Source organism: Podarcis erhardii (assembly GCF_964252035.2).
Source record: "Podarcis erhardii genome assembly, chromosome: 9".
Taxonomy (NCBI): Eukaryota; Metazoa; Chordata; class Lepidosauria; order Squamata; family Lacertidae; genus Podarcis; species Podarcis erhardii.
Window position 1 is genome coordinate 36,488,163 of NC_138512.1, and position 72,089 is coordinate 36,560,251.

Sequence of the window (72,089 nt, forward strand, 5' to 3'; positions counted from 1 at the left end):
GATGCCCAGTTGCCAGAGATTATGTAAGCATCAGTAGCTAGTCAGGTTGACTACTCTACAGGGAATGGCGGCAGGAGCTTGTTCTCTTATCCTTCACAGGGGAGGTCCTTTCACATGTCCCCTGGTCCTAGGATATATGGGGGCAAGAACCAAGACTTTCTCAACTGAGGCACCTGGTCTTTGGAACTTCATGCTCTCCCAGCTTTCAGCAAGGTGATAAAATCCTTCCACTTTAAGAAGGTATTTGTTGCTCTACAAGGTTTTTTAATTAAAAAAAATCCAATTCAGTTTATACAATTTACGTATCGTTTCATGCTGCCAGGAGTCCCAAAGCCATTTCCAGGGACAATAACCTACAAAAAGTAATATACAATAAAACCCAATTAAAACAAAACTAATATACTACAAGTGAACATCCACAAAAGTCACCCAACAATATAAAATAACCACCCTGCCCATGTAAGAATGAACTTCAGAAGTAGACAACCTAAAGCCAATGCTGTCCTATTTGGCATCTAATCATTTTGGTCAAAAGTTCTATCAGAGCTCCTAGCTTTATATGGCTTTGTTTTTTTAAAAAAAGGATTAGACAATTGTGTGGAGCAAATAAAAGACAGGAAGCTAGTAAAGCTAGTTCAAAAGGAGCAAATGTCTGATTACTAGATGCCAACAACAGGGAAAGGTTATTTCCATCATGCCCTGCTTGTGAACTAGCAGGGACCTTGTGGCTTGCTGCTGTTTGGCAATAAAATGCTATACTAGACCATATGACCATAAGTAGAGCCCTTCTGGATCGAGCCAAATTATCTGGTCACCACAGTGTATGGGAAGCCCACAAGAAAGACCCGATTGCAACAGGTCTTCATCCACTTGTGATTCCCAGCAATTGTTATTCAGAGGCTTGCTGCCTCCAGCGAGATGCTTCTTTGGTTGGATACAATAAGGCAGTTCTTCAGCTATAGCTAGCCTACATGTGCTCCATTGTCTGTGAATCTTACGGGCCCCAAACAGACTATATCACTTGTAGATCCCTCTTTCTGAAACACTTTCTGTTATGCTCAGCTATTAAAGGCAGCCTAATGGCAAAAATTCGACCACCCGCTACTGTAAAATGACTGCTCCATGCAGGCATTGGCATTCCAGCCTTGCAAATTCCCCCCTCCATGTGTGCCTACTCCTTCATCTCTTAAATGCAGAGGCAATCTGTCTTCTTCCTGGGAGCCTTGACAGAATCGATGTTATATGTGATGTGCAACAATTTATGAAGCAACCATGACCACCTGAGTCCACATCTGGGGAACATTTTGCAATTTCTCTGTGAAGGTAATATAGTGTTATATGACTTATGACATTTAACATGCATGGATTCCACACACGGTTTATTCACAATAAGTAGCACCATTTCCCAGAGTTTATGACTGAAGTTATTTGTGATGACTGACCAGTCATATTTCCTGGGCAGCAGTAATAAAAATATAACACTCCTACATACTTTGTGTAGAGCAGTCCCCATAAACAGTGTGTGTGTTTTTTCAGGCTGTTATCCTGCTCTCCCCCTCCCTAGTTCTCTTTAAATGTCAGACAGCTGATGGTTTTGGCTTGGAATTAATAGCCAAATGAAACCAGTCAAGAACAGCATACAAAAGCAAGGGGGAGGGGAAGGAGAGGAAAGGAAAGAAAGGGTTCAGGATGATGAATAGACAAAGTACACAACATGATGAGATCAACTAGATTTTCAACACCTGCACACCAGCTTGTTTCACCTGTCTTCTTTAGACCATGTACGGATGTGGAACGAAAAGTCAAATATTAATTTGTTCCTTGTTGATGCTCCGGGCTGACAAAAGTGTTTTGGTTCCACCTGACTAACATCCAATATTTGAAAATGAATAAATTGCATCCTCTTTTGGCAAAGGGAAACATTAAATAACAGAAGGGCATGTTTATCACTGAATCTCTGCCTCTTCTTCCGGTGGGGTCCTGAATGATGAAAGGAGCTGTTGGATGATGTGCACAGTATTGGGGTGGGGGAAGGAAGAGGGAATTAAGATCACAGCCAACATGTTTGAACATGAAAAAAGAGACAAATATGTTTCTGTGCCTAATTGACTTAGAACCATTTTATCTAGAGGGCTCTCTTTTGCCACTCAGAACCCAAGATCATATATGGGTGCCTTTCTGGGGTGGGGGGTGGGGGTTCTCACCAAAACAGATGGAGTGGATGGCTGTGAAAGAAAGGGACTTTTCAGGTGTGTAGCCCTGGTTGTTGAATACCCTCCCTAGAAAGCCTTGCCTGGCACTTAAAGGTTGGTCTTTTTAACACCAGGCAAAGACTTTCTATTTTCTCAAGCTTACCATGTTATCAGGCTTTGCAAATCTCTGGAACAACACTGTTTTCTCCCTTGGGGTTTTTATTTTGGTTTATTTTAATGCTGTCTTATATATGTTTCTAATTTTATATCCATGTTGTACTTTATAGGGCCTTTTTTTAGGGGGGAGGGGATCTGTATACTGCACAGAAATACGTTTTTGTTAATGGACAGCATGAAAAGAAAGAAGCAAATGCATTATTGCCCTAAGGTTTAATTTTCTATGTTCCACAATTCTGGATTTTATCCTGCTTTTTCAAAGCTGTTTATTTAAAGGTTTAAATCATCTCCGGGACCTTAGAACAAAATCAGGGTGGTGCAATTTTGATGTAGAATTCCATGCCCAGCATTGCAGTTGTGAACAGCAATAAATAGGCTTCCCAATTCCCCCAAGCATTGAACTGAATCCTCTGTAGATTTCCTGGTCAGATAGCACAGCAGCTGTATATCTAAACCCATGTCATTTTGTAAAAGAGTCACAAGGGGGAACCATTGTCAACAGCATCAGGAGAAGATGATCTTAGATGGTGGCAGAACATGACCTTGAACCTGAACAGGAAAGTGGGTATCGCTGGATCAACTCTTCCTCACTTGAAGGCACCCAATCTTTGAACTGTCACAAAGATATGAAAGCTTGATAAAGATTTTTCAGACCAACTGAGGCCTGTCAAATAATATTACTGGCTCAGCCTCAGGTGCTTTTGTTTTGCAAAAGCAGTATCAACAATCTGTGACTGAGTCCCAATGACATGAAGCGGATAACCCATCTTGGTTGAATCCCTGAGCCCAGCTGGGACCCAACAGCAGTGTGTGGCGCCATTTTGTTGACATGTCCATCCAGCCATTGTACTGTACAGTGATGCAATCCCACTGATAGTACTTCACATAGGATCTCAGGAGTTTTTGGAGTGCTTGAAGTAGTGCAAAGAGCCTGAAACAGGGATGGATGGATCTGTATATTTTCAGTCTGTATCTAATTGCATGCCTTTATTCATAAGTCCACATCATCTTGTTTTTGCATTAATCAGTGATTTTTTAAAACTTGTATTTAAGAAATTAATTCAACTAGAATTTTATCACAGAATATGTATTTTAAAATCTATTGCCGCTTGAGAGATACATTTCTAAACATTATATCCTAAAACACACATTTTTACAACACCTTTTAGTACAGGCCATTCCTCATTTATGCAGGGGTTACGTTTTGAGGCACCACACATTTATGTTACATAGTGTATATTAGGAACACCATTGAAAAAGCCTATAAACAGCCTTGAAACCCCTGGAAACCCTTGAAAAACTCTTTTAAGAACCTGCAGCACTTACCAGATGCCAAATTGCGCCAAACACTCCCACAATCACTCCCTCCCAACCTCCTTGCTCCAACTCTGCATACCTAAATGGTCAGTTTAGGCCTGTGGGCTTGCTAGGTGCTGTTTTCACACCATTTTTGCCACTCTTCTAAGGATGCTTTCGATCCTTCTCGTGCCACTTCTGGTTTCATAGCGACGTGCGTTGTGCATGCGCATGTGCCTTGAATCTTCATAAATGGGGAGTTGCCTGTATCTGAGTCAAGAACTGTATAGCCTTGAGAGGAAAGGATGTAGCTCAGTGGAAGGCTATCTGTTCTGTATGCAGAAGGTTCCAGCCTCAATTCCTGGCATTTCCTAGTGGGGCTGGGAATGTCCCCATCCAAAACCTCAAAGAGCTACTACCAGTATTCAATATTCAGTGTAGACCTAGATGAGCCAGTGGTGCTTCTGACTCGGGACTCAGCTATACAGCTCCAAATATAATGTTTTAAGTGTGTTTTAAGTGCATTATACAAATGTGACATAGATGGCAATTGTGAGCTTATGGTAAATTCAATATACTTTGTAAAACTTTTTTTAAAAAAGTATTTTCACAGCGTTTTTGTTTTTTTAAAATGTGTGTCTACATTCCACCTTGGTGTAAGGCAGTTTCCTATGCCTTTAAATTGTTCCTATTGCAAAATTTGGAGAAGTGTGAATTTCAAAGGATAATTATGTTCCAACCTGACTATTAGTTCAGGAGGTGTGAATTATCTCAGTTTGCTTTAAAATGTGAACAAATCAGAGTTATGTTCCAGCCCTAATCCAAGGACTAAGGGAAAGAAGCAGACGTACTTGTGCACGTCAGGGAGAACAAAGTTGTCCAGCATAGCCCTATATCCTAGGTAGGCATAGGCAGACAGCAAAGCTGGAATGGAATGTGTTTCTAGAATGGGGATACTTGCCTGTTATTGCAAGGAAGAGCAGGAAATATACTGTTGTTGACAGAGAGTTATCATAGAGTATCATAGTTGTAGGGTTGGAGGGGACCCCAAGATTCATCTAGTCCAGCCCCCCACAATGCAGGAATCTTTCGTCCAACATGGGACTTGAAGCCACAACCTTGAGATTAAGAGTCTCATGCTCTACCGACTGAGCTACAATTCTTCTGAGAGGGATGCACTGCCCACCTGACCAGATCCATGCTTCAGTGTGCCTGTCAGTATTTGAGTGCTGTTTAAAATGGTTTCCTGCCACTGCTGTGAACTGTGTGCTGTCCCATTCCCAAAGGATATACATGTGCAAATGTTTAACTAGAAGGTGCACTGACACTCTGCCTCTGCCTTTTCTTCTGCGCTGGCTTTTAGAAACTTCACTGAGAAGCTGTGAAACTGTGCTGGACTAGGGGGAGATTGGCCAAGCATTTTGCATGTACCTTCCCTAATCACATTAGCGCAGAGTCATCAAGTATGAGATCCTCCTTGCATTTTTCATCCACTGCCTCGGTGGTGAGAGGTATGAGCCCTCAACACCTTTAAATTACGGCTCCAAGCTATTTGCATATAATTCTACAATATTTATTAGTCACATTCAACCCTGGAAGGAGCCCCCGTTTGTGCATAAAACATTCTCCATTTTATGCCAAAGTGAGACCTCAGTTTGTGATCCATCATAATGACATTTAGTTGTATAAAAGATGGCCTTCCACTAGGGGTACACGAGACACAAATAAAACCAGGAGATTATCAGGATTGTAGGTGATACATCAAAGAAAGGAGAGTGTTGGTGTTTTACATATTAAATCAGTACCAAGCAGCATGTATTGTTCCCAAGTTCAAACTTGCATTTCATTGGAATCAATTTCTTTTCTTCCCTTTTTTTTGTAGAAGAGCTGGGAGGAAGTAATAAATCTCTGTCAGGAGGGAAGCTATTTATAGGTTCCTAAATCAGATTATTCTGAGGTTGGTGACTTTTACATAGTCAATTAACTCTTTCTGACATGCCACATTCAAGGTTTGTGTAACACATATTCCTACATTTAACTGAAATTAAATCTGGACAAGTCAGAAGTGCTATTGGTCAACACACGTAGAGGTCTTGGGATATGATGTTAGACTTTTCTGGACTGAGTCCCCCCCCCCCCAAAGATCCGGTTTGTAGCTTTGGAGTACTCCTTGTTACTAAGGACTTACTTGTCTGTGTACCAGCTGATGATGCACCAGCTCTGCTCATTTCTGGTTCTGTCAGAGCTGACTGTGGTCCTACCTGCAATAAAAGGTAAAGGTACCCCTGACCATTAGGTCCACTCAAGGATAACTCTGGAGTTGCGCATTCATCTCGCTCCATAGGCCGAGGAAGCCAGCGTTTGTCCGCAGACATCTTCCAGGTCATGTGGCCAGCATGACTAAGCCGCTTCTGGTGAACCACAGCAGCGCACAGAAATGCCATTTACCTTCCCGCCAGAGCGGTACCTATTTATCTACTTGTACTTGACGTGCTTTCAAATTGTAGGCTGGCAGGAGCAGGGACGAGCAAAGGGAACTCACCCCGTCATGGGGATTTGAACTGCCGACCTTCTGATCGGCAAGCCCTAGGCTCTGTGGTTTACACAACAGTGCTACCTGCATCCCTCCTACCTGCAGTAGTTGCATCTTATTGGATTTCATGGGACTGTCCCTGGAAACCATTTTGGAACATCAATTGGTGCAGAATACTGCTGTTAACATTTTGATTGAGGCCATATGCTGTGACCATGTGACCCTCTTATTGTACTGGCTGAACTAGCTGCTAGTTTGAGTGCAATTCAGGGCACGGGTTATAATCTTTAAAGAGCTAAACAGCCCTGGGACCAAGCTACTTGAATTCATGGAGGTTAAGGCAATCAGCAGCTGCTGGCCACAATGACTATGGTCTATCTCCATTGTCAGAGACAGAATACCTTTGAATACCAGTTGCTGGAAATCACAAGTGAGGAGAGCATTGTTGTACTCATGTCCTGCTTGTGGGATTACCGTAGGCAACTGGCTGGCAAGTGTGAAAACAAGATACAGGACTAGGGGATACTTTGGCCTGATCCAGGAAGGCTCTAAAGCTAATGTTCTTATTCCCTTTCCTTCTGAGTTCAAGCTGGTGACTAGGCACCAGAGGCCTTTCGCTGACGCAACATCTTGTCTGTAGAACTCTCTGCCCAAGGCGTTTGGCTTATCTTCCTCTTTGTGCTCTGCCAGAATTTGAAGACTTTTCTGTTTAAACAATAAATAAGACAATAGAAATCTTTGGTTCAATTGTATTCTTAGCTCTATTCCCTGGGGCCCATTTTTAGTAGCTCTTTTAGTCTTGAATTGTGTTGGTATTTATTCAGCTGTTTTAATAATGCCTTCTAGTATTTTGCTAGCCACTCCTTTCAGAGGGGAAAAGCAGGGCATTTTTGTACAAATAAATATATCAACTTACATAGTTAACATTAAAAGAAAAAATCAAATGTAAGTTGCTGTGAAATTGAGAAATGCGCATAAACATTAGTATTCCAAAATGACAAAATGTGTATTATTAAATGTGTGCTGATTTAGAAGAAGGATGTGTTTGGAAATTATTTGCTTTCATTTCTTCTCCCCTCTCCTTTTAAAACTCCTCTATAAGGGAGTGAATAGCTCTGCCCCCAACCTTTACTCACAAAGGCAGAATCTGTGTTGGGATTTCATATTCATACATGTTGCAGGATTCCATGTCACAGTTGCCACAGCAACTGTAACTTGGACACATGGCATATATAGGCAGGCAGGTTCTCTGGCAGCACTGCAAGACAAGAGGCTTCTAAAAGAGGGATTCTGCAGGGCTATTTATTTACTTTTTATGGTCTACAGCAATGTGACTTGGAGCACAATGCAGAATTTTCATTGGCTTCAGTACAACCACCCACACTTAAAGTTGGGCACATGCATAATTCCTGGCTATGACACCGAGCTGGTGCAATTTTTACACCTACTGTATCCTGCTACTTTGAATTGTTTCAAGTGTTGCCGTGCTGATCCCCTCCATATGTTCACTGGCCCTTCCAGTAGAAAGCTTGATGGCATCATTAGGAAGGGACAGCTTTGTTTGTGAGTTAGTTGTAGCTAAGCACTTTAAAAACTTGGACATGTCTCAGCTCTGCAAATAGTATGGTCCACTTTCTCCTTTCTCATCCGAGAGGAAACAAGCAATGTGCCTACAATGTGAAGCTTATTCAGTTAAAGGCTTTGGGGGTCAAGGACAAAATGCAAACATAGCCTAGAATTGGCGGGGCCTGTTGCATCGTAATTCATAATTTGCAATACTATGTGAATTAATGGCTTGCTCAGAAGAGGTGCTTGATGGGTCTATATATGGCACCACTAATAGTTTGCAGTGGGTTGACTTCCTACATCTCAGTTGGCTCAGTATTTCCATGCTTTCTGTGCCAGTGCTTGGAAAAGGTTTGTCTGTGTTCCAAGCGTTCTCTCCCAGCTTGTAATTTTGATTCATTTGCGTTGTTGGTGTCAACATACATGCCCATTACTGCATTGCTTCAGTTCTTTACTGTTCCCTTTCTTCTCAATCTTACACTAGTTTGAAGCTGCAGTCCTAGGCAGCATCTGAGGCCCCTTCGTCATGTGCCTCCTCTGCAAGTGGTCCAGAGGGTGGCGACACAAGAATGGGCCTTTTCTGTGGTGGCTCCCCATTTGTAGAATGCGCTTTCCAGAGAGGCTTACCTGGTGCCTTCATTACATGTCTTTAGGTGCCAGGCAAAATATTCCTCTTCACTCACACCTTTGGCTAATTAAAAAATCTATAGCCTTTTAAACTGTGTGTGTGTGTGTGTGTGTGTGTGTGTGTGTGTGTAGGGGGTATTATTTTTATTTTTTAGTATGTGTGTGTAGGGGGTATTATTTTTATTTGTTAGTATGATATACATATTTTTTTTTATATTGTGAAGCACCTTGTGATCCTTGGATGAAGGACAGTACAGAATAATAATAATAATAATAATAATAATAATAATAATAATAATAATAATAAATTCTGAGCAGACATGTTTAAGGTTTCCGTGTTAGTCTGTGTATTATTTTTGTTTTGGGAGAAAAATGCTTGGTGTTCTTGAATTTTCTGCATTTTGAGGAAATCTCTCAGATTACAATCATATTTCCACCTCCATCTCCCTTTGAAATGCAGTTCTTGCTGGGCCTCTTGATGCTTAGAGTGTTGGACTAGAACCTGGGAAACCAGGGTTCGAATCCCAACTTGGCATGAGGCTCACTGTGTGACCTTGGGCCAGTCACTGCCTCTCAGCCTAACCTACCTCACAGAGTTGTTGTGAGGATTAAACTAGGGAAGAGACTAACTATAGAACACCTTGGAACACCTGTTTGGTTCTGGCAAATGGGGAAAGAGAGAACAATCAGTGTAATTGGTGAAATGGACACAGAGGCTACAAACACAGTTAGATGGGTACTTCCCCCCCGCCCCACCGAATCCTACAACCATGAGTTGCCACGTAGATGGTGCAGCAGACTTGGAGTTTGTACCCCAGGAGTATAATATAATTAACTTGCAGACAACTCTCCTAAATATTCAGGACAGAGAACGCTTTGGCCACTAGACATGGTAGTTGGAGAGAAAAGCCACCCTCACATCAAATAATTTTAGAATTTTGTTCTTTTCCAAGGGGTGGGAGGATATACCAAGATTTGAAATTAAATTTATTGCTTAAAATTTGTGGTTTGGAGCTCACATTCAGGGAGATGGAGATGGCAGTGGAACCTCTGGAGTTCATGGAAAAAGGACAACTTCAGTCTTCCTAATGGTAGGGTCAACTAAGACAGTGAAGTGCTCCTAGGATTTGGAGCTTTGCCACTCACCAGGTAGGCCATTGTCTCCCCTAAACTGGAGTGATTTTTACTGGACTGGAAGTATCTACTATGTCTAAGTCCTGGCTCTTGCTCAGTGACTTCCTATGGCTCAGTACTGGCAAAATGACATAGTTGTGCCTTCCCAAGTCTATGCACATGATAACTATTATTGCTGTATATGCACATTATCATTGAATTATGCTGAACACAAGGCTCGCAACCCCAACATTTTCCACACTTAAGCATCTTGAAATCTCAGGCATGACGCTGATGAAATATAACTTCCCCTGCTGTACCTAAACATATCTTTATTATTGTAATAACTGTTGAAGTTGAGCCTGTGAGGTGGAACTGCCTTACAGTAAACATGTACATAAATTACAAAGGTTTTAGGCTGTTGTAATAGTTTTGCTGGAAACCCAAATGCATCAGACATGAGTTTCTGCATTAGATAAAAGAATATTGGTAGGAAATCTGCTTAGTCACATTAGAATATATGAGAATTAGGATTGTGCTAGTCTAAACATGTCACAGTCTGTCTGGTTAAAGCCCACTCTGTTTGTTTGGGGATTTTGCATATTTAAAGCTTTTGCATTCTGTGCCTTGATGCATCCTTTGAACTGGCACAGGCACAAGCATATCACATTTTAATAATATCTCTGCAAGAGGAAGAGTGTTCATAGCAGTTGCAGTTTCTGGGCTTTGCAAGTATATTGTGGCCAATGTACAATTGCCAGTGGGTGGTCTTGTATCTGAGAGTTTTATCAACACAATACCATCACCTCACAACACACAACCACACACCCCATATGTGGGTGGCTTCATTCCACAAACTGGCAATGTGTTTAGCATGCAAAGTGCTCTCAGCTTGTCCTCTTGGTGATGGGTTCAGCTCTTTCCTCTATGCCACATGTCTGCATGTTGAAGAAGGTGGCATAGCTCCCTAGTCAAGAGCAGACGATCACAGGGTCAAACTCTAGTTGAAGGACCTCGGGTCGCAGGTGGTGTGGAAGGCCTGAGTGCCTGAAGAACTACCGCCAATCACACGAAGCAGGACAGGGCTAGATGGACTAATGGTATAAAGCAGCTCCCTCTGTTCGTAACATTGCAGCTCATTGTAAATCTTGCCATGCAGCTTGAATGGTGGAAAACAATTCCGTTTGCCATGATTACAGCTCAATCTGTGTAGACAGGAAAAATTGTCTGACAAAGAGCAGAGTGATCAGCAGAATTTCCCCTTACCTAGAGACTTCATCACGATAATGTTCAGGATGAAGTTTTTATAACTACAAAGGGAGCGATTGAACAAGAGCTCATGTTTCTCTAAATGAAGGCAGCTTAATGACGTTTCTGCTCTCTTTCTTTTCTGTTTAATTCATGTGTTGAAAATAATTTTATCTAGCATCAGTTTGCATGCAGTCTCTGCAGCATGGCCAGAGATTTCAGTTGTAGGCTGCAATTCTAACCGCACTTACCTGGCCCTTTGAATTTAGTAGGACTTACTGTTGAGTAAACTCACATAGGCTTGTGCTCTGAATCGGTAAGCAAGGAGGTTGTGGAGCTGAGTAAAACATTGCTAATCAAGCTATAAAGTAAAATGATAATTATGTGAAGCCAGCCTAAAACAAGCAAACTAAGAAAAGGCAGTCCTCCCACCCTTTCAAATGTGAGAACTTGGACACAATTCAAGTTTTCTGACCTCTTCTGTATCTTGAAACACATATACCTGGTTCATTTTAATGAAAAACTGAATGAAATGTAGTATATAATACGATTGTGGCTGAATTTTAAACTTGGAGCAATGTAAGGACGCTAAAGTGGCTGAATTTTAAACTTGGAGCAATGTAAGGACGCTAAAATATCCCATCCTCATATTAAACAGGGAACAAGCATCCACTGCACCCACACTAGCAGAGCAGTTGTTGTATCTAGTGCATGCTCAGTCCAGGAAGGGGAAAATGCAGATTCATAGGGAGCTCTCCAAGGTGCTGAGCTGGCTCCCTCAACTTTAAACCTTGTGATTATCAGGAATGTTCACTAACCACAAGAATTGACTTGGACTCAGCTCTGCTGTTCTGGAAAACAAGCAAGATTTGGCCTGAATCTCTTCCAAGAATGTTTGAATTGGCTCTGATTCTGGAATCAGAAAAAGAAAGCTTCATGCCTGCTCCATTCACTATGATGGGGAAATAAAAGATGGTGCAACCTTTCACCCCCTTTTGACATTGCTTTTTCTTTTCTTTTCTTTTCTTTTCTTTTCTTTTCTTTTCTTTTCTTTTCTTTTCTTTTCTTTTCTTGCAAGAGCAGCCTTTTCAGTTTTGGGATGGGTGAAAATGGGTTCACTTAATCTTCCCTAGTGAGGTCAAAGTGTTTTTGGGCTAGGAACCTTTGAAGTTGATTTTTCGGGGGAAATAAATAAAAGTGATTTGCTTTCCTCTTTGTGGGCAGTGATTTTATTATGAAAATGGCATACTTTCTTAGGAGCAGCTTTATGATGTAGCTAGCGAAATTTCAGAAGCATCGGAGCAGGGAATAAGGTGTTATGATGAATGACAAAACAAAAAACCAAAACCAAAACAAGCCTCAAGCTTGTAACGCTATAAATCACAGAAACAAAGTGCAAAGCTGATTTGACAGGAGCAGGTATATGGTCATGTTGCAAGGGCCAGAAGGACTGGAATGTCCAGCACCACTAGCAGAATTAGCAAAGAGCACAGAGTAATCAAGAACCAGGTGATACATTACTTCAGCATCCTTTCCCCCAGAGCACTGTGATTGGAGGATGCTGCTAGATTAATTCCTTCTGACTAGAATGTAAACCTGTCATTTTTATTTTTATTTTAAAGAACTATCTCTCTCCCCAGTCTGACATTTCGCTTATATGGCAAGCTTGGGGAGAACTGCTAGAGTTTTCTCACAACCACTATCTGCAGCACTTTTAAGCGCCTGAATTTCTAAAGCATTTTGAAAGTTTCTACTTCAATTCTGGGTGCTTTGATCCTGCTTTGGATTGAACAAGCCCCAGATTTGCCTGAAGTGGCCTGATTTGGTTCTGGAGTCAGGATCAATCTTTCTTTCTTTTTTTGCATACCTTTAGTGATTATCCATGATTTGACTATGGTTACCTGGCAAGTACCTGGTATGACTATTCTTACTGTGACTCCCCCTAAAGTGATACTATTGATGGTTCTTCCCCTCAAGTAAGTCCTGGGTCCATGCAAAACAACACAGCAGCCCTCACACTTAGACAAACTGAACCAATTGGGAGGAGCTCTGCATGGACCAATAGCCTGACTGTGATATGAGCCAACCAGCTGTTTTAACACACCTCCACTTGGCAGTCCATCTGTGGAGTCTATACCTTCCATTTCTCCTGATAAGACAGCCCTGCCAGGTAGGATCCCAGCAGTGTGTAGAAGTGATGGCATGTAGGCTTTCCCCTGCAGCCACCCACATCTAACTTGTGGATATTGGGGACAAGAATGAGGTGCTAGAAAACCATGGGGTACAGCCAGAGGAGTAGCCCCTTTAATGTGTGATGCGCCTTCATCCAATGCATTTTGAGTGTACATAGGAACGGAGGATATCTTTGAAACGATGTGTGTGGGGCTAGTGGTGGCAATCCCAGTCACTGTTCTACTCATTTATCCCCTCCACCCCAAATTCAGAACAACCAAGTAGCTTCAGCGTACTATAAAGGAGAGAAATTATTTAGGCCAGGAAGCTACAGAACTCCGCAGAGTATAAATTCTGTGTGTCAGAACTCCATTATTCTGGAATATTTAACTTGATTAAAACTGCAGTTACTTAATTCAGTTCTAATTAAAACTGGAACTCGTTCACACTGTCACAAGATTTACAAGGCAAATGTCTATGTGCATTTTAGCAATTTAGATAACATGATTTTGCATTTCTTTCATTAGGCCTGCATTTACTGTGTGAAATACAGAAAATGATGCCAGCACTGAGTATTTCTAGGTGGTTTTATAGCTCAGTCATCACTTTTCAGGAAGGAACAGTTTAAATTATTGGTAATCAATAGCAAACAATTTTTTAAAAATGAAGATTGAAGAGAGATCATTTATTCAGGTTTTTTTTTTTTTAAAAAAAGCTTTTTGATATATAAGCAATACATTCTAAGGTATGAGTAGCCATTGCATTTTTCTTTTATATTTCTGGCTGGCTTAGCTGCAGTGTTCCTTTTATTGTTATGTCCTAATTTCATCCTTACTCATTTTAAGAGTTAAATGGCAATGTTGACCTCAAATGATCCTTGGCAGAGGGCTTTTGAAACAACTTGGAGCAAAGAAGTAATATCCTTAAATAGACAATTTGTAAAAATTCCACATCTGAAATTGAACAACTGAACTGAGTGCTCCAATATATTTGATTGTAGATGAATAATTCAAATCCTTTCTGATTTTTTTTAAAAGGAAAAACCCAAGATGAGCTGCAGCTACTACTGCTTGTGCCAAGAAATTCCTAGTTGGTGAGTAGGAAATCGACATTCTTGATCCTCAAGTTGGTAGCAACTGATACAATGAGAGGATAATTGCATATACCAAGCTAGAGAGTGATGACTATCTTAGGTTAAGGACTTGGGTGTGGAGTGCCACTGGAGAAGCCCAGGTGTAGTTTTGGCCATCCTCTGCATAAACTGTAGCAACTGTTTTGAAGAGGATAGCAGAGAAGTTGGAAGAGGGAACTGAACAGCAGAGGGAGCCAAATAAACATAGCCTGGAGACAGTGGAGAAGGCATTGCACTGCCAATTACTTGTCTTTGTAGGATATACAGAAGCAAGAGTATAACAACGATCTACCTCATGAGCCCTGATAACTCTAGTGATAGGATCAAGGCTGAAGGCATTAGTCTGGATCACTGCATCTATAGTTTCGCCCAGCAAAGTAACTAGAAAGATAAAGGACTATATATGCTTTTGTAAAATGAGTATCACAACAACTTGTAGTGAATTCTTCATGCCTTATCTTTCCAGGCTTCTACTTGAAGTGGTGGTGGTGGGGGTGATGATGGTGTGTGTGTGTGTGTGTGTGTGTGTGTGTGTGTGGAAGAGAGAGAGAGAGAAAGAATGGATATGGAGATAATGGACATACATTTCCCCATACCATTTTTGCACACTTCATTGCATGAAATAGGTGCACCAGTCTCTGTGGCGTGCAGAACATAGCCACATTTTTTCCTTGTCTGGAACTGGTCTGTCACTAAAGAAATTCAAACTCTCTTATGAGTACAACCATCTTGACTAGGAGAGCAGGGCCATGCTCTCACCATTGCATGTCTGATGGCCCAGCTTGTTCACTGCCCACAACTTGGGGCAGGAGGTTTGAAGTGAGGAAGTGTGCAATTTAGAACTCTGTACAATCAGGGTTCTAAGTCACATGGGCACCTACACATGAACAGAGGTCTCCAGATCTTATCCCCAATGTGTGGACAGGAATGAGGTTGAGCTGTCAGGGATGGGACAGTGCATCAGGTCCAGTGGGTGTGACCCCATCCTCCTGCTCCATGTGATTATTTTTTAACTGAAGTCTTTCTTACAGTTTTTGAGCAATGCAATTAAGGTAATTGACAAAAATTAAAAGGGTACATCAGAACAGGAAAAGGGGATATAGGCTGAAGTGTTTTGCCCATATAAAATGGTTAATGCAAATGTACTTCCATCATGCTTAAAGAGTGATTTTTCTTAGTGTCATTTGATAGAAATGGACTGAAAATAGGAAGGGCAATGTTTCTTAATACCTGTGTATGTCTCCCCTGCCTCATAATGTGGGGAATCTAGCCTTCAGTGGGCAACTCCATTCAGATCCAGAAACAAGAGTAAAAAGAAATGGGAATTGTGCAGTTTGAATAGGAAAAGAGGGGAGTTAACAAAATTTAAGTTCCACCTTTCAAGGGCTATAACAGCTGGTCTATGGAGATTTATGCAATATTGGGGGGTTTGCTGTCTGTTGAAGGAGTGCCTGTTTGCTTCTGTGATGTCCTGCTAACTCTCCAGAACTCTTTGTCAAAGAAAAGAAAACAATTTAATGATGTCCCTGGAACTTCTCACTGCTTAGAAATAGAGAGTGCATACAAACATAGCAATTAATTGTCCTAACTTTACAGCAATAATCAAAATGAAATGTGAGAACCAAACTTGTGTTTCTGAGTAGCATTTAGGTTTAAACAATGGCAAATGTTTGAGTATTGCTTCTAAGTTTCAGAGGAAACATGCAGTGCTGGCATAGGATACTCTCTGAGTCTACAATGAAGCTAAATATCAAGCAAATCCACACATCAACCCCAGCGATTTAGCAAGAAGAAAACAATACTTTACACTCTACTCCAATTTTTTGCGGCCGACGGAGCCTCCCACATCCCTTCTGCATTGAAGGTGTACCACGCAAAAGTGGTTTCCACCCTCTGTTATGCTGCCCCGCTCTGGGCCCCAGGGTCCAATTTAACATCGCTGGGGACATTGCAGAATCAGTTTCTCCGTCGCCTCCTGAAACTCCTAAGCAATGCAGCCATACATCTGGAATTAATGATTGCATCATTGGAGACGGTCATCTGGAAGCGAGTCTTTGGCTATTGGCTGTCCAGCTGGCATAGGCTTCCCGACCATTACCTCTTTCAGTGCCTTTGGCGGGATGACTTTGTTAACCCGTGGGTAGGAAAAATCCATGCCAAACTTTTGAGCATCGGAATTTCCCCAGCGGACTCCTTAAAGATGAACCTGCGCTCAGCCAAAAGCCTTATCGAGCAAAGATTAGCAGACATTGAAAATCAACACAACCTCTCCAGGGGTTGGGGTGTCTGCTCCCCCAGGTATCACGGAATAACCCCACCACTTGGCCTTCCATCATACATGTCATCTCTTTCATCTGCACCACACCGACTTGCATTTATTCGTGCAAGGTTCAATGTTTTTCCATCGAACCTGTTGAGCTACAGATTTTCCAGGGGTTTGGTGTCTCCGCTATGCGAGTGTGACGGGAAAACAGTTGAATCTCTTCCTCATATAATGTTCAACTGTCCCTTACATAGCATAGCTAGGACTAAATTCCTGGGTCCTGCTTTACTGCGCTTGGTTGGCAGGCCTGTTGAGTCACATGCCGCACTGCTCTTGCAGGATACAGATCCTTCTGTAACTCTGCAGGTGGCGAGATTCCTGAATGCGGTTATCTCACACACAAAAACCACCCAAAAACAACAACAACAAAAACTAATCGGACAGTCATGATGAGAGTGCATGACGGATCTCGTCTCCAGTTCTCCTTTTTCTGTGAACCGTCCCTTGGATCTTCCCGGGCCCCAAGCTGTTACTGTCACTGCTCAATGACCCACCCTGCATCGTGGTGTTCCCCTTCTGTTGTTAGATGTATTGGTTTTTATGCTTCTGTGCTTTTATGTTTGTACATATTTTATGGGCTAATAGCTGCAAATAAATAAATAAAAAGGAGAATAAAAGATTTAGCAAGAATCATATGAGCCTGTATTTTAAGTAAATGTCTTTGTATTCTGAGAATATTAATTACTGGGTAACGATATAGCTATAATTAAATAAATTGAAATGTCCAGAGATTAAGCTGTAGTCAATGGATTTAAAGCTTCAATAAGTAACACAGCCATTTTGTTCCAAATAATGATCCTGAGATGCAAACATTCCATTTACTTGTTCAAAAGGCAAGTTCTCCTCAATAAAAAAAAAAATTCAGGTAGAAGGACTATCTGAATGCAATATGTTGAGCATACATTTTAAAACCAGAATTACTATGGAGCTTGTATCTTGTTCTTTTGGAAGTGCTGAATTCTGCTCCCCGCCCCCCAGTATAGTGTTGTTTGTTTTAAGTAAAAGCAAAGCCCTCTTCTGAAAGGGAATCATCTGCATGTCCCTGTCCTGTCATAATGCCTGGCAAAGTGATGGGCATATTCCTTCACATCTCTACCCCCCCCCCCAATTTCTGGATGAAGGTGCCAAAATCCATCAATAATTGAAAGTGCTGACATGATGATACATTGCAGCAGAGCCTCAGGAGACATTATGATGCATTTCCTCATCGTGGTAAAGAAACACTGTGAAATTAATGTAGATATAATTTGATATTTAAATAAATGATGGAAGTGATTATAAGCTTATACTATGGAGAATTCCATTTTGAAACATGAATAAAACATAGTCTGGAATCATTTCCTCCCAAGTTCCACAATGCCCCAGCTCATAGTATATGCCACCTGGTATATGTTGAGGATAAAATAAGGTGTTATAGTTACATGCAATTAATACCTGTTAATATTTTAATAGCTTATTATGCTCCAGGTGAGGCATTATCGTGAATTTAGAATGTGTGTCTGAACGTTGCCAATCTTTGCACATTTTTCACAACCTATGTAAAAAGTACTGTCAGCATCAAATCCTACAAATAGGCAGTGATTTGATACAAATGCTGCACCCTTACATACTTATCTATACATATATACCCAGGAGTAAATCCCATGGAGTTCTATGGGACTTACCTCTTTTTAGGCAAGTGGAAGGTTGCACTCCATATGTGTTAAACAGTTCGCTGCAGTGCTAATGTTCAGTTTGTTTCATTTTTATTATATCTTTGACAAAATGGTTTTTATTTATTTATTGTTTTTAACTGAGTGCAAGACCTTTAGCAAATTGTAACTATGTCCTGAATCAGTGTATGTATTTATAGATCTACTATATTACTATGCTGCACAACTATGGAAAGTTCTTGGGCAGTTTACAGTAAAGGTTAAAACCTATAAAGTATACAAATAAAACAAAGGCATAAAATCCAAAAGAGAGTAAAAACTGCAGCAGGATAACAACAGAAAAAGGGATGAAGGATAGTCCAGAAGCTCTGAAAGCACTAAGCATGTCCTTTTGGAGGACCACAAACAATTAACTGCATGTGTGAAAGTCACTGGAAACAAAGATAATCTGGTCTAAAGTTCCCTACATGTGCTCAGGGTTAAGCTCCAGGTTGCTGATGTGGGTAGGATTTGCCAATCTAGTTCAGGGGTTTGGGACAGTGGTAGGGGTGGCTATAAGGGAATATGGGCACACACCCCCTCTTTTGCACAAACACAGAGGCACACAGCCCCCTCTTCAGCTGATACATACAGATCAGCTGAGAACAGGGGGGCTATTGTTAGGAAATAACTGGTGAATACCAATTAATGTGGGGGGAACTACAAAGGAAAATGGCTGACTGCCTGAATTTTTAAATACAAATCTAATTCCCCTTTCATTTGACAATCTATACAATTTGCATATTCAGGAATGGGTATGAAAAAATGGGCATGAGTTGGCCCTGAAGGGGGAGAGGAATGACCTTTTTCTTGGACAATTCAAAGGATCTGATGTTTTCTCCCAACATTTGAGCAATGCATTGTGCTTTCAAGGGTTGTGAGTAAACAGTTGAGTACTTATTACATTGTTATTAAATGCTCTTTCATATGGAATGCTTGGTAGTGAAGAATACCAGTCACAACAATACAGATACTCAATGTCTTGCAAAATCAGACACTGGGCATCTCTTGCCAAGTAATATTTCCAAGCGTTATTTTTATTGCAGTTCAGCCCATGAGTTCTTACTAGTGTTTATAAGTTGATCCATAAATGATTACAGACTACACTTTCAGATCTATTTCGGGATTCAGAATCTTTGATTTAAACATGTATTAATGGTGGGTGTAAGTACAAATTGTGTAGGAGTTGAGATCAGGCGACAATCCGTTTGGGAGTGTTTGTGCCTCCCTCTTTGGAAGTTTATTTGTTTACAAAGCAACAGAAATTAAAATAATAAGCTGCAGAAAATATTGGCTGGGCAAAATGACAACAGCACAGGCATTATAATTATTATAGCAGCTCACATGCATACCTCAAATTAAGCAATATTGGCTTTGTAGTATTCAGTTTCTGGTTGAATCCTAGGTATATTCTAAATACTTCTGTGTTCTTTGAAAACAACTTTTTAAAACCTACTGTGGCATATTTGGATAGCTTCTGGTTACCAAGCCCAAATGCTGAATATTCAGGGAAAGAACAAGCAGGTCATACATAAAGTGGCTCCGCTGAAGATGCCCTTGATTTCTGTCCTGTATCTGCAATGAAGACATAATTTTGGTTATTTGAAATGTTGATGTTTTGATCTCTTTCCAATGTAATAGCAACCTTGTGGCTGAGATGAATAGTCCATTTTGTTGACAGCCGAGGTGGTTTAAAACAAAACAAAGGTATATTTATTTGTTTGCAGCTGTCTTGTAATGAGATCCTCATGAAATCTGGTCTAGTAAAATGTATGTCGTTCCCCAGCTCCCATGTCAATGGCAGCCTGAATATTGGGGCTTCCCAAGTATTCCAACTCTAACAACTTCAGGTAGTTTACAGGAAGAGCATGCTAGTGGATAGGTAGGGTTGCTGTTAGTGTTGAGCTCCACTCTCACCATGTGAACCCTTCCATTTACTCTAGTAGTTTTGATAGAGCAGACTCAGTTACGTCCACCTGAAGCATGGGATTGATATAAGTCTGCATGAAAAGAATTGGGATGCACTCTACCCCACTTTGGAGATGCAGGTAGCACTGTGGGTTAAACCACAGAGCCTAGGGCTTGCTGTGATCAGAAGGTCGGTGGTTCAAATCCCCATGACGGGGTGAGCTCCCATTGCTCGGTCCCTGCACCTGCCCACCTAGCAGTTTCTTGTACCACACTTGCAAATCAACTATCACTATTTTTGCCAGGATATGATTCAATCCCGCTCAAAAATAGCAACAGTCTGGAAGCACCCTTAGAAGGATTTCACAAAGTAATGTCACGCCTGATTTTGCCCCTTTCTAGGTGGCGCTGTGGACTTGCCAATCAGAAGGTCGGTGGTTCGAATCCCCGCGACGGGGTGAGCTCCCGTTGCTCAGTCCTTGCTCCTGCCTACCTAGCAGTTTGAAAGCATGTCAAATTGCTAGTAGATAAATAGATACCGCTCCGGCAGGAAGGTAAACGGCGTTTCCGTGCACTGCTCTGGTTCGCCAGAAGTGGCTTAGTCATGCTGGCCACATAACCCAGAAGCTGGCTTTGGACAAATGCCAGCTCCCTTGGCCTATAGAGCAAGATGAGCGCAGCAACCCCAGAGTCATCTGCAACTGGACCTAACGGTCAGGGGAACATTTACCTTTTACCTACCCCACTTCAAGCACTGCCTTAAGCAAGGGCTGCCAACCATTTTGGACTATGTGCTGGTCACATTTTGAATTTTGAGAGAGTGTTGGGGGTGCCAATATTGATTTCCATGGAAGGTGGCATTTGCTCTGATATAGCATTCCAAGGTATCGCTATTCATATTGCAAGGGATGTTGAAGTTGGCAATTTCCATACCATTAAACCAACTGATATTTTCACCACAGATTCCGAATGCTGTACAGAGAAGAAATACCAGCACAGCAAAGAAAATAGTTGCCATTTCCATCTCTGTGTAGGGGGAGCCCATGGCCGTCTTTCTGGTGATCTGTTGATAAAAGGAGAATCAAAACATTTATGAATAAGTATTATGTTAGTTCAGGAGAGCATCCATAATCTGAAACTAGTTTCATTCAAATTCCTAACCGCCAGAACCAATCTTTTGGAGCACCTCTCCCAATATGAAATCATCATTAAATCTTCACCCTTTTCTAGGTGCCCCCTCTGAGGGAAGCTTTTCAGTTGTGTCTCCCCACTTGTGGAACGCTTTCCCCAATGGTGTCATCATTAACATCCTTTTGTAACCAGGTCAAAAAACGTATCTTTTCTCCCTGACATTTTCTGGCTTATGATGGTTTTGCTGTCTGTTGATGATGTGTCCACTGAAGTTTTGGGTGCTATGTGTTTTATAGTTCACTAGCAGCCTTGCACTCAGTGTTGTTCAGGAATTCCTAAAAAGCAAATGATCGCTGCAGTTTTTTAAATCAGTGCAGTTTGAACGTTTCAGTCCAGGATATTGATTTTAAATGGTGTCCATTTGTTTCCAAACACAGAGAAAACCTGCTCCTTGATCTCAGGAACCTTCATGCAAAATGTGGTTAGTATATCTTAAGAGGCGTCTGAATGCATAGCAGATAAGACAAACAACTTAAAAAATATATAGTCGTTTGTTCAGTTTTTGTCACAATATGTTGTTTTTTCCTGATATTTTTATATTTTTGTAAACTGCTTGGAGATTCCTTATGTGTCGAGTAATTCACAATCTGAAAAAATACTGCTGCAGCTAAGAGTAATGTAAAGTAGTAACACAGCAATGCAAACCAGCATGCAAGGCAATCACTGTCCATTTGTTTTGCTGAAATCCCTTTTCTACTGAGAGGTAGATGCAATGATAAGAGGAGAGTATGTGCTTGTGCTATATGTTTTATTTTATTTTGCTTTTGCACTTTTCCCCACTTTTAGAAGGTGTCTTTTAATTGCTTTGTGTCATCAGATGCTGTTTTTGTCAATGTAATTTGGTTCACATGTTCTCAGCCTGTGGCAAGCTATGGCATCAACTGCCAGAGTTTGATTTGCAGGAAATTGGTGTGAGCAGTCCTGTCTTGTTACAGGAGGCTGGAATACTTGGCCTTTTGTGGTCTCACCCTGTTGTAAGCTTCTATGCATTGTCTCCACCCCCATCATTCTGCCTGGACACTAAGGTCCAGCTCCGAGGGCCTTCTGCCAGTTCCTCACTGCGAGAAGCAAAGTTACAGGGAACCAGGCAGAGGGCCTTCTCAATAGTGGCGCCTGCCCTGTTAAACACCCTCCCATCAGATGTCAAAGAAATAAACAACTATCTAATGTTTAGAAGACATCTGAAGGAAGTCTTGTTTAGGGAAGTTTTTAATGTCTGATGTTTAAATGTATTTTAATCTTTTGTTGGAAGCCACCCAGAGTGGCTGGGGAAACCCAGCCAGATGGGTGGGGTATAAATATTATTATTATTATTATTATTATTATTATTATTATTATTATTAACATGAGTGACATTTGCAAGATTTGACTTTCCTACCTCAGAAATACCATCAACTTGTGGTGGTGACTTCAGATACAATATAAACACGATAGACTGAAAGTTCTGGGGAAGCCACATTTCAGTGCATTCCTAAGCCTTTCCTTGTAGCCCTAATAGTGGTGAATCGGAAAGAGAAAAGATGGATGGGGAGACTGCCCTCCCTTGCTCCATCCCATTTCTGCTGCCAGAAGAGGAAGTCAGGCCTGGGCTGGATTAAAAAGGGGATTTGGGGGGAGGCATAGTGTTATGGGTTTAGGGGCTGCTTGTGCGTAAATGGTTGAGTTCTCAACTCATGCAATCTGTTTCTAAACTCTCCCAGTCCGCGGAGCCATGGACGTATGGCTACCTCAATCGCTGGCAGAATCCGTCAGTGGGCGTTTCCGGAATTTACGCCAACATAAGAGTTCCTTAACGGAAACTCTCCTTCTGGATTCTCTGCGTGACAGTTTCCTACGCTGAGTGGGCGTCCCCAGCGGAGGTCCTGAAACCTCTCCGCTGTTCTCACTGGAAGTATCTTGGAGCCATCCCTCCGACTGAGTTTCTGTGGGAACTCTCTCTCTCCCCCTGCTGGTTCCTTCCTCAGCATCTGAGGCTCTCCTACCCTCCTTGAGCCCTTCCACCACCTGACACTCCGATGGCAGTTCCCTGACACATAGGAACAATGTGTTTGTATATATTGCTGTACACCACCTTGATATATTACGTGAGATGGTGTCATATAAGCATTTTTGTAAATATCAATAATATCAATACCAAAAAAACCATGTGTTCAACTAGCCCAGTATTCTGACATTGACTGGCAGTGTTTTCCAGGGTTTCAGGAAGGAGTCATTCCCAAACCTATTTGGAAACCCTGGGAATTGAACCCGGGATTATTGATAAATCTGATAGGCTGGGGTTTGCAGAATTGAAGTTTAGCAAATGGTTGCTCACTTTTTGGTCAGAATTGCAGACGTAGTATGTGTGTGTGTGTGTGTGTGTGTGTGTGTGACCTGTCAGATGACATAGCTATAATTAGGTGGCACAGCTATAAAAGAGACGCCCCCCAGGAGACCAATTCCAGGATATTTAGTGCCAAACACACCCATGTAACTAAACTGATAAGGACAAAATGAACAGGAGCCAGTTATAACTAATAACAGATGAACAGCTCAGCAGAATAAAAATAGGCAACCCAGGACTTTGCAGGTAAGGCTAAAAGATTGGGAGGTAGTTTCAGAGCCTGGGTGCAGTCACTGGAAATACCTCTCTCTTGTTCCCCACCAATAGCCATTGTTACTGGGATCCAGGGGAGACTGGAACAGAAAATAAATGGAAGCTGTACCAGAAAGCTGGGGTTCAAGTACAAATGTTGGATAATCTATATCCAAGCTGTGGTGTAGACTGTGCATGGAATAAAGTAATTTGTTTTAACAATGTTCAGTGAATTAGTTCAAAAATCTCTGAACTACACCTGAAAGTTGTTCCCATAATTGCTGCTGGGTGAATTGAACATGAATTAAGTTTATTTATTTTTTTGGGGGGGGTGTTAAGAACTTTGAATGTCTTCCTTCTTCTTTAGACACTTTGAGCCTTTTATGCTTAAACATGATAATTGTTGAGAAAAACAAATTAATCATTTTGCATTCCACTCTTCTTAAGTATGTTTTACACTTTAGCAAAGCAGCTCTCAGCATTCTGAATGCTGGGGGGAAATAGCCAAGGAGCATTTGGATGAATTTGAATAGAACTGTGAACTGAACCTGAACCCAACTGGTTCATTTTGTATAAAAGGACAAGTGGGAACTGGAATCTGTTCCTCTTTGGACATGTTGAACTTGAACTAGTTGCTTTTAAAAATGAACTTTCCAAGCTCATATACAAAATAGGGAGAGTATGCAATGCCTTAATTTCTAGCTTCTTCAGAAGTTAGGAGGAAATATTGCATTTATCTACAGTTTGTGGATATGGGATATATCCTGTTAAATTAAAATAATACCCATCTGTTGTGTTCTGTCTGCATCACCCCAGGTTAATCCACCAGAAGGCATGGTTTTGAAAACCTGTTTGTATACAGTGTGTGTGTGTGTGCGCGCGCGCGCACTGTACATATATTCTTTAAGGCCGTAATTAGACCTGTCAGATAACACTGATATAATTAGCACATTGTAAAGGGACTTTTTTTTATGAGACCAATTGTGGGATTTTTAGTGCCAAGGCAGATGGGGGCTTCAGAACTACATTAGCAATGAACTATCCAACTTGCACACCCACTACTTCTCATCAGAATAGAAATAGCCGTAATGTTATACATAAATCCATGCCAATACTTTTAGTCCTCTCTTTTGATGACATCAGATTTTGCACTTCTCCACACAGAAAGGTTTGAACTTGCGCAGCAGCTCAAAAGTTAATCCTACACTGTTTGTTAGTTAAGCAGCAGTGTGCTCAAATGACAGGGATATCATGCCCTCCATGATAGGAGATACCAGGAAGCATCTGATATGTAAAGCTGGTGCTTCACGTTCTGAATGATATCACTCAGTTTCAAAAAAACCCTTAGGAGTAAGTGAATAGACAGAATGGATGGGATATAGGTTGAATGAACCAGTAAAGCTGGAGTAGGTAATGGTTGCGCTGTGGGTTAAACCACAGAGCATAGGACTTGCCTATCAGAAGCTTGGTGGTTCGAATCCCCGCGAAGGGGTGAGCTCCCATTGCTCGGTCCCTGCTCCTGCCAACCTAGCAGTTTGAAAGCACATCAAAGTGCAAGTAGATCAATAGGTACCACTCCGGCGGGAAGGTAAACGGCATTTCCGTGCGCTGCTCTGGTTCGCCAGAAGCGGCTTAGTCATGCTGACCACTTGACCCAGAAGCTGTACGCCAGCTCCCTCGGCCAATAAAGCGAGATGAGCGCCGCAACCCCAGAGTCAGCCACGACTGGACCTAATGGTCAGGGGTCCCTTTACCTTTAGGTAATTGCAAGCCTGGGGTGGGTGTATACGAATGTGGCACTTCAGACCTCCTTATCTGGCTCTCAGGATCAAGGCCATTTCATCTCATCAGATCACCCCCCTCATTGGCCCTGTTCTGCACCCTCTTTGAGTATTTTTGCCTCGCTGGAATGTGTCCTTGAACTACCACAATGCATCTTTCTTGCTTGTAGGGAGAGGTGGAGGAGGATGCAGAAACATTTGGCTTTTGCATAGCTGGAATATAGCTTAGTCTACAGAGCTAAGGGTCCTCTCCATTGACACACAACCCACTGGCACACAGTTCCCAGAATATATACGTCTGGACATATCTGGATTACTGCAGTTGGCATCATGGTCTGGCCGTAACTTTGGCCCCAAAAAACTCAACAACTTTTCTGTCTGGATTTTCACTGTTTGAAATATGGCAACCCTACCAGAAGATTCCCTGTGAGGGAATAGGAACATAGGAAACTGTCTCACACTTACGCAGACCATTGGTCCGTTTTACAGAGCATTGTCTACACTGACTTGCAACAGCTCTCCAAGGTTCCAAGCAGGGAATGTCTGCCATCCCTACTTGGTGATGCCCCAGTTTCAGGGGTGCTGATTTGGGCCCCAGGTTATGGGTGCCCATTGTGCGCGACATGACGTCATGACGTGACATTGCGATGTGACGTCATGACATCACATGCCCCACAGCCTCAGAACCTGTCTTGTGGCACTGGAAGTCAGGTTCTGAGGTCTTGCAAGGCCTCAGACGGCATCTCCAAGGTCTCACAAGGCCTCAGGCATGACCTCTGGTGCTTCGCAAAGCACTGGAAGTTGCATCAGGGGTCCTGCAGTGCGGGTGCTGAGCACCCACAACAAATATTGTCTGGTTGCTCGGGCCCCTAATCCCCCCTATTGTTGGCTCCCCTGCCCAGTTTGAACGTTGAACTTTCTGATTGCTGTACCACTGAGCTGTGGTCCTTCCTTCTGGTTTAGAAAGGGTTCTTCGCCACTGCAATAAAGGTTATTTTTTAAAAAATGCTTTTTGCTGTATTTGTTTCATTCCCATATTGAGGACACACAGTTTCTGAAAATCTACAGCTTGCAAAAATCTATCTTTATTGAGTTGGCCTAAAAACAACAGCAACAACATTTACAAGCCAGTTGCCCGTTCTATAAAGATGTGAATTCTTTAGGATCAAAACTTAAGGAGTTCCGTATAATAAGCAACTTAGGGCACAATTATGCACATTGCTATTCAAAACTAAGTCCCGTTCAGCTAACTGGAGCTTACTCCCATGAAAGTGGATATAGGACAGGAGCTATAGTATTTCTTACAGCCAAATGCTTTGGAATTAGTTTTGACATGAGATGGTTTCAGTGCAAGCAATTATCTGGAAAGGAAATAAGAAAATAGTCCTTGTAGATGTGAACAAATAATTTTGGGGGAGTTGGGGGAACATCTCTAGCATACCACTGTACATTCTGAAAGTAATAACTAAAACTGATATCTTTATTTGTGGGCTTCTAACCTTCAGAGTGTGCACAAACACCCTATATTCGCCTCAAAAATAAATAAATGAGCAGGTTTCTGAGACTATTTTCTTTGAGCACTCTCAAAACCTCATGGGCTTTCCCAAGTTCTCAGGGGGGAAAGTGGTTGCAATTCCATGTGTCTCATGTGCCTGTTGAGATCAATGTCTCCATCCACATCTATTTGAACATACATTTTTAAACCCACATAATGTCCAGAAATGGTGGTGGTGGTAAACAGTGGATAACCCTGCAGCATTCGTCCTACTCACCCCTAGTCAGAAACATATCTGATTTGTTGGGTGATAATACAAAGTGATACAGAATCACACAAGTAAGAGAAGATCGAATTAGAGCATGTTGACTGTTAGTCCTGAAGTTGAGACAATGAAATGGGTTTCATTTTAACCGGAGGCTGTCACCATAGCCTAATGAGGATGAAGCTTCTGGATGGAGACAGACCTGGCGGATGGTCAAGGTTCCGATATGAGCCTAATGAGGATGAAGCTTCTGGATGGAGACAGACCTGGCGGATGGTCAAGGTTCCGATCTGAGCCTAATGAGGATGAAGCTTCTGGATGGAGACAGACCTGGCGGATGGTCAAGGTTCCGATCTGAGCTTTGTCCACCCGCCTACTAAAGCTTCTTCCACCTCTCGTGCCTCCAACTCCACTTTGCATTTTCCTAGCAAATGTGCTTTGCAAGACAAATACCTACTTGATGGTAGCACTGAAGTTTGTGTTTACCTAGCTCATAATACCAAGTTGGCCAGCTGAGCATGCTTACCTGATATATGTATTGAGGACTATCAGCCATGCATGCTGCAGGGCATTATTCCAAGCTTGTGTGATTTTAAACTAAAAGTAGTGTGTACAACAATCTGCATGGGGCTCCCTTCCTGCTCTGCATCTTTATCTGGTCTGTTCCTGGTCTCGATCCATGTGCTAGTAGAAGTAACATCTTTTTGTTTTAGGCATTCTTTGCCAAACCAGTACCTGTGAATCACTGCTAGAGAAAGCATGGCAGATGACCGAAAGGATATCAGAAATTGGGTTGGGTTAACCATAATGCATTTCTGTATTTGAAAGTACTTAATAAGCCTATCTCCAAAGGAAAACAAATGTAGCTGTTTGCTTATCGAGCTATATCTATCATCTATCTATCATCTAATCTATCTATCATCTATCATCTATCTATCTATCTATCTATCTATCTATCTATCTATCTATCTATCTATCATCTATCTATCTATCTATCTATCTATCCATCTATCTGGGACGCGGGTGGTACCGTGGGTTAAACCACAGAGTCTAGGACTGATCAGAAGGTCAGTGGTTCAAATCCCCATGACGGGGCGAGCTCCTGTTGCTTGGTCCCTGCTCCTGCCAACCTAGCAGTTCGAAAGCACTTGCACAAAGTGCAAGTAGCGGGAAGGTAAACGGCATTTCCGTGCGCTGCTCTGGTTTGCCAGAAGTGGCTTAGTCATGCTGGCCGCATGACCCGGAAGCTGTACGCTGGCTCCTTCGGCCAATAAAGCAAGATGAGCGCCGCAACCCCAGAGTTGGCCACGACTGGACCTAATGGTCAGGGTTCCCTTTACCTATCTATCTATCTATCTATCTATCTATCTATCTATCATCTATCTATCTATCTATCATCTATCTATCTATCTATCTATCTATCTATCTATCTATCATCTATCTATCTATCATCTATCTATCTATCTATCTATCTATCTATCTATCTATCTATCTATCTAGTGTTCTCTCTTCTCTCTTTCTCAAATCGTGCCAAGAGTTAATTTGTTACATCAAATAGTCACACATGGTCACATTCATAAACACAGCAGGGAATGTTTTACAGCAACAATGAAGCCCTGATGGAAGGTCTTGTTTTCATATTGAGAGGGATCTTTCCCCAGGAATTACAAATCATTTAAAAAGTCATTGCTGTACATAGTGACTATACATAATTCTCACTAATCCACTTAGTGAAACATGGTTTGAAAATCTTGTGTTGCTAACCGAAGGTGGCTTTGGGCTGTCAAAAACTCTTTTGTATTCTGAGATGTCTAGATGTTGATTCGCTATTAAATAAATTGTCATCAGGAAGACAATCTTTTCAGTTATTCTCCCAGCATGAATCTTTTATGAACTTCAAATCCCCCAGGGATAGATCTAAAGCAGACAAGGTCCTGATCTGACCACCAAAGACGGTTTAGTGCTGTCTTGTTACAGTGCTGGCAATACCCAGTCTTGATGACTGACAGAAGTTGTTCCAGTTGGGGAGATTCAGATAAGCCACCTCAGTTCTTTAATTTTACAATGATTGACAGTCAAACTTCTTATTGCTAAATATTTTTTTTTTTTTACAAACCTACATTCTACAAACAACATCTCCAGCTCTATTGAAACTGTGGCAGATGGTGCATAAATGCATTGGGAAATGCAAAACTGGTGATCATACCTTTACTTCATTCACAGTTAATGAGATGTTTGAGATAATAGGAGCCCCTTAATCTAAGAAAATAGGTTGTTCCATTTTATTTATTTCTGTAACATAGTCCTGGCATATACCTAACCAGCAGTGGGAACTACTACTAAATCGAAATTCCAGTTGTATTTGCTGGAAGCATGCCATGTGAATAGGAATGGCAACGTGGTTAGGGTGACACTGGTGTAGGAGGTAAATCTAGCTGTAATCCTCTACTCACTTACTTTGGAATAAGCATAACTGAACTCAATGGAAGTTAGTTCTCAGTAAATAGTATACAACTAAACTGTACACCCCCCATACACCCCAATCAGATGTTACCAAAGAGTCAAGGAACAGCCATGGTGCAATACCCTATATGTATGCTGGTAATAGTAGAAAAAAGGGATGCCAGTGGTGCTGTGGTTTAAACCATTGAGCCTCTTGGGCTTTCTGATCAGAAGATTGGTGGTTCAAATCCCTGTGACGGGGTGAGCTCCCATTGCTCTGTCCCAGCTCCTGCTAACCTAGCAGTTCAAAAGCATGCCAGTACAAGTTAATGAATAGTATCACTGCGGCGGGAAGGTAAATGGCGTTTCTGTGTGCTCTGGTTATAACTTTTTTTCCTTTGGACAAATTTGGATGAAATCTGTATACAGTGGTACCTCAGGTTACAGACACTTCAGGTTACAGACTCCACTAACCCAGAAATAGTACCTCGGGTTAAGAACTTTACCTCAGGAGGAGAACAGAAATCATGCGGCGGTGCAGCAGCAGCAGCAGGAGGCCCCATTAGCTAAAGTGGTACCTCAGGTTAAGAACAGTTTCAGGTTAAGAACGGACCTCCAGAATGAATTAAGTTATTAACCCAAGGTACCACTGTAATATAATGACCTCTATAATTTGGCAAACTTCAACCACTCTATGAAGTGGTTAAAGACTTCCCAATTATAGGCAAATAAGTCCAGGGCCTTTTGTGTTTTTTCCTTTTTAAAAAAGGAAAAAGCCACCCATAACATTTTTTTTTTATTTTTGGCCAGAATTGGCAAAGGAAAAATCTTGTAAATTTTAGGTTTCGTCTACCATCCCATTCTGGAGTTATGGTAAACTTAGAGTAATTTATTTTGCTTTCAGCAAATGCTTGACCATAGCATTAGTGTGATGCCCACATCATCAAGGTGCCCAAAAGGTGCCACCTCCTAGAAATAGCACTTCAACTCTGAGAATCCAGTCCAAGGTATCCTGCTTTGCCTTGTGAGTCATCCCAATCCAATGCACATCCCTTGAGATATGCTTTTTAAACAGTTAACATTTCTTGCAAATTTATTGTTTCTACTGTTTGAGAGATTTAAAGCAGTTCAAGAAAATCCAGTTGACACAAGTTGCTTTAGCCTTGCGGGTGAAAACACCCTTATATTCCAAACTTTAAATTGGGAAAGTCAAATAAACATAAAAAGGTATGAGAAAGCAACCAGACTTACCTACAGTTCAGCATAAAATGGGGAATGTGAGGACCCAGCATGACAGTTTAGAGATCTCCTATTAGCTTTGCATGTGTCTTTGCTGTCTCATAATAAATGGCTAAATCCTGACATTCAATATAGAGACTCAATACACCCATTTTATTAGATATTATTTCCTATCTGGAAAGGGTTTCGGGGGGAGGGGAGGTTTGCCAGGGAGGGGCTATCAGCATTATTGCCACATGACCTACAGTAAGAGAAGATATACAGATTAGTTTTTCCAAAACAACACCTGCTTCCTTGCTAGCACCACAGTAAAGTTCAGTTGTCCTCCTTTGTATGACATCTCTTTTTTCAGAGACATTTGCATTGCATGCATTCTTGTAATAACAACATTAAGGTGAGGCCAGATCACATTTCCTATCCATACTCAAAAGAGCACATTAGTGAACAGGTGCACCATGGATGCAAACAATATGAATTCATAGAGAATTGGCTGTCTTATTTAATCATTTATGGGAGAATCTAGTTACTGTTTGGAATGACCTTCTTTTGTGCTGGCACCAGTAAACTCGTTGTGCCTTTCATATAGCTCTTTTCCATCACTTTGCCCATTTTTTTTCCTTCTGGAAGTTCCTTTCCTGGACAAAACACAAATTATACTTGCCTACATACCTAGAATGTGATTTAGTCAAAGTAAAGCCCCTTTACATTTTTATTTTTTTTGGCAGGGTGGGATTAGTTGATTCACTTACACATCAAGGTACAAGAGAACTGAAGTACTGAACAAGATGTGCTATTGCTGTCATTGTTTCAATATTCCAGAAAAAATGGCACAGGGATCACTTTTTAGTCCTGTTTCTAAAGAACGGGGTTTTTTTTGGTTATCTGTGGACCACATGGAAATATAGTTAATGATACAGCTAAATGAGTAAAATGTTAAAATATCATAAGCGGGTAATCTTCAGAGGATTGTATTTTGGAATTAAAAAATAGTTCACTGCTTGATACGGACTGTGGAGAATCTTCTTGATATTTTCATTTGATGATTTAACATCCAACATTAATTTTATATAGGTAAAAAAAAAAAAATTCTGTAAGGAATGGTTGTACTGTAATCTCCCCTTGCCCCCGCCTGCCCAATGGATGCTTTCCCCAATTACAGTATTTCCCATATGCTGTGCTTTGCTTGTGTGGGAAAGAGGTTGTGAATTTTGTCCCTTTTAGAACAAGATAAAAGCATGTTTTCACTCATTCTAACTTGTGTGATGAGAATCTCTGGAGGATGAAGTGTAATGTGTGCAGTTCATTGAGACAGACGGCTGCTCACTCAAACAGAACAAAATCCAGATTCAAAGGTTCTTTCTTTTGTTTATACAAACTCAGCGTTGTTTTTTAAAAGATATTTATCCTAGACAGACATAGTTTCCTCCATTTTAAAAAAATGAAGGAAATGTACACCATAAATATAGAAGATCTCAGTAGGAAGAAATGGTGAAAGCACATAACCTTCTATTTTCAGCAGACAGGAAGTGGGCTAACACTGTTATCCAGCAACTCCAAAACTTTGGGAATTCTACTGCTCAACACAAGAGTACCACATTCCACTTTAATCTCCTCATTCTTTTTAGAAATCTTTCATTTTCTAGTGTGCTCCCAGCAGTACATTTGCAGGGAGTGGGTGGCGCTGTGGACTAAACGCTGTGGATCCTCTTGGGCTTGCTGATCGGGAGGTCGGCGGTTCGAATCCCCATGACGGGGTGAGCTCCCATTGCTCTGTCCCAGCTTCTGCCAACCTAGCAGTTCAAAAGCACACCAGTGCGAGTAGAGAAATAGGTACCGCTGCAGCGGAAAGGTAAATGGCGCTTCCATGCACTCTAGCACTTGTCATGGTCCTCCTTGCACGAGAAGCGGTTTAGTCATGCTGGCCACATGACCTGGAAAACTGTCTGTGGCTAAACACCAGGCCTGAAGCAAGATGAGTGCCACACCCCATAGTCGTCTTTGACTGGACTTAACTGTCGAGGGGTCCTTTACCTCAGAAAATTGTAATAGACATGCAAGAATGAGATCTGGAACACATGACCAGCTGAGAAGATCCTGGAGGATTGGAAGGGAAGGAAGGGGTAAATACAAGGGATACAGCCTTTTCTGTTCTCATCCTGAAGCAAAGTTATTAACCCGAGGTACTATTTCTGGGTTAGCGGAGTCTGTAACCTGAAGCGTATGTAACCTGAAGCATATGTTACCAGAGGTACCACTGTTCACTTATTTTACTATGGGCTTATTTCTGGGGTAGACTTGGACCTAACTTACCTGTATGTATTTCTACCTTCTCCAATCTAGTGCCCTTTAGACTTACCGTACATTTTCCCCAGTTTCAGCCAGCACATATATAGAGGGGACTTGGTTGGGGAGGTTGACCCGGGGCATTATTTTTCCGCCTCATGACGTTGCCTGCTTTCTTTGAGTCACAGGTGCTGTATTTGCAGGGCCCTGGGTACACAAAACTTCCACTGTGGGTCCCTAGTCGGGTGACCCAACATGTTGCTTGTGTGATGTCACACAGTGTGCCAAGACTCGGTGGAGCTCATCACAGCCATGGGAGGGTCTTATGGGGCCTGTCGCATCATGTGATGCTATGCATGCGCCACGTTGTGCTGTGTAACATTATGTGTGTCATCACACATGTGCCGGGGCAACCCCAGTGTGGAGTGGAACCTGGCATGCCTGCTTTGAGTTCATTACACAAAGGCCATTATGATGGGGAAAGGGGGAGGCAAAATGATAAACAACTGTGTAAGAAGAAATATAAAGATGATCTTGGTGTGATTCTCTTGGGCTTGAACCCTACAGACTATTTGAGATTTGGACTTTTTAGTCTGCTACCTTGTAACATAAGAAATGTCCCTACTGTACCTTCTTTGTATGTTTGTGTGACTTTATTATTTTCTGTGCCAGTTTCTGTGTTTCAAATAAAACATTAAACCTTTTAACTCAGTGTCTGAACTACCAATTTAAGTTGAACAAGGCTCCGAGGACCAGAGATTAAATTGATCGAGAGGTCTGTAGGATATCCTGAAGTCAGGTTTGGTACCATTTTTAGAAATCACCCTGAAATTAAATTCCTACAGCATCTCACATTTTGCTGTGTGATCAGTAATACTAGTGTACCTCGTGGTGCCTTTTCAACAAACACCTTTCAGCACCATATGGATGGAGCAAGATGATGATGTACAACCTGTGGAGCTGAAAACAATTAGGCTATTGATGGTCATGCCAGAATAAAAGTGTTCACGGCTTGTAATTTGCAATGGATTTTAGTACCAGTACCTGAAAAGATGGTCTCTGCTTTTGAGCAGACAGACATCCTGTTGGATAAAATGGGAAGTCACAAATGTCATGCCATTCATGCTGTGGCTCATGGTGAGCACTCTCAGTTGGCTTGTGCATCTGTACAAGTAATTGGTTTTGAAGTGCAGCTTATCAAATGTGTTTGCCTCTGAAAAGGGAGAGGGAGGGAGGGAGAGAGAGAGAGAGAGAGAGAGAGAGAGAGAGAGAGAGAGAGGATCGAGAGCAAAATTTGTTTATGGGAAGATGAGGTTGGCATTCAGGTTCATCAGACGCAGTGCCTTGCTTTGAGAAAACAGGAAGGATGGCACCAAAAGGAAAATAAACACAAGATTAATTAGCAGTAACTGCGCCTCCAAGCACTGGCAGATAAGCTTCTGAAAGATAGGGATGTGGCCAGAGAGCAAAGATGGCCCATTAAGTCACTGAAATCCTGTTTATTTTTTATAGTTAGATATGGCCCAACCATTTCCAGAAAACTAGGATGTGTCTGAAAGCAGATGAAAGAGTACAATGTGGCAGAATAGAGAGAAGCTAGCCAGGGTTGCTACGTTGTTATCAAGCTGTCCTAGAAATGAAGGTCCAATTATGCCATCACCTATAATAATTTAAACCAAATAAACCATGTCAAGTTCCTTACCTCAGTAACAGTCTAGGCCTAAGTAAGAGCTACTGGAGGACAAATAAATGGACTGCTGTTCCAGTACCTTGTAGTAATCTATGTTGCCATTCTGGCATTTGAATTAACATCTGATGACACTGTAACAATGCAACAGCTTGGGGCTGACCACTGACGGAATTTCCAAATGGAGCAATGAAGTATGCAAAGCTATTATTTTGCAAACAAAATGGATGCACAATGTGTTTGATATAGGCTGTCCAAAGTATATAACTATGCTGAATTTTATGCACTTGACAAAGCAATTAAGCTAGTATAATGCTAACGCTGATGCTAATGATCTATACAGTTGTACCTTGGTTTTTGAACAACTTAGTTCTTGAACATTTTGGCTCCTGAACGCCACAAATCCGGAAGTGACTGTTCCAATTTGTGAAATATTTTTTTGGAAGCCGAATGTCCGAAGGGCCTTCCATGGCTTCCGATTGGCTGCAGGAGCTTCCTGCATCCAATCAGAAGCCGCACTTTGGTTTCCGAACGTTTTGGAAGTCAAACGGACTTCTGGAATGGATTCCATTCTACCTCCAAGGTACGACTGTATAGGTGCAAAACAGACCAGTACAACTCATGTCACATATCGTAATATATAGCTATAATAATACTTAGCTTTATAACTTTAAGCTGTTTTAGGTTTCTTGGTTAGGCCAGTGGCAGATAATCTATTGCTGGCAGCAGTTCTCCATAGCCTTTTCACCACCACATCCGTCTTTGAGTGTAAGGCTATAACAATGCCTAATGTGTCCACAGCACAACTGCTTAAAACCACTAGAGGAGGAACTCAAGACATTTATGAGGAGCAGCTTGTTGGACATTTGTAGTTTCAGTAACTGAAAGTGTCCAATCAACACAGCCACACAGGATGTCGTTACTGATTGGGTCTTCATGTTGCATTGTGTCCAATTGTTATTGAAAATGTTGAGCCATCCGTGATGTTTAGGCAATTTCATTCTGCTCCTCTGCAAGATTCCTAGTGTCGGAGCTCATCAAGATGAGTCTCCTGCTTTGACAGCTCTTGGACAGCATAATACCAATGTACAACCTTCTTTTATTCTAGATCATTACAAACGTGGAATCATGGCCATTATCCTATTGTTGCAACCTGTTGGGGGGTATTCTTGATGACTGCCAGGAAGCTGGAAATGCCAACAACAAATTCTTTATTGAGCATGCAGTCCATTTTCAAAGAGTACTTATCAATCACAGTACAATGTTCACCCTTCCCCATACTAAAGCAGCTGTAGAAAAGAGAGAGAGCAATGCCTGTGTGTAGCATTGCCTAGGCAAAAATAGCCTGGAGGTTACTAAGATAGTAGTTACTTTAGACATTCTGCATGTAAGGTTTTTGCTGTTCTTGTGGTTACTTATAGTATCGTTTTGAACATTGCCTGATGTATTGGTGTTTTCTTAATGGAAAAGTAGATGCTGCATCCCTTTTAAAATGCTGCAACTCAGTCATGGCAACAGTGACAAAGATTTATGCTGAAAACCAATGTGCAATATCTCATGTTGCTCTTAACATGTTAAACCTGAATGATGAGGCAATTTAGAAACAATTTTACATGTCATTTGCTCTCTAATGGCATCTTTGGAACCATGTTTTTCATTATCCCCTTTTCACCAATGGCGAAATGTTGTCAAACGATGCCACGAAGTGAATTGACAGCCTCACTTTCTCAGTTTTGGGGGTTCCTAAAACATAAATCAGAAAAGAACAGCTCCGCTACATGACTTCTATGCTACTTCTGGTCAATTTCAGTGTGATTTAGTTGTGACTCAATTTTGCTAGACTATGCCCACAATGTTAGTGGTGGGGGGACAAATCTTAAGACTGTGCACATGAAAATTGTGAGAGATATGTCACAGTTAAAAGGTCTGAAAAAGTATTTAATCCATCTTTACCGTATTGTATAATGAGATGTCTTAACAGCTTGTTGACATTCTGAAGTTGCTCACAAACCAATGTGTTTGCTGGCAACAAGTTGTTAGAGGAAACGTGGAAGGGATCAAAGGTTGCGCTAAGCAACCTTTTCTGTCATTATGCCTATCATCAAATCCCTGACCCTTGGGGTAGGGTGAACCAAAGCTGAAACAAGACAAGCTGAATTTATCTGTGGAAGCCCCATTAGGAACTCCTATTTCATCAAAGACTCAGGAGAGTCTGGTAGGTATATATCCTGCCAGGCAGGCCCTCTTCCAGGTCATCTGCTGGGTCCCAATCCACACTTGGTTCTTCTTTGGCTTCTGCTTCTGGCAGCCAGGCTCTTTCGCTAGTTCTGGATTTCTTGTTGAACCTGATGCTACTTCTGCTCCTGATAAGTTGGAGTAAAAGCAGGAGAGACAGAGGTTGCAGCCAGAGTCCAGGTACAGTTGAGGGGGGCAGGCAAGGTGGCATAAAGACCTACATTGGCTCCCGGTATGTTTCCGAGCAAAAATTCAAAGTGTTGGTGCTGACCATTAAAGCCCTGAACGGCTTTGGCCCAGTATACCTAAAGGAGCGTCTCCACTCCCAGACACTGAGATCCACTTCTGAGGGCCTTTTGGTGATTCCCTCCCTGCGAGAAGCAAGGTTGCAGGGAACCAGGCAGAGGGCCTTCTCAGTAGTGGTGCCCACGCTGTGGAATGCTCTCCCATGTGATGTCAAAGAAATAAACAACTATCTGATTTTAGAAGACATCTGAAGGCAACCCTGTTTAGGGAAGTTTTTAATGTTTGATGTTTTATCATGATTTTAATATTCTGTTGGGAGCCGCCAAGAGTGGCTGGGAAAACTCAGCCAGATGGACGGGGTATAAATTGTTATTGCTATTGTTATTGTTATTGTTCAGCTTGCTTTATAATCATTCTTTGGGGTCCTCAGTTGTGCTGGAATTCTTCACATGGCCACCACATCCCCTAGACCCTGACACCTTAAAGTTATCTCATTGTATTATTATTATTTTCTCTGTGGATTTCATTCAGTATCTTCCTCTCCCCAGCATGTTTAAAATTTAGCTATTATCAGTTGTATGTTGCTGCCTTTCTCTCCCTATTAAACTTCTTTAAATCCTCTTTCTTAAATAGGTCCCAAACCCAACTACCTCTTTCGCCACCCTGCTTTATTTTCCCTCATAGCCTTTGTGTGTCTCAATTTTTGAAGAAGAAAACAAAAAAGTTATAAAATGCAGTGGGCTATGCTGATGTTGCACTACCTAAACCATTTCACAGCTAACAGGTTTTTGGAGTGCTAATTCTTTTTGAAGTATGAAATCCATTGTTTTGGTGAAAGACCTGGAACAATGATGTGTTAAAAACAAACTAATGGTCCCCCCCCCCCCCCGCTTTCTGAACTGAAATAGCTGTGTTGGGCTGATATGTAAATAACAGAGTTATTCATACCATCTGTCACTCTTGTATGGGGGAAATAATTTGGTGGTTCTTGTATGCAATTGAGCCTAGCTGTTCTGTTTTGATGAGTGATAAGTGTAAAACATTGCCACTGTCAACAACTGTATATTCTCATGTCATTTCTCATTTTAATGGAGCAAAAGGTGCTGAGAACAAATGCTCCGAGCTGATACTAATCTTCTGCTAGATTAGTATCCATTCTGAAAGTACAGAGCGCATGAAAGAGACTGCATAGCTTTGTCTCCAGGATTCCATGATCATATGCACAAGGAATTTTTAATTGATGATGAAAAGAGGGGAAAGTCTTTAATGATTTGCATCTGATTAGATCTGAATTCAACTGGTTGGAAGCCATACATTAAAGCAGAATGATGCAGTAATTTTACAATGTGTGGCGTGGGTTGCTAAATATTGTTGCAAAAAAATAATAATACTTCCAAGCTCTGCAGTTTGTTCAAAATATAATTTTAAATGGGAAAATGTTTCATGGGGCTCAAGGGACTAGATTCAAACATGCATTTCTACCTTTTTTTGGTGGGGGGTTGTTTCAGTCTCTTTTAAAGCTGTGCACACACCTGTTTTCTTATGGTTCTCAATTAGCATTAAATTGTGGAGGAACTATATCTGTCTTAAGAGAGTTTTGGTTTTGCCAAATACAATAGAATCACATAGCTGGTGAGCTTATTGTAGGCCGCTAGTCCAGCTATTTGATGCAAGACATCTAGAGACACAAATGAAGACACAAGACACAACTGAAGACCTGCAGCACAGCCTATCACCAGTTGTTGTTGTTGTTAGAATTTATATACCGTCCTATACCTGGAGGTCTCAGGGTGGTTCACAGAATAAAATCAAAATATAAAACCACAAAATATATAATCAAAATAAAAGCAACAACCCAATAAGCCCCCTCCCCCAACCCATAGGATATCAATCAAATCAACCAAAGTCCTGGTTAAAAAAGAACATTTTTGCCTGGTGCCTAAAGGCATAGAATGAAGGCGCCAGGCAAACTTCCCTGGGGAGAGCATTCCATAGACAGGGGGCCACTTCAGAGAAGGCCTGTTTTCCGCACCTCTTGAGGAAGAGTTCCATTGCTGAACTGCTCTTGCCATCAGTAACGGCCAGTAGACTTCTCCTAACATTCTACTGAAACCTACACTTCTGTAACTTAGGTCCAATTATGCAAAAATAGAGTGTAGCTTCTTAGCTCATTACCGTAGCTCAGTGGTGGGGGAAGGACTGTAGAGCCCATGTGTTATGTCCAAAAGGTCCCAGGTTCAATCCTTAACATCTCCTGCTAGGGCTTTCTGAAAACCTGAAATCTCAGAGAGCTTCTGCCAATCACTGCAGACAATACTAAGCTAGATAAACCAATCAGACTCAGGAATAGAGGACTCTTATCTGTTTATTCTAAGCATAGTTTATTCTGGTGGAACTACTGCTGTGCCCCAAACTTCTCTCATTATTACTGCAGTTTTAGTTCATTCTTCATATCTCTGATAAGGTAAATTCAAAATCCCATTCCCACAGAAATAAATGCTGAAGTATTCTGAGATCGAGGCAGAAAATCCTGCTTCTCAGGACTGCAATGTTTCTGTCTTGGCTGGTTGGGGCTGATGGCAGCCGGACTCCAACAACAGAAGGGCCACAGGCTCCTCATCTCTGCTGTAGCTAAATATTTATCATAAAAATTATTTATTTATTGTAAAATTTACACCCCATTCTTCCTCCCAAAGGAGCCCAGGACGGTAAGCAGCAAAAGCCTCTTGAAAACAATTCCAACAGGGGATTTAAAAGTATAGATGCTACAACCCTAAATGCCAAATTCCTACATTGTGTGGAATTCTTCCTGCATCACAGGGGGTTGACTAGATGTCCCTTAGGATCTCTTCCAACCCTACAGTTCTATGATTCTATGATGTCAATGCAGATAAGAAATAAGGTATGGAAGAGCCCGATCTTGACCTGCTAATAAAATGGTATCTGCAGAAGGCTTTCAACTATAGAGTGCAGGGATCAGTTGGATATGCAAGTGATGAGATGCTCTTTTAAGCATCCTGGCTATGAGGTGTACAGGGCTTTATACACCAAAACCAGAACCTTGAACTTAGCTTGGTATCTAAAAGTATTTCAGATAGCACCATTAGTAAAGACTTCTGTCTGACACTCTAGAGAGCCTTTCTCTAAGGCAACTTCATATACAGACTCCAGAAGAGGGACAATGTAGAATTTGGCTCTGCTTCAAATACCACAGGGATGTTGCCTACTGTAAACAAACATGTTGATTTAATCCTCTGTGGATGTGACAGAAAACATATGTTCAGTTGCACAAATGGAAGGCTCTCGAGGCAAACCAGTGGAATGAAACAGAAGTATTCCTTCAGGATTTAGTGACCAGTCAGTCCCTGAATGGGAATAAAAACCCCAGTCCAATGAACCATCCTCCTTTTAGTGGGAACTGAGCAGATGTCTAGAGCAGATGGGATGCTGCTGAATACCTGGCCAGACTATTTGTCCTTCTAGCTCAGTATTGTCTATTTGGGCTAAGCCAGCCTGGTGGCCTTGAGATGTTTTAGACTATAATTCCATTCATCCTTGACCATTGTCCCTTTAGTCTGTGGCTGATGGGAGCTGGAGGGCACCAGCTTGACCGCTAGGTTCCTAGTCTACTCTAGGTTCTTGGGCAGATGGCTTATTTATTTATTTAACAATAATAGTAATTTTAAAGCATATGCTCTATTGCTGAGCTCTGTTTCTTCCTCCAGATGCAAGATAAGTGCTGCATTTCTTAACTTTGGAAAGTAACTCCTTCCCCCCCGTCCCAAGTTTTCAGGTGATTTTCCTCCATAGTCTTCTATGCTGCATTCTCCATTTCCTACACAATTATTGAAATAGAGTCTAAATAATAGGTCTCTGTTTTTTGCACCTCTGTTTTGTTTTTTAAAAAGTCCTCCTAAGACTTTTTATTCACACATCTTTAAATTATAAGGCACATCTTTTTAGGTATGCTAGATGCTGAGCTATGCTAAGACTTAAAGCCAAATAATCAGTTTACTGCTGGGACCAAAGGTAGAATAGACCCCTTAGATCACAGCCTTTGAAGATCCTGGACAACACAATGTAAATTAAGGAAGGTACAGATTTTCAGTCATTACCCCATATTTCTCTCTTGCAGAATAGCCCCGTTCATCATATCTGGTTGCTGACTGGCAAGATTTATTAAAGCAAGTGTGACTGCATCTTTATTGAGAGAGGTGTACAGCATGCTGGAAATATATGTGGTCTATCTATTGTAGTTTATATGTCTGCAAGAAGCATCTTCACTATATTTTTTGCCTGCCTTGAGTGATAAATGAGTTTAAAGTCACCAAGATTAAAGAACTGGACAACTCTCCTCTCCCAGCCCCCAAACCCCATGATTTCTCTCTTGCAATTTTCAGCCGATGACTCCAGAATGGCATAAGCAGCCTCTGAAATTCTGCTGGCATCAAACCTTAATGTTAAATTGGAGGTAGCCTTTGATCCCCCGGCTCCACACAGAGGTGGTGCCCAGAGGTCTCAAGAACTGATTGTCAATTTCATCTCAGGCCACCAGTAATGGGCCGCACATTGCCCCCAACAATGTGTAAAGGAGGCTGTGTTTTAGCTCTTCACATTCTCCATTTTGCTTCTTCATAGAAACCAGAAAAAAATTCAGACTGTTCCGCTGTCAGTGCTTCTTCCATGATTTTCATTTGGTGCCTTTCTTTACAGGCATTCAGTGCTAGCAGTCCCTGAGATGATACAAAACAGGAGCAAGATCTGTATATCATTCTCATTATGAGAAATTATGCTGGACATTTCTAAGAGGAACAGGTAACACAGCTTTTTATATGTGTACATCACAGGGATTCTTCAAACATGAATATAGGGAAGACACATAGAGGGAGGGACATGGTGTCTACCCCTGAGACATTTGCATTCATTGGACTGGTACAGGCTCTACACATGTAGGGGCCATAGCTCAGTGGCAGAGTGTTTGCCTTGCAAGCAGAATGCACCATGCAACTGGAATCCTGCAATAATAATAATAATAATAATAATAATAATAATAATAATAATACATTATTATTACCCTGCCCATCTGGCTGGGTTTCCCCAACCACTCTGGGCGGCTTCCAACAAAATATTAAAAATACAATAAAACATCAGACATTAAAAACTTCCCTAAACAGGGCTGGCTTCAGATGTCTTCTAAAAGCCAGATAGTTGTTTATTTCTTTGACATCTGATGGGAGGGCATTCCACAGGGTGGGTGCCACTACCGAGAAGGCCCTTGGCGCTGGGCCTCAGTGTCCAGGCTGAACAATGGGGGTGGAGACGCTCCTTCTGGTATACTGGGCCGAGGCCGTTAAGGGCTTTAAAGATCAGCACCAACACTTTGAATTGTGCTTGGAAACGTACTGGGAGCCAATGCAGGTCTTTTAAGATCGGTGTTATATGGTCTCTGCAGCCATTCCCACTCACCAGTCTAGCTGCCGCATTCTGGATTAGTTGCAGTTTCCAAGTATCCTTCACAGGTAGCTGCACACAAAGCACATTGCAGTAGTCTAAGTGGAAGATAACCAGAGCATACACCACGTTTGCGAAACAGTCCGCGGGCAGGTAGGGTCTCAGCCTACATACCAGATGGAGCTGGTAGACAGCTGCCCTGGACACAGAATTGACCTGTGCCTCCATGGACAGCTGCTAGACCAACCAACCTTTTAAAGGATCTGCTCTCCAGTCTTTTCCTGAGATCTCACTGGGCCTTGCAAGAGGAAGACCCCCTCATGATATCCCAGATTGGGAGAATTGGTCCCTCGCCTGGTCATGGCGGCATCTGTGCCACCCCACAATCCAGCTTCTATGTCAATTCTTTTCTGGGCGGATGTTTCTAGCACTGATAACAAAACTTGTTGTACAGAACTGGCAAAACTTATTGGCTAGCATTCAGCTGGCGTGTGGGCTCCAATGGGGAGACACAGCCCTAAGGATCAAAGGTCCTAGGTCAAAGCTCAGCAGAAGCTACTTGCTGGTGTTGACAGAATGGCTGTGGCCTTCACCAGAAAGTGCAGACACCACCATCCTATTGTTCCTTGTCTCCATTGAAGGAATTTTTTTGCAAAGCAGTCATTTTCATCCCTATTTTAGTAGTGTGTGTATGCATTATTTTACACAGTGTGTCATAAAATATATAAGACATTTATTTAGAGTGACAGCATAAAGAACCGAGGGCCAAAGGTCTGCTTCTCTGTTTTAAGGATTTTCCTTTCTGTATTTTTCACATGAGCCAGTTAGAACAAATAACAACTATTAAAGCAGCTGCAGTATGAAAAAGGGTCTCGTAGGATATGCGTCTGTGGAATGTTTGAATCGGGTTGCCCTGGCAATATATTACTCCAGTATATATAATACAAAAGCCAGTTCTCTGAAGATGTCTGACACTCACAACATATTATATTCTTGAAAACAAATATCTTCTTGTTTTCTGGTGTAAATTTGTGTCAAATAATCCTACTGTTGATAAAGTGGGGGCCTTGGCTGATTTTCTACACATCTAAATAACACCCGTGTGCAGGATGGGCAAATTCTGAAGCTCCTTTTTACCATCAGGGAATGGGTAGCAATGGAAGCAGGGCAAGTAACAGTGTTGTACTTGAATATGTGGACCCCAGTGAATATGCCATTGGCAGCCTCTGAGTATTGTGTTTCCAACAGAAGGTGATAAAGATGCTTGTGTCGTAAGGAAAGCTATGTGGGTGAGTGACAATGGGATAGATCAAGCAGTACCGCTCTCTGAATCAGCCCATATACATGGAAAGGGGGTTGGAATGTACTTTCCCTTCACACTCACTTAGCTTATCTCCTCCATCTCCAACTACCTCAGACATCCATGTTGGTAAATCCCATTTGAATATGGCTATGCGCAAGTCCAGTGTATGCAGGCCTAGAGCATCACTATTGGATATTATCTAAGAACTTGGCATTATGGGTTGGATATTCAGGTCAAATGTGGAGCATGAATATTGGGTGAGGATGCATGGCTAGTTGCACCCTTGGTCTCCACTGTGTGTATGAACTGGATTGGGAAGAGATGCCATCCAATCTGTGTTTATAGGGGGACTTAACAATTCCATGTAGAACAAAAGGATACAAGGAAGAAGTTTGTGTGAGTGGGAGTGGGATATATCCATGGAAAGACTTGCATGGGGTCTAAATTCGGATTTGCCAATAGCATGAAAACTCCTTTTAGCAGCACTAGATTAGTATCAGTTAGAATTTAGAATATTGCTTGGGCATTGAGAGCTGATGACCAATTACAACAACTAAATGATAATTGTGTAACTGTTTCAAACACACACACACAGAGACACACACACACACAATGTTACCAAATACCCAAGACAGAAGTATAGTTCTCAGCTGTATGCTTTGAACAACTGCACATAATATTTTTACTGTGCCTGTGTAAAATGTTCTTCTTACCCATCCACACAGATGTTTTGCTTGCTTTCATCAACAAACCATCAGCTGCTGTTTGTTTAATATATTTCCTTGATCAACAATAAAATTTTCTCATTCCATGTTCTCTTGTGATAAAATATTAAACCTGGTGCATTTGAAGCCATTTTGATGACAGCGCTAAAGCCAAATTATTGTCACAAGTATAAATATTTGAAAGGCTATCCCATTGCACTACAACATGCTCAGTTCTTTGTTTCTGTTACTTATGTAGGAATCAACATGGTCTAGAGATAAGTGGTTTTCAACCAGTGTGTCGTGGCATCCTGGGGTGCCCTGAATGATGGTCAGGAAGGCCACGGGCAACACTAGCCTCTGTCCTTCTTTCCTTCCCCCCTTCCTGTGATGCCCTCTCACGTCTCTGCCTCCCAAAGGCTTGCACAGCTGTTTGTTGCAGCAGCCCTGGCTACAAACTCCCCAGGCAAATGGTGCCTCTGGGAGGCACCTATCCTTGGGGCGGTGGCGGTTGGGAGCTCAGAGACCAAGGATGGTAGCAGTAGCTGCCTGGAGGACTCCCAATGAGAGGGTAGGGGAGAGGAGGCTGAAGGAACACTACACAAGAGAGGGTGCTCGAAAAAGAGTGAGAGGCTGCCAGCTCCGCAAGCAAGAGGTGACATAACTGGGCTCCTAAACCCCACAGGAGTGCCACAGAAACAATGTAGTTGGTCATGGGAGCTATGGACTCAAAAAGGTTGAAAACCTCTGGTCTAGATGATACCATTCAGAGGCCCAGGTGCAAGCAGCAATCCAAACTGAATAAAGCTGTTCTTCTTTTGTCCTGTAAAAAGTACTATTTGGGCCAAGGTGGGCTCTCATTCTCCTCCTTTGTGTGTATGTCAGTTACTTTAAAAACATGGGGTGGTATTCAAAGTTAACCCAATGCTGAAGTCCACTGATTTCAATGGGTTTACATGACTAATATTGAATGTAACCCATCACCTGATGTTCAAAAACAGGGGGAAAAGGCCCTACCCACTCTATAAAGATAATTTCTGCCAAAATACGACAAGTCTCATTCAAGCTTTTACTACACTGGCATCAGAACCTTGTTAGGCTGTCACATATTCCGAAAGATGCCTCGCTACTATGCTGGATAACCTGTTGTCACAAAGGCACGTTACTTCATATGTGGTGGGAGTTCAAAAAATTAACAGCTTGACTGTCTATAATACTTTAATAGTTAGAGTGTGAGGGCTCTGACACGATCTTAGAATCCTCTTGCCAGGCATCAAATGTTAACTTCTCATAGTGCAGCAGATTACCAAGGTCTGCACATGGTTGTTTTGAGGATAAAACAGGGAGGGCAGAATTATGTATATTACCTTGAGCTCCTTGGAGGAAAATGTGGTGTGTGTGTGTTGTGATGCATTCCGGTTCGCAATATGTATGTGGTGCCCTTGACAGCTTCTCTGGTTTGCATACGTGCCCCAAAGCCCCAAACATCTAGCAACCCTATGCGTAGTGCAACCAGCAATCACATTACCAATGGCAGTGTAAACTGGTTGCTTTTGTGTGCCACATGTTCCTAGCAGTAAAAATATTGTTCTCTCTTGCAGCCACAACAGATGTGCTACCTTGAGGGGAAACGTTTATATATGCCCACTCAGCAAATAAACAATTGAACATTTGTTGTGTGATGGTGGTGCTGGTGCTGATAAAAATAATGTGCAAGGCTAACACAGCACATACTCCTAGGCTGGAATAAATATGTGCAACAGACTTTTGAAGATGTAGCATTATTATACATAGCTAGAATTGCCAACCCTGTCTTCTTTGTCAACATCTCTGAATGAAATCATTCATTTGAATGGCAAAACAGATGTTGGCCATTATGAATACATTTGCTTGAGTGGAAGAACTAGGTATGGGTATCTTTGGAGAATAATGTGATAAATGTAGTTAATTTCTTAGGTTCCCAGAGTAGGTAGGTGATCATGCAGGAGTGTGCTTTCCTTTCTGAGTGAAGAAAAACGCAGCCTGTACAACATTTATCTCCTTCTCCCCCAATTTCCATGCATTTAGATTTCTAAAAGCAGAAAGTTGAGAGGAGTAAGATAAATAAATGTAGAGATGCCTGTGCCAGAAATGAAGTGCACAGACGTAAGCCCCAATGCATTCAATGAGAAGTACTCCCAGGCTGTAGAGTAGTGGCAAATTGAGAAGAACAGGGTCCCTTCATGAGAGCCACAGCCTTGCTCCCACACATCCACGCCTCCTTCTCAGATTATGCAACAATCTTAGACAATAATGATAACTGGGTTGCATTGCAACGAATATGCAGTTCTCCATGTGCTGTACTATTTTCGGTGCATGTACATGGGCAAGTTGTGTGGAGTGTTCCAATGTCTTTTGGAGTGACTCAGAATGCAGCAGTTACACTGGTGACTGGGAGCCGCCGCCGAGACCACATAACATCAGTCTTGAAATGACCTACATTGGCTCCCAGTACATTTACGAGCACAATTCAAAGTGTTTGTGCTGACCTTTAAAGCCCTGAACAGCCTCAGCCCAGTATACCTGAAGGAGCTTCTCCACCCCCATCGCTCAGCCCAAACACTGAGGTCCAGCGCCGAGGGCCTTCTGGCGGTTCCCTCACTGCGAGAAGTGAGGTTACAGGGAACCAGGCAGAGGGCCTTCTCGGTTGTGGCGCCCTCCCATCAGATGTCAAAGAAATAAACAACTACCTGACTTTTAGAAGACATCTGAAGGCAGACCTGTTTAGGGAAGTTTTTAATGTCTGATGTTTTAATGTATTTTTAATATTTTGTTGGAAGCAGCCCAGAGTGGCTGGGGAAACCCAGCCAGATGGGTGGGGTATAAATAACAATAAGTTGTTGTTGTTGTTGTTGTTGTTGTTGTTGTTGTTGTTGTTGTTGTTTTCCTTGTATATAACAGAACTTGCACATTGTTTTATTGAAACTGAAGTACCTTGTGTTCCTAAGTGCTTAGCTGTGGAGCAAACAGAATAGCACCTCAATGGTGTTCTTCCTGTGTGCCTTCTCCAGAAGGATCTTAGAAAGCCATCCTCCATTGCTAACTCCTCCTTTCACTCTGATTCGCTCCGATCAGCGCAAAGGTGAGAAGACTTAGTGGCTAAAAAGCTTCCCTTTCATGCTGATTGGGTGACTCTGGAATGCTGGAGACTGAGACCCAGCTGCAGAAATAGTAACAGGTCTTCAGCTCCCCCTCACTCTCAACTATTTCACCTCTGCTCCCAGGTTATGGTGTACAGGGTTGCAGCATGGATCAAAACAGGTATTGAAAGTTATAATGAATATTGCTTATACTGTAAGCAAAAAATGTTGTTTACTGCTTTACTGCTGAAAGGTTACAAGTCCACCCAACCAATTTCCATCCTCATTCCATTCACAATGCCATAGTATCTTGGCAATATGTCACTGTAAACAAAGATTGTCCATGGACCTAGAGAGGTCAGAGGAGATTTTGCGGAAAATTGAAAACTAGCCTAACTGTACTCTTGTCAGGAGGGCCCCTCTTACTTTCTTCTCAGCATCATTTACTGCAATGAATTTTAATTTTTAATAGAGGTAGAGACGTCTTGACATAGCGCTCCAGAAGAACAAGGCAGCTCTGCTTTATCGTCTGTGCTGTCTTATAAACAGTTGTGTTTTGTTAAGCACTCTTGGGTGTGCTGAGGAGACCTTTCATAGCTGACTTCCTTTTGTGTGTGCTTTTAACTCGTGGGCTGCTAGCCATAGCAAAACAAGTAACAGCAACACAATACAATAAAATAAAATGTTAGGTCCTATTGAAATCCATCCAAGGGAAGTCAGATGTGCTGATACCTTTACCACTGAAGCAAGGACAAGATATGTTTATCAAATATGTGGCTTTTATTTCTCATGCATTTTTTTTCCCTCCCCAGCTTTGCTTTTAAAAAGAGTACAGTGTATGAACCAACGTCGGGTTAGAAAAGGATATGAAGGAGAATGAAAACCGGTATCCCTTAATGTGCCAGCTTGTGTAAGGTAATATTTGCAGGGTTGTTGATTGTTTTAGGCAATGCAATTCCATACTTAAAACAAAATAAAAAATTCCTTCCAGTAGCACCTTAAAGACCAACTAAGTTAGTTCTTGGTATGAGCTTTCGTGTGCATGCACATGAAAGCTCATACCAAGAACTAACTTAGTTGGTCTTTAAGGTGCTACTGGAAGGAATTTTTTATTTTGTTTTGACTATGGCAGACCAACACGGCTACCTATCTGTAACAATTCCATACTTGTCTACTCAGAAGTAAGCCATGCTGAGTTCAGTGGGACTTGCTCCCAAGATTGCGGCCTAAAACAGTTTTAAAGTACAAGAGCCTAGCCATGTCTACTCAGAAGTCAGCCCTGTTTAAATTGACAGGGCTTACTGCCAACCCCCTCCAGTGATGCATTGTGGAGTGGCAGGATGATTGCTGCATCTGCAACCCTGCAGCTCACACCAGCTGCAGCAGAAGGCAGACGGGAGGGGGGCAAGATGACTGAGCTCAATTCAAGCCCTATGCAATTGCAGGATGACAGCGAGAATGGCTTGAGATTCAGTGGATCCAGGGCTGGTTTGGCTCTGCTCCCTCCCTGCCCTCTCAGCCCCTCATTTAGGGCTTTCTGCCATCTCGTGCCAGCAAGGATCCCACCAGGAGGCCTCCTATTCATTTGATGTCTACCCAATAGGAGGCTAGCTCAGCCAGCAGAATAGAAGAGAATTTTTGGATTATTCTGCACATCAATTAATAGCATGCATGTGTGCAGATGCAATCAGTATAATTTTAGTTTGATTGTCTGAATAGGTCATAGGTCAGCAGGAAAAGCATTCTTTCTTTGGTTTTTAGATGATATACCTATTTTGAGGGGAGCGGGTGGCTCTGTGGTCTAAACCATTGAGCCTCTTGGGCTTGCTGATCAGAAGGTTGGTGGTTCGTATCCCCATGATGGGGTGAGCTTCCATTGCTCTGTCCCAGCTTCTGCCAACCTAGCAGTCCGAAAGCATACCAGTGCAAGTAGATAAATAGGTACCACTGTGGCGGGAAGGTAAATGACATTTCCATGAACTCTGGTTTCCATCACAGTGTCCCATTGCACCAGAAACGCTTTAGTCATGTTGGCCACATGACCCAGAAAGCTGCCTGTGCAGAAATGCCAGCTCCCTCAGCCTGAAGCGAGAGGAGCGCCACACCCCATAGTTGCCTTTGACTGCACTTAACCGTCCAAGGGTCCTTTACCTTTTTACCTTTTTATACCTGTTTCATAGCAGGCACCATTTCAGAAGAGCAGAAGCACGCTTGTTGCGGGGCAGCCACAGCAATAGCCTCTCAGCGATGGTCTTGCTGCCGCTTAGGCTCCAATCTTATTAAACTGTATAGGACTTACATTTGAGAAGACCAGTATGGGCTTGCAGTTCTACTGAATTCATTAAAACTATTTTTGATATATATGTAGCTAGGAATTAGGCTCCAGGTTTGATGTGAAGGTAGACTTTGGAACACTTGTTCCACAAACTACTTTTTTTGACATTGTGAGCCACAACCAGTATCATTGCTAATGGATGTCCCAGGGGGTAAAGTCCCTGATCTTTAACCCTAAGCCCCAGAACTCCTGCCCTTCATCCTTTTAAAGAGTCTTTTTTATTCTGCAGAGCACAGTGTCAATGATATTCCACCCACCCACCATATTAATTCATTAAGATGCCAAAATGTCCATCAATACAGATAAAGTAGCATAGACAAATTTTCGACAAGACTGTGTTATGGGCCTATGCTCTGCTTCTGAGCCTTTTAAGTACTGATCAGTGCCCCTGTTCATGCTTTCAAGGTGTTATCCTCCTTTAATTATTGGGCTTCCTTTCTAAAATAGTTTCTGACATGTAGATGCGATAGGGAATGATGTCATGCACTGTGTAGGAATCACAGATGTGGGGGAAATGACTCGTTTCATAACAACTTGAGTTTCCATCAGCCCCCATTTTCTGATTCTCTCAGAACACCCACTTATCTTCTGACAAAACAGCTTTGATGCCCAATATGTTGAGTCACTTGTTACTCAGTGTTTCTCGAAGGAATAACAAAGTGTTGTTCTTTCACGCAAACCAGTGATGATCTTGAATTAGAACGAGGTTGGGTAGCTGTTACCGTGCCTTGTTCAGATTAAGCTGAATGAAGCATTGATGAAATACGAGCAGGGCCTCCAGTCATTTTGCATCTCTCACTAGAACTCCCATTCATTTTCAAAATTGGTGCGGTTCAGCATTTTGTTAACATCATCCACCCCCAATCCATCTGTAAAATGTGACACATTCACTTTATAATATTAACAGAAATAGCCTTTGGGATTTGCATGGCGTATCCCAAAGAAAGAACTGCTCTGTAAAGCCAGTTTGCTTCCTGCAAGTTGAGAGGTGTTGCTGTAAATCTACCTCCCCAAACCAAGAATTTTTGCACTGATTTATATTATGAAATAGAATTTGCTTCCTGAATTTTGACCATTGAGTATCAATAATATTCCTGTTTTATAGTATGCAGCGTCTCAGACTATATGCACATCACTCCCTCCCCCCAAGCCTAACTGCATGTATGATATTTGATGGGCAGTGGTGTTGCTGCGGCACACAGCAGTGAGAGAGAGCCAATAATAATAATAATAATAATTTATTATTTATACCCCGCCCATCTGGCTGGGCCTCCCCAGCCACTCTCGGCGGCTTACATAAAAACCAAAAATACAGTAAAATATCACACGTTAAAAACTTCCCTGAACAGGGCTGCCTTAAGATGTCTTCTGAATGTCAGGTAGTTGTTTATCACTTTGACATCTGCTGGAAGGGCGTTCCACAGGGCGGGCGCCACTAGCGAGAAGGCCCTCTGCCTGGTTCCCTGTAGCTTTGCTTCTCGCAATGAGGGAACCGCCAGAAGGCCCTCGGCGCTGGACCTCAGCATCCGGGCAGAATGATGGGGGTGGAGACGCTCCTTCAGGTATACTGGACCGAGGCCGTTTAGGGCTTTAAAGGTCAGCACCAACACTTTGAATTGTGCTCGGAAACATACTGGGAGCCAATGTAGGTCTTTCAAGACCGGTGTTATATGGTCTCGGCAGCCGCTCCCAGTCACCAGTGTAGCTGCCGCATTCTGGATTAGTTGTAGTTTCCGAGTCACCTTCAAAGGTAGCCCCACGTAGAGTGCATTGCAGTAGTCCAAGCGGGAGATAACCAGAGCATGTACCACTCTGGTGAGACAGTCTGCAGGCAGATAGGGTCTCAGCCTACGTACCAGATGGAGCTGGTAAACAGCTGCCCTGGACATAGATTTGACCTGTGCTTCCATGGACAGCTGTGAGTCCAAAATGACTCCCAGGCTGCGCACCTGGTCCTTCAGGGGCACAGTTACCCCATTCAGGACCAGGGAATCCTCCACACCTGCCCACCTCCTGTCCCCCAAAAACAGTACTTCTGTCTTGTCAGGATTCAACCTCAATCTGTTAGCCGCCATCCATCCTCCAACCGCCTCCAGACACTCACACAGGACCTTCACCGCCCCCACTGGTTCTGATTTAAAAGAGAGGTAGAGCTGGGTATCATCCGCATACTGATGAACACCCAGCCCAAACCTCCTGATGATCTCTCCCAGCGGCTGCATGTAAATGTTGAAAAGCATGGGGGAGAGGACAGAACCTTGAGGCACCCCACAAGTGAGAGCCCAGGGGTCTGAACACTCATCCCCCACCACCACTTTCTGAACACGGCCCAGGAGGAAGGAGCGGAACCACTGTATGACAGTGCCCCCAGCTCCCAGCCCCTCAAGGCGGTCCAGAAGGATGTTATGGTCGATGGTATCAAACGCCGCTGAGAGATCCAGCAGAACTAGGAAACAGCTCTCACCTTTGTCCCTAGCCCGCCGGAGATCATCAACCAGTGTGACCAAGGCAGTTTCAGTCCCATGATGAGGCCTGAATCCCGACTGGAAGGGATCCAAATGGTCCGCTTCTTCCAGGCGTGCCTGGAGTTGTTCGGCAACCGCTCGCTCAATCACCTTGCCCAAGAATGGAAGATTTGAGACTGGGCGATAGTTGGCCATCGTGGCCGCATCTAAAGATGGTTTTTTAAGAAGCGGTTTAATAACCGCCTCTTTCAGCGGGTCTGGGAAGGCTCCCTCACGGAGGGAAGCATTCACCACCCCACGAAGCCCATCGCCCAGTCCTTCCCGGCTAGCTTTTATAAGCCAGGATGGGCAAGGATCCAGGAGACAGGTGGTTGGTTTCACTCGTCCAAGCAGCCTGTCCACATCCTCGGAGGTAACAATGATATCCCCCAGATAGCTCCTGCACTGCAATTATATTTGGGGCAGGGGAAACATTGGCTCCATTGCTGGGTTACTGGCGACCTTCATCAGATAGTTCATCAGCATGAATGAGATCCTCCATTTCACCTGTGTGCATACTTTGAAAGACTTGACCTTTCCCCCTCTATATTGACACAGATTGTGGTTAATGGGTAGTTAAATGGGTATCAAGGGAATACAGTGGTACCTCGGGTTACAGACGCTTCAGTTTACAGACTCCACTAACCCAGAAATAGTATCTCGGGTTAAGAACTTTGCGTCAGGATGAGAACAGAAATCGCATGATGGCAGCACGGCGGCAGCAGGAGGCCCCATTAGCTCAAGTGGTACCTCAGGTTAAGAACAGTTTCAGGTTAAGAACGGACCTCCAGAACGAATTAAGTTCTTAACCCAAGGTACCACTGTAATTGCAGTAAATACATGTAGCATAGTATTCAACTTAGTTTTCCTCCAAGTAGGCCCATTGAAATTAATGAACATAACTTAGTCCATTAATTCCAATAGGTGTCCTCTGAGGAAAGCTAAGTTGGATATCACTCCTTGACAGTATAGTATATCCTTAGAAAGCCTCAAGGTAACCAGTTTGAGGGAGATTCTTGTCATCAAACATGGACTGAGTTTTTACTTCTAAATGTGTCTGTGGTTTCTATTACATGAGATAAATGAGTTTCTGTAGGGCTTCTTCAATTCAGTATATGGCTTGTGGTCAGTGTTTCTGCAATGCTATAAGCTAATAGGAGTTAGAATAATGCAAAAAGTATAATGCAGATGTGGACCTGTAACCATATTTTATTGAATTCCTTTATGTGGAACCCTTTCACCCTATAGATGATATAATGAAAAGACAGAGGAAGACCACAGCATATGGAATTCCAGCACACATACACACTGCCCCAATTCAGTCTTTTCTCTTCACAACCATCTATGATATAGCCCTGCCTGACAAAGCTAGAAGTATCTTAATGCTTAGGGATGAAAAATTCAGGTGGTATGACTTCTTAGAGTTAGAGTTAATGTTCTCGACTTCATTCCTGAGGCAAAATCTGGAATGGAAATGGGGAATCACAGCCTCACAGCTTCTGAATAGCAATAGGGTTTAATATTACTTTCTGTTAAAGTTCATGACTTCACAATCCCAAAGTAATAGCACTCCTCTCTTACCTTGAGCTAAGGCCTTTTAATGAATAGTGAATGCTGACTGTCTATATTCATAATTCACTGTGAACTGAGCGTAGGGGGGAGTAAGACTGTGTGTAGGGGGGAAAATGAAAAAAATACGGGTCTACTCAGAAAGGAGCTCTATTTAATTCAGTGGGACTTGTTCCTAGGTAAGTGTGTGTAGGGTGAAGTATTAGAGAATATGCCTCAGGCTGTTTCACACATAGTAGATTTAGGAAAGTGCTTCAGACATACACTGCAGTACACTATGACACCTGATACATATTTCATGGTGTGTGGGAACCTACTTGAGCCACTATGGTCAATCACAGCTCCCATGTGGTGATATGTACCAAATAAGTTTGATGTTTTTGTGAATATATTTACATGGACTATTACCTTTGGTCTTCTCGTCTGGACAGCCTAGGACCTCCATGCGCACTGCTTAGGCTTGTGCCCTGAGTCACATTGGTGCTGCTAATGCAGCAAAAAGAACAAGGGAGGCAGCAGGTTCTAGTTTCTGGTCTTTGAAGCCACAGCAGACAGTGTGCTTCTCCAGAGGTTTCACTTCACCCCTGGAGGTGCAATCTATTGCCTTCTAAGATGCCAACAATTCTGTAATATGATCAGTTCAAAACTGTATAAATTAACAGATCTTTGGAATGAATGCCAGCTCTCCACAAAGTTTACCAAAGTGGAATGGTTGCTGATGTCTATCTTAAATAAACAAGACTTAAAAAATATGGTGAAACAACATTCTTTGGAATTAGAATGTTACGTTTCAAGACAGTTGTGTCAAGAGGTTCCTCATTGGGGGTCTGGAAGATGATACAAAAGCCCTTGCAATCCCGAGACCTAGATGGGGTGCAAAGTCCTTACATTTATGGGAAGGTGTACTTACCGCATGGTCCTTTCAATCCAAAGGAGCATCTACAACTAACACATCAGTCTTGAACAGGTATCTTGAACCTTTTGAGACCCAGGGCCCACTTTTAACCCAAGCATCATTGGGGGACCCATTTCTTAATCTCTTACCATGCATCTGTATGGTGGCATTGCTTCTGTTGCGACCTGCCTTGCATCAGGCCATGACCTGCCTGTTGAAGACCAGTGGTCTAGAAGACTGAGCAGCGAGTATAAGAACTTTGGAGTCAAAGCCATCTTTGGGTGAAGACCTTTGCTGAAGCACCCCAAGGAACAGTGTGTAGCTTCTACCTTGTCTTACTCCATTTTCTGTGCTACTAGAATCAAGTTAAGCAGAGCCACTATAGTTGGTTAACTATATCTTTCTGGAGAATGTGTGAATGTGTATGAGAATGCTTGAATAGAAGAAGTTTTTGAAAACTGGTACCATTCCCCCCCCCCAATCTCAGGTTGCATCCATGACAGCTGGATATGTCTACAGTGAAATAGACGTGTGTGTTCAGATATAATGGGGCACCATATGTGTACACTCAATGCACATTCTTGATCTGTAATGTAGTTTATGCAACTTTGGTAATATGATCAGTTGCATAACTATGTATATAAATGCAAATGGATTCACCCTGTCATCTAACTTTTTCACAGATTACAATCATACACAATCTAGTTGTACTTAAGCCTTCCAAAGTCAATCAAAAGCTGTTTCATTTTCTCAGCTCCCTTGATGAATATGCTTCACACTTGACCTCCTGTTAGAATAATCAAACACAGGGCAACAATTTCTCAATATAATGACATTTATCTGAATTTCTTTTGGCTGTCATGCAGCTGTTAAATGCATACGGCTGACTGATATGCACAGAGAAATGTTCATGAGATACCAAAAACCAGTAAGGTTGTAGGCCCTTGATTTTCTAAAATAAATGCATTAAAGTAATCTTTGGAGTAAATGCACACTGTCTTAGTTTATCATCACACACACAAAAATGTATTTTCCATTCATTGGTCAAAAAGTTATAAGACAAGGAAAAAACTGCAGTTTTCTATAACACAGGAAAATGAGTGGAACATTTCAAAACCCAGGTATGCAAGGTCTGCTAACTTTTCACCCAGTTTCTTGATCTGCAGCTATTAGCAGGTGAGCATGTTATTTCCATGTCATGAAAAATGTCACCTAGTTATGCTAGCAGAGCAGGAGTGGGGCACTGTGGCCCTCCAGATATTGCTGGACTAGATCTCCCATCAACCGTCTCCTTCCAACAGCTCAGTTGGTAGAGCATTAGACTCCTAATCCAGGGGTTGTTGGTTTGAGCCCCACATTGGGCAAAATATCCCTGCATTTCAGGGGGTTAAACTAGATGACCCTCCTGGTCCCTTCTACCTCTACAATTCTATGATTCTATTGGCCATGCTGGCTGGACCTGATAGCAGTTGCAGTCCAGTAACATCTGGAGGACCACAGACTCACAATCTCTGGTGTAGAGTGTCAAAGCACATCCCATTTTATCCATAGATTGCTCTACTAATTGAATAACAGTTGAACTGAGGTAAACCAGTCTCTTGAGATACTACTAGTAATTAACTAGAGGTGATCAAGAATTTGCTGGAGAACAGGCAGCCTACCTCCTGAGGAACATGAAGACAGACAGCAAATAGCCCAGGTGTTAAACTAAAACGTCATTCATGCACAAGCCTGGATAGAAAAAATAGATTATGTTTCCCCACTCACATTAAGGCCCAGTATCTCCAGAGCTTCTGTCATTCCAGTTTGATAAAAGCTAATTATATACATCTTGCCTTGATCTATTTCTCACTGAGGAAGTCAAATGTGGCATTTGCCAGCTGGCCACCTTCTCTCAGGTTATGTGAAGGACTCTATTTTACTACTGTTATTTCAGGCACCTTACTTTTTGCCTCTGGGCTTCTGTGCATAATTTTTTCACAAGAAGCTTTTTATGAAAGGAAGTGTCGATTTTTCCAAAAGGACCTTTTTCTATAGGCTTTAAAAAGCAAACAATGCAATGGAGAAGCAAAGCCACATTAAAGTAAAACGTAAAGGGAACTTTAGAACACACAGGAAATAATGGCATACACACACATCCCAGCATCTTCAGGTCTTCCTTGGAGCTTCCTTTGCCAAAGTTAGAGCTCCTGTAATTTCCCTTGGAGGTTCCTTTGGATTCCACAGTCATTTTCCTCCATCAATTTTCTTCCTTGTGCCTCAAGGCTGAGTAACTGTAACCACAAATGAATGCATTTGTTCTTTTCCAAATGAGCTGCAGACAGAATATCATTACTTTGCCCTGCACTGCCACTTAGTTTCCTTCCAGAGCAGCATTAAGTTTCGTTTTTTTAAAGTATTTTTTATTGATTTTCAATATACACATATTAACAACAAACAAGGTGTGGAGTACAGTTTTTCCATTTACAGTTCCTTAAATATCCTAATCATTCGAAGCAACAAGTGTATTCTGTTTATGAACAGCCAGCAGCTTAAAAGGATAGGCTCATCACTATTGAATTTCTGTTTTGTTGAGTACCACTGTGTAAAGGCAAAATGCTCTTCTGCATTTAAGCAGATTGAAAGATTTCCACCATTGCGTCTCCATATTTGAACTCCCTCAGATTTTGCTAGGCTCTCTAGATCTTCTCTGTAACACAATATCTTTCAAATCGCGCTGTTGGAGACTCAACAGATTGTTGTCTAGGTCCCAAGGCTCTGTGAGCACGTACAAAATCCTCTGCTGAAAGAATGTGTCCCAGATTTAAACTATTAACCCAGGATGCCATAAAGGAAGGCATATCAGCCCACACTTCCTTTTCAAAGATCCCTCTCTAGTGTAAATGTTATCTTCAGTTATGATCCTCTTGATCTGTCAGCTGAACCTCCAAATAATAAACTGTCAGTTTTAGGCATTTAACTTTGTTTGGATTATCCAGACCCAACTTCAAGGCCTTGTTAGCTGCCTTAGGACTTAGCTAGACTGGTAAAGAAAATGTGATTTATATGCATTGTATATGCGATATAGCATTGTGCCACCAGATGGCAATGTGGAGTCCCGTTCTTCTCTGCCTGTTTTCCCTGTTTAAATTTACAACGCTTTAAACTGAAATGCTTTTTTGATGTGCATAGATCCAGCCTTAGTCAAATCATACATCTGAGAAAAAAGTGCAGCCAATTTGTCTTCCATAGGCTTTAATGCCTCTGACAAGTCACTAGCTGACCATATTTTAGTAACATATCTGAATCCTTCTGCAAGAGACTGGTCAATTCTGCACCTTTCAAAGTGTTCAAACCCTCAGGCAGCATTTTGAGAATTTTATATTCACTGTCTGACAGAATGGGCAGGTTCATATTGTTTTCTGCTCCCTCAGTTAAATTGGGAATTTTTGCACTATTCCAAGTATTTGCCCTCTGCATTACCTTATGTTATCAGCAAGTTGGAACAGATTACAGACATTAATCAAGGTGTTCCTTTCAGTGTTTGTCCCATGGGTAATGGAGACTCAGCACTATCCATTCCATTTGCAGGCAACCCATACCCCCTCCCCTCCAAACTGGTTTTATTTATGTTTACTGCCGGACATATTCAAAGGATTTGTAGAAACAGCTTTCCCTAGGTGCAGATGCCACAAGAGACTTAGAACTGGGCAAAAACAGAGAAAGAAAAAATAAAAGACCTCCTAACCTTCAGTGGTCTCCATAAACATATTTACATCAGACCTACAAAGTTTTCAGCACATAGAATATAAGAATTTATCTACATCTGTCTGAAACTACTTTGATCTAAAATGATGACAACAGCTAAAATATTTTTGCAGCAATGACATATAAGCTTAATTATGGAGGCTGAGAAGCAGAGCACATGACTTTGCTCTTCAAGTGTCAAGTAAAAGGATCAGGTAGTGATCACTTCAGCAGCCCATTGCACAAAATGTTTATCATGAGGAGCTAAGATCACTTACTGCCTACCTGCAGTGATCTAGTCATCAACAGAGAGGTTGTCCTTTATTACTATGCAAAAATGGATAACACCTTGAGATAGATAGCAGTGAAATATGTTATATTGACTCCTTATATTGAACAAAATTGAATTCCTACCTGACAATCGATGTCTGCATAATGAAATGTAGACATTATACAATGGTATGTATGTAAGCGTGTCAACACATACTAATCCTAAGGTATGTGCTTAGGAACCTTAAGAACAAATGTGGCACACTATTGATTTATGAGCTGACTGAGATTTATAGCTCTTGGAACAGCTACATCATTCCAACAGCTCTGGGAAGAGTATACACATGTTTATAATGCTATATTAGAAAGTGGGGAGAGACCCTTAGCTCAAAAGTCTAATAATGCTCAGTACACTTGATATTCTGCTTCAAGTAGGCCAAACCACAAATTACATTAAGTGCATGATTGCTACTGGCACTGTAAGTGGCTTTCCTCCCGAGACACATAAATTCCTCTTCCCATTTGCTGTTATCCCACTCTTTTCAGAAAGCTGAGAATAGTACAGCAGGAGCAAATTCTTCTGTGTTGTACACATTCACTCAAAGAAGACAGTGGGACATACAACAGAATGCATGAACCACAGGCAATGACGCCACTTTAAATAGCACCTCCATCTCTCTCAAGGCATTCTCTCTCAGTGAATGTATAAACATTGTATAAACAGTGTCAGTATAGAAAATATGTATAACCACCCCAATTTCCTCATGAGCACAAATCATCCTGAAGGCACAATTAAAAAGAAGAAGAAGAAGAAGAAGAGTTGGGATTTGATATCCCACTTTATCACTACCTGAAGGAGTCTCAAAGTGGCTAACATTCTCCTTTCCCTTCCTCCCCCACAACAAACACTCTGTGAGGTGAGTGAGGCTGAGAGACTTCAGAGAAGTGTGACTGGCCCAAGGTCACCCAGCAGCTGCATGTGGAGGAGTGGAGACGCGAACCCGGTTCACCAGATTACGAGTCTATTGCTCTTAACCACTACACCACACTGGCTCTTCAAAAAAAGGACTTCTGGAGGGGCCCTGAGTCTTCCCTAATTTGAAACTTCCCTTTTCCCTCTCTCCACAACCCCCGTCTATTTCAAGCACTGAAATAATGCCATGGGTTTAACTCACATACCCTGGTTCAACCTCATCACCAAAATATATGCTAATACTTTTAAGTCCAGAGCCACAGGATTTAATGTTTGGCTAGGCCAATATCACTGGAAAATCCCCATAACTGGATGCCAAAATACAGTTATCTTTTGTAGCAAATTGACCTTGTTAGAGCATGTGTTTCCTTGTTCATTCCAGCCCCTCTTATCAGTATTGTTTGTCTAAGCCAGCATCTTGACAAGCAACATAAACAGGAGGGAAAAAAGAAAAGAACCGAGGCTCTGGATTATCTAAAGGCGTATAATAAAATGTAAAGACAGGAATGTATAAATGTCACCATTGGGAAATTGCTGAGAAATAAACTTGCTGATCCAGAATTAATGTAATGTTCGAAAGCAATTTTGTAGAAATCTGTCTTCAGTGATTACTTTCTCATGGGTCAATGAGCCTGTGTTATGCAGCTTGGGAATATTTCAAGTTGCCGCCAAGGAAAAAAGTGATTTTTATTTTTTTTGTATGTGAAGGCTAAGCAAAGACAGAATTGAATGAGACTTATCTCATCAGGCTATGCATAAAATTACCTAGGTAACACATTTATGAGTAAAGCAACTGAAGATATACTGCAACTACACTGCCAGAACAGTTGCCACATCCTAGGCATGTTTAGCCTGGGAGGGGGAAACACACAAGCATATATATATATATATGCATAACAACGACAGACACACCCACAGTATTCCTGGAAATAGTTCCACAGCCAACTAGTCAGGGACTGTGCTGGTGACCACATCTGCATTATTTACTTATATAGTATAGTTCATCACTTTTTACAAAAAAAGTCTTAAAGTGACCTACAGAATGTTTTAAAGTACATGTTTTAAAGAATGTTTAAAGTGTTGGACTATGACCTGGGAAACCAGGGTTAAGATCCCTACTCAGCCATGAAGCTCACTGGGCGAACTTGGGCCTGTCACCATCTCTAATGCTAGCCTACCTCACAAGGTTGTTGTGATGGTAATATGGAGAGGAGAGCCACATACATCACCTTGACCTCCTTGGAGGAAAGGTGGGATGTAAAAACATAACAAACAAACAAACAAACAAACAAACAAACAAACAAACCCTGTGCTATTTCCCTAAGAGTCTTGGGGGCACAAACCTAGCAAGGTTAAAGATGAAGCTCTCTGTTGTTTATCTAGTACAGCACAAAGGCATGAAGTCAGGTAGCTATTACAGGTAAGCACAACTATTCCAGGGGAAGTCATTGAAAACCTATTTGGCTCGATTGATCCTCAAGTTTGGCTCTCAAACCTAGGGGCTGCCCTTGAGACTGACCCAGAAACTCCAGCGGGTGCAAAATGCTGCAGCGAGACTCCTTACGGGGTCTTCGCTTAGAGATCACATTCATCCGGTGCTATACCAGCTGCACTGGCTCCCGGTGGAGTACAGGATCAGGTTTAAGGTGCTGGTTTTAACCTTCAAAGCCCTATACGGCCTAGGGCCCTCGTACCTACGGGACCGCCTCTCCTGGTATGCCTCACAGAGGAACTTACGATCTTCAAATAAAAACACCTTGAAGGTCCCAAGCCACAGAGAGGTTAGGCTGGCCTCAACTAGAGCCAGGGCTTTTTCGGCTGCGGCTCCAACCTGGTGGAACGCTCTCTCACAAGAGACAAGGGCCCTGCAGGACTTGACATCTTTCCGCAGGGCCTGCAAGACAGAGCTGTTCCACCTGGCCTTTGGTCAGGGCGCAGCCTGACTCCCTCCTCTGGCAATCTTTACAAAACTTTAGTTTATGGTTGCCATCAATTTTGATTTTAATTCATTTTTATAATGTTTTATAATGTTGTACTGTTTTAGTGTTGTTAGCCGCCCTGAGCCCGGCTTCGGCTGGGGAGGGCGGGATATAAATAAAATTTATTATTATTATTATTATTATTCTTCTCAGTTTTTAATCCATGGAAAGATGGCACCTACCTGCTCGTTTTTCCTGCTGAGCAATACTGGCTTCAATGATGTCTTGTGATGGAGGTCAAGATAGCCTGTGCTTGTTTCTCCTCCATCTCCTTGGCTGTGCCTAAACTTCTTTCAAAGGAAACAAAGATAGGTAGCCTCTGTTCAAGGCTGCCCACCCACTTTCTGCCCCTTCATCTATTTTGCCCAATTTTCAGTTTCCAGACCAGCCTGTGGCCCGCTGGCACCCATGTTTGGCATCACTGACCTTCAGTACCCTGGGGCACAGGACAGCACACAGCAAGCTCTCATTCACAGCCCAAATGAGAAAAACTGGAAATACTTATTTGTTAGAGCAGAACATATTGGCTACCCTGAACCTTCCTTTTAATTCCCTCCCCACCTTTTTATAAAAGAGTGCAATAGCTCCCATTTTTTAGTAAATGCTGTAAAACGAAAGCTAAACAAGTGAAGCTAAACAAGTGAAGATGCTCGCTGTATAGCCTTGTGAGTTGATGAATTTTGTGTTTAGTGGAAGGGCAAAACCTCTGGAGAGTTAGAGGTCTCTACAACTTTGCAGGCTTAAATGAATGTTTCAATTTCACCAACAGTGTGAATAATGTGATGCTGTTAGAACTTAACTGTAAAAAGTGCAGTGTGTCTTTCTGTATCAATGGCAGTTCAGCTTTAGGATCCAAGAGGAAAATAATTAATAGCTACAAAGTTACATCTAAAATGAATTAACATTGGTTGGGTGGATGTTGCTAGCCTACATATTCATTCAAGGTGAAATCTCCTCCTAATTACTTCAGATATATTTATTACATTTGTATCCCTCCAAGGTTATTTCTTTTGGCAGGGAGCCCCACAGATGAACACATTTATAGCATATGCTGAAAGCACATCATTTTCTCTGAAGAATCCTAGAATATATAGTTGGTTAATGGTGCTGGGAATTGTAGCTCTGTGAGGAGTCAGCTAAAGTTCCCAGGATTCTCTGGGAGAAAATAATGTGCTTTCAAAGCCCAAGTCTTTCTGTATTCTCAGAAATACCTTGAGTTTTCCTGAGATCCCTTTCAGGAAGCTCAGGGAAAAAAACCATGTTAATCGTGTGACAAGTCATATACAGACTAGGCTAAAATACACCAATCTGCTATTATTATTATTATTATTATTATTACTACTACTACTACTACTACTACTACTACTACTACTACATGTGGTGCAATCTGCTGTGATCCTATGTGCATTCTTCTGCAAGCAGGCTTGTTGAACAGTCATGACTGTATCAAAAACTGTTTTAATGGCTTTCTTTACTAAAACTTAAGTAAAAACATAGTTTGTTCTGGAAACATTTGGTCTGAGATCTTGCCGTTTGCCCCATGCCTGGGTGCCACACCACTGTACCAGACATATGGAGCAGATTGGCCCAGTTAAATTCCAGAAGGCATAATGGCTGTTTGGTGGAGGCAGCTGCAGAAAAACAAAGAGATCCACTTGGTGGCAGTGCTGAAAATAATATGCAGCAGGGACTGGTTTGCTTGCATCCCTCTCTTCTCACGCTGCAAGCTACAGGCTGCATGTCACACGCTCACAGGCAGTCTGGATCCTTAGCATGCACTGAGCATATATGCATGTCTCGTTGCCATAGGCTGATCAAAACCTGGATGGTATGGAGAAGAGAAGGGGGAGAGAGGATAAATGTAACTTCATTTAAATGAAGCTTCCTCAAAGGTCATTTGAATAGGCCATTAATTGTAGGTCCGCAAAATGAGTACTTGAAGCAATCTGAATTTTTGAAGCATTTCAGTGACTTGAATAGTTAAAATCTTAATTAGGGTCTTCCTTAAGGAAAGTCTAGTCACTTTTAACTGTGCATTTTAACAAAAATGCTGTGTGTTTTTGCTCTTGTCTTGGTGCTCTTCCATACGTTACATTTTATCTGCATTGACATCATAGAATCCTAGAACTGTAGAATCGGAAGGGACCCTAAGGATAATCTAGTGCAACCCCATGCAATGTGCTGAAAAAAAGTTTTTTTATTCTGTTGTGGTTGTTGGCCTCCATCTGTCTCAGAGACAATGGAGGAAGTGTGTCTTTGGGGGCGAAGTCAAACTGTTGGAAGGTTACAGCACCTGTTGTGGCTGGAGAGACTGATGTGGGAGAGACATGTTTTGTTGCAGCTGGGGCAGATGAAGGCATCCGGTTGCGCTGTTGCGGACGCACCATGGTGTTTCTTCTCTCTGCGCCCCTCCCAGATGTCACTCCTCTGAAGGTCACAACTATGGATACACAACCTGTCTGTCTGTCTGTAGGTGCTGCGATCATCTACACATTGGTCTCTCACTATCCATAAAGCCTTGCCATTCCATTTCTCCCTGTTGCATCACCCTCCATATATTACAATATGCATGTTAGGAAAAATGGCTCGGTAGATTAGGGATGGGGAAGCTGCAGCCCTGCAGATGCTTTTAGACTCCAGCTCCCATCAACCCCAGCCAGCATAGCCAGTGAGCAGGGATGGTGGGAACTGGAACCCAGCAACATTGGGAGTGGTGGTTCAAGTTCCACATCTCTGCAGTAAACCCAAACTTTCCTTCTTTAAATTTGCAGCTCCCTGACCTTGAGCAAATCGTCCCATTTCCTCTATAAGTGAGGCTTTTCACATTTTGCCTGTTCTACAATTATGCAGTTATGCTGTTGAAAACTGAGGCTGCCCTGCAGTTAAGAATACTGGATGCTATTGCTGCTATTCGTCTATCTGAACCTTTGTTTATTCATCTACTGATAATTTATTTTAATTTTTCTCTTGCTTCAAACAACCACACTTGAATATGGTCTCTACTGTTGGATGCCATGCATCTTAGGCCTTTCTGCCCCCCCTCCCCATTTCCTCTCCGTGATTCAGCAATGACTTCTTCCTAGCTAAATGATGTGTCACTGCCCTTATTTTGCATTTGGCGCACAAGGATAGGGCCCCTGGCTTTTGAGTCTCACATAATTCCTCTTGGAGGCAACTAACTAAGATTCCAGTGCTTTGCTAGCAATGATTTCTGTAACTTAGCAATTCAATTAGATGGCAGCTGTCCTACATAATGTTTCATGAGACCATAAATGAGGTATTTTGATTTACTGTACTGGCTTAGAGCAATCAGCAGAGGGTGCTTACTATGCTGGAGCTGGCAGATGCATGCTTGATGGCAGGAAAACAAGCTGAGCAAATACATTCTGCCTCTCTCCCCGAGATGAAGTGTGCCACCAAGATCAGAAGGAAGGAAATGAATTGGCATTCCAGTTTTGCATTGCACTGGGAGCAGAATGAACACTGTCCTCCCCTTTGTTCCCAAGCTGTGGGAACCTGGAACCCAGACAGAAACTCCTACTCTTGAGGTCCCTCTAGCTGACAGCCAAGTAAAATATGATTGGATATCAGCTGCTGGAATGAGGGTAGCTTTGGTTCCTGCTTTACAGAGGACACCCCCTCATTTGAAGGGCTATCAGAGGACAGTCCCCAGACAGTTCTCTATTTGTAGGACTGGAAAGGAGGGTCCTTGAAGTTTCCCACCAACAGCACCTGGACAACAGACTGAGCAGGCACACAGATCAACCAGTCACAGGTTTCCCACTATGGTGAGAAATCTAAAAACCCACCAAATAGCAGTTACTGGGAACAATGGGGCCAAACTACATGTGCCAGTAAACACGCTATTTGCAGTTTCAACTGTAAATTGTTCTCTCTGGAACTCAGGATCAGAATTTCAGCACCAGGCTATTTCAGCACACCAAGGTCCCGATCCTATCCCATCCTTCCCCATGACTGCTATTCACAGTTTTTAAAAGATGCATGCAACAAGCAGGAGGACGGTTCTACTTCTGACCCTCAAGTGTTCACAGCCACTTACAGTATATACACCTGATGCTTCCAGTGGCCTGTGCTGATTCTTGGTTACAGCTGCTAGAGATGGATGAATCTATCACTTCTGGTTTCTCTTAGCTTCTTATTTTCCCAAATAAATCCAGTTCTTCACTCTTCCTCATCAGTTTGAAAAAAATAATTAAGTCTTCCTGACAATTCACCAGCATTTTATTGCTGCTTTATCCAGATACACACATGTTCGCTTACAATTTTGCCTAATACACACATTTTTACAAAGAATTTCCCCAGTAAAACAATGCATATTTGAATGTCATTTTCACAAACATATGCATTCTTATGAACACTGTACTCCAGCATGTGCATTTTTGCACACATGAATTGGCTGGAGAACTGCACTGCCAAATTTGGAGAAGTGCAAATTTCAAAGGATGGTTGCGTTTCGGTTCTTGTATTGTTTTAGAAAGTGCTAATTGGGTAGGTTTTGAACTGTAAATGTGCACTGAATTGAGTTTCTCTCCCTATCTGCTACCACTTTATTTAGAAAGTGTATTTTTTTTGGGGGGGGGGAGAGAAAGAAAAAACGGACAAAAAATAATACAAACATACACTACAGAAAGTTCTTCCATGCTTGGTTCAGGCAGTAGCCATTCATTTATATTGCATAGGTGTATACATGCAGAGCCATCATGAATCAAGGCAGCTGGGAGCAGGCAGTCAATGGAGATGCAGAGGGAGAGAGAGAGAGAATGAGATGCCATTACAGTAATAGTGAAGAAAGGTTAAGGGAAATGACAAAGGCTCAGTTGGGTGTCTGATGATATGGCCTACAAGGCAGTAGGTAATTCAGGGATGAAGCTACATAGAGATCTAGCTCCTTCACACAGACTCTGTGGTGCAGATATTTTTGTGCTATAATTGTTTTCAGTTTTACATTGAGATAATTTTAAAGGGGTGGGCAGGTAGAAATGTATGACTGACAATTCAAAGTGTTTATGTGGCTCATGGGAGAGAAGTTCTAAACAGAGATTTGTTTGCCCTCTGGTAGATTCCTGCGGTGTACAATCAGGAGTGATTTTCCAGATTTTCCTTTTCTAATAGGGCAAATTAGTTCCCTGTTTCCTTTGCCTGAGGAATCAAAACAAGATTAGCATAATTAGTTATGTTAATGTAGGAGAATCACAGGTTAGCAGGTGCCAAAAATATGAATTTGGAATGTTTTTAAATAAAGATAGCTGCCAATTTCCTGGTTACTAACCAAATGATAGCTTTTCAAGCTGGAAAGGGATGATCTGTTAGGTCATAGAAACTTAAACCTTTACATATGGACGAGATGATGATGATAACAATAATAATAGATTGCAACTGCATTCTGTTGGAGGGAAACTTTTAAACAATTGCTAAGATGCTTTATTAGATTATGTAGCTTAACTAAGGATATGCTAATTACCAAATGCACACTGAGTAGAATGGGGTTTTTAATGGCTTTTTAAATAGAGAAAGAGATAAAGCTGGATGTATTTTCAGCTGAACACCTGCAGAGTACTTAGCAAATTTAGCAGCTGGGGATCTGGTGCATATTTTTCTTCTCTGAGTCTTTAATCCTTTCTTCCTGACCACTGACTCAAGATTATAAAACGATGGAGTTTTGCTCGAACAGTTTTATTTTCTGGCCTCTGCATTTAGTTTCAACCTGAGGGTAAAACACCATAAAAAGACACAAGGAGACCAATCAGCTTAGCATGCCTGGCCTCGCAGAGGAAATGATCTTGTTCTGTAACAAAGTTGTAGGCGTGTTGCCAGCCATCATATGTCTGTTTCTGACTGGAGGAGATTTTGGAGGCTTACAGTGGGAGTACTGAGAGCATCTGCCATAGCAAGGCTAGTGAACGCCACCATGTTAGTTGCCACCTGTAGGATTTTACATATACTACAAATAACTGCTGAAATGCAAGAGATAAAGAGAGAGAAAGAGAGGTCTCTATTAAAATAAAAATTAAAAAGCATTAAGAAGGCCCTGGGGTGTGTGTGAGAGGGGGAGTCCCTCAATTTCACCAAACCCAAAGGGTTATGTTGATTCTGGTACACACGGTAGAATAATGAACTGAATTTGAAATAATCAGTGAATTTTGTCACAATGGAAAGATGTAACAGAAACAGAAACATTCTCCAAGTACATATGGTGTTTATGATAGCGTGGCTGATGACGTTTCATTCAGGTGGAGTTTTTTATGTCAATTTGTGGAGTGGGGTGTTTTCAGACCCCAGTTTGAAGTCTGCCTGAAATCTCCAGGTGTCTGAAACAACATGAAAGGACCTGGTTGTCCCCAAAGGACTCTAGATTGACTGATGATGTTAAGGGTTAAGTGCTGAGGCTTAGAGGGATTTGAGCCTGCAGTATCCCTCCTAGCATGGAATGGGTTGTCCTAACCATCTAGATTACATTATGGAGATCATAGCAAGGACTTGAACCATGATGGGAGAGACACAGGAAGCTCCGAAGCATCCAAACCAGAGATTAGATTTAGAATTAATCAGGAGACTCAGTGAAATTTTGGAATTGATGGGACATTGCCCAATTTCTAATCTATTCTAAAGGCTTGCCTTCAAGAAAAAAAAAAATCATACAAGTGTTCATGTGTTTTCAATTTTCTGATATAAATGGGAGAGTAATTAAGGCCATAATGTATAGTAGGTTGCATTGGGCCTAGAGGAATTTACTTCTGTGTAAACATATATAGATTGCACTGTCTATCTAGCATATGTAGGGGGAATCTGCTGATCTAGAACAGGGAGGAAAATGTATAAGGATGCCAATTTCTATTAGAATTGTGCTGTTCTCCACCCATTATGTCTTCTGCTTCCTTAGCATTTTTTTGGTCTAGAAAAAGCCCTGAGCAGGCTGGATTTATACATTAGAGTATTACGGTTGACTACGTTTTTATGTACTGTCACAACCAATGAAAAATCGCTAGGGAGCTCTTTCAGGAGCCATACTCATGCGCCATTAATTTTAAGGCCACCTTCAACGGCATACTCTTCATGCTAACTTGTGAATACTTTTTATCCTCCATGGAAATGATCACATCTACAATAATTTATATTCTATTTCAAGAAGGTATCCTCTTTCTCAGTCCATAGACAAGGAAAATTAATGATTCAATTGAGCTGAGTAAGTTTTTGTTGTAAAACTCACACTCTTTAGTGACATAAATGGCTGCTAATCCAAACCACCAGTCATTACAAAGAGATTGGCCATAATATTAACTACATGTGGCTCTCCTGCTAGTATGGAGGTTAGATGCAAAGCTGGAAAGATCAGCAATTAGCATGATACACAGAAGACCCAGGTATAAAAATGTAGGATTTCTGGTAAGTAAGCATTTATGCATAATGAGCTATATACTGTTGGATAACCTATATAGAAATCGCTAGAGGCTACTGCCATTCTTAGATTTTTTTTTGAAAATAAGTGCGCTATTACCACTGTTCTTGTAGTTGATTCATCACAAAGTTGGAAATATAGCACTGACACCAGGCATCTTCAGAAAACTATTATCATTAACTCTAAAAACAGTTCACAGGGGCTTCTGTTGGTCATGCACAGTCCCACTGTAGTATAGCTGATATTATACTTGCAGATATATCTAACTCAAATGAAACTGAGGGACATGCCATCATTATCCATGATAGTGGGGGTGGGGGGCCGGAATTGCAGCTTCACTCCCACCTTCACAATAAATAAATGAAACAATAAGCTTTAGAATGAAAACTTGTTTTGTTTTTGATATATCATCTAGCGGGATGTGATACAAAGATCCATGGAGCTCTGAGAATGAAATCTGGAAGCCTCTTCCAAGACACCAGAGCCAAACAGTGAAACTGGTGAGCCTGATAATGCCGCAGGACCGACCATTCTTTACTACTATTTATTATTAAATTTGTATACAATCCTTCCTCCGAAGACCACCGGGTGGTTCACAACATAAAAATACAAAATGAAAGTATAAAATACATAATAAAAGAGAAACAAACCAATAACCCCCTCTCACAAACACACTTAAAAGGCCATAATTGGCCCAAGGCCTGGTTGCTGTTGTTATTTTTTGAATTTGTTTACCACCCTCCATCTGCACACATCACAGGGAGGTTCACAACATGAAACCACCATTCTGAACTGGTCTTTGACCATAATAATAAATTATTATTACTGCATTAAAATATGAAATAAAAAATAAACCACCATATAAAAGTACTAAATGCATAGTAAAACTGAGGGTGGGGGTATAAGAATCCCTCTTCCTACAACACATTTAAAAGGGCATTGGATGTCAATCAGCCAGAGAAACGTTTTAGCATGGCTCCTAAAGACATGCAATGATGGCGCCAGGTGAGTCTCCCTGGGGAGAGCATTCCACAAACAGGGAGCCACCACAGAAAATGCCCATTCTTGTGATGCCACCCTCCAGACCTCTTGTAGAGGGGGCCAATGAAGATGAGCCTCAGATGATGATTGCAGGGTCTGGATCAGTTCATATGTGGAGAGGCGGACCATGCCACCGAAAGGGACAAAGAGGAAGCAATGGCAAAGGTAGCCAGTGTGATCAAATTACTCAGAAAAGTAATTTGAACAGACAGGTGCTTAGCCACAGGAGGCCACAGAACTGTCTGTAAATATCACAGATAGAGCTGCCACAGTGACTGAGGTCATAGAGAGCAGCATTTGACAACTATTTAAACTTTCACAAACTACAGTAGAGTTGATGCTGAAAATGGAGATTGAGAACTATGGTTACTGCCCCAGTTTTTATATAAAAAGGCCTGCCAGAGTTGGTGGGAAAGTGAGACTTAATTACTTAACTTGTAGTGAGGCTTCAAGTACTGTACCTGGAGGTGGAGGTGAATTGAAGTGATATAAAATGGGTCTGTCAGGTGCCATATTAGAAACCTCCACTCAGAGCATAGCCCCAATACCTTATTGTTAAATTTTCCAATTCAGATGTAAAAAATGGATGATGCACAATACAAAAAGGCTCTGAGAGACGCTCAAATTCCCTATCTGTGCAAATGAGGGCTACTAATGAGGGCTCCGATTTCAACTGATGGAAGACCAGGAGACAATGATTTTTATGTATGAGGATTCAGGGAAATTCCTAGCAGTTCTCAACACATGTGAGTAGAGGAGATGAAGATGGAATAAACAAGGAGGATCCATGTGGTAAGCTCTATGATTGGCCATATTTCTTAAAGAGAAAAAAAATGTCAGAGCTCTGTAAAGAAACCCAAACTAAAATTAGAGGGTGCTTGTTTAAAGGTCCCAGGCATTGTACTCGGCATCCTTTTTCTATTAGCAGGATGTAGAGGCTGGATTGGATAAGAAACATAAAAAGAATTCACTGAACATACTCCAGAGTGCAACTCAGCAATAAAACTCATATTTATTGCACAGGTAGGAAATTGGATCTAGCCATAATTGGTGACCAACCTCAAACTGAAGACAGAGATGGGTCCAGCCCTATGGCTAGATCTAGTTCCCCACCTAATAGAAAAAGGATGTCATGGGCCAAACAGGGAGTCTTTGTGGGCAGCAGCGTGTGAGCAAACCATTGTTTCATTTCCACACGTATCTCTCTGGATCAGGCATTCTGTATATAATAGTCTACCTTCAAACACTCATTGTCACTGCAGCTTGGCTTGCTATTCTGGAGCAAAAGTGACTTAATATTTTGGAATGTGTCAGCAGGGGATTTGAAACCAGCTTTGCTATATATTCTACCAAATAAGAACTCATAATTACAGTAATTAGAAAGAT